Source organism: Nicotiana sylvestris, chromosome 6 (genome assembly GCF_000393655.2).
Source record: "Nicotiana sylvestris chromosome 6, ASM39365v2, whole genome shotgun sequence".
Classification (NCBI taxonomy): Eukaryota; Viridiplantae; Streptophyta; class Magnoliopsida; order Solanales; family Solanaceae; genus Nicotiana; species Nicotiana sylvestris.
In genome coordinates this window covers 137,509,551-137,570,498 of record NC_091062.1, presented here as the reverse complement: position 1 = coordinate 137,570,498, position 60,948 = coordinate 137,509,551, and the positions used below count along the sequence as shown (strand labels likewise).

Here is a 60,948-nt window from a genome sequence, read left to right as displayed (position 1 = left end):
AGTAAAATTTTAAATATTTTATATTTATATTATAATTGATAATATGTGTTTTGCGTAATATAATATATATTTCGGTACGGTATCGATATTTTGATATTTTATTTTGAAATACCAAATACCATACCTAATATCAATTTTTTAAAAAGTTAAACTAAATAACATATCAAATACCAAAATACGGTATACCAAATACCAAAATTTTTGGTTTGGGTACCAAATTATGCCCAGCCCTCAATTAAGTCTCATTGTCTGAAAACACCTCTCAACCCTAGTGTCCCTCTCTCTTTACAACTCAGTCACTCACTCTCAACGCCACAGCCACCACACGCCGCCGTATAGCTCCGCCTCCTCTTCGGCATCCCCAAAAAATCACATCTTTTTTTTCGCATTCTATCAATTTATTATCAGTTTTAAGCTTTAATTTATCTGCGATACAGGGTAACTGTAGTTTATGAGCATGGCGGAAAATGAGACTAGTGTAGATGATCAGAAGGAGGTGAGCGAGCCTCCCAAGTCGCCGTGGAAGACTCCGGCGGCGACCGATACTCCTTCGTCGCCGGCGGCGGATACTGATTCTGCTTCATGGCCGGCACTATCTGATGCTCAGCAGATGCTTAAGACTACTGATTCTAACTCCGCCGCCAAGTCTCCGTTACTTCCTCCGCTGGCGGAGACTGATAGCCGCAATGCTGCTTCTGAGAAGGTTTACTTTTTATTACTCGATTGAAAATTTATGTACTGTCAGTTACTGTTACCATTCTAAAAAAAAGAACTTCCTTTTATATACTGACAGTGTAGAATATTCATGTGTCACATGTGAATGCATATACTCATGGTAAAGGAAGGAGAAAAAAGTTGAGCATTGGAATGGAGATACTTTTACTCTGAGATTGTTTGGGATAGAACTAGTAAATATTTTACACACTTAAAATTATTTGGTTGAATAACAAAATATTTCAATTTCCTGCTGAAGGAAAAAAAACTCAGTGAGGAAGTAGGTTTGCATCATTTTGATGTCAATAAAGCCGACCTATACAAGAGAATATCCGGAAGTGAATGACTTCCGGAAGGTACAATTAGTAAGCAAGAGAACTGAGAAAACTCTTATTGCCATTGTTAGTTGACAATATACCGGTATTATATAGGAGTTTTGAGATAGATCAAAGAAGGAATATTTTACTCATTACAAGATTACTAATTGTTTTGTTGAAAAAGTAGGTTTTTAGTAATTATGACATAACCATTACAAATGATTTATGCAATATTTTTGATAATTCCTTTAACTTTTAACAATCATATGGTTATAGGATATTCTGAATGATCCACTTTTAACACACCCTCTCAATTCAAGGAAGTGATCATTTTAGATAGATATTTGAAGAAGTTGAAAAAGTCAGTGGTCGAATGACCTGAAGAGGCAGTGTGGTTCGTCTACTGTAAGAGGCATTGTCGGTACAGTCACGGAAAAACATTGCTGCCTGAAATGGCCGAATGCTGGTTGGAATAGGTCTAGTGCAATCAGATTATCGAAAAGAGGCCCGTTACTGTTGGAATAAGGCCAAATTGGTTACCAAAAAGGGGTGGTGTTGTTGAACAATTGCTAGAAAAGAGGTGTGCTGCTGCTGAAAGTCACCCGGGTAGATATTGAGGACTTATATAGCTGATGCCATGTAGTTTGAGATTAAGGCATATTTTTATAGTTGCCGTTTTATCTGCCATATGTGCTTTTCTCCCATCTGTACCGTGTGTCAAAATATCTTTTGTCCTAAAACTTTGCAAGGTAGTGCACCATAACTGGTATGATTCAATCATTCAAATAGATTTATTATGTTGCAATTTTGTCTGGTCATTATCTTTAGATTTATTTATTCTCTATTACCATGAATTAGAATGTATTACCATGAAATATATTTGATGGTATATTGTCTTGTAGGTCCGAGGTGAGCAGCCAAAGTTCCATGGATATTCTAGTGCCAAATCGTCAAATAAGTCATCATCCGCATCTCAACAAAAAGCAGGTCCTAGGCACAACCAAAATGGTGGGCAATCATTTCCTGTACCCTTGGCTTACCACCAGCCAGGATTTCCTCCTTTTTATCAAAATATGGTACCTATGCCACATATTCCTCTTCCGGGGTATGCTTACCAGCACCCTCGAGTGCCTTTCCCTGGAGCTGAAGGTCACGTGGCCAGGTCTGATGGTGATGCTGCAGCCCAAGCTTTTGTACCCCCTATAAATGGTGGGTTTCGTCCCCCATCACGAGGGGATCCAAATGACTTCGATGCCAAATTCTACAGAGGAAGACCTAATACACAAGAACATGGTGGGCAGTTTAGTCCAGCCTTGTCTAGTCAGCGTCCTGTATGTTCTAAAGATGACATTCAGTTACAACAGAGTATGGGACTAAGGCCTTTCCTAAGGCCTCAATTTTTTGCTCCAGCTCCGGGCTACGTAGATGGTGCAAATTTTTCAGGTAATTTACGCATAACTAGTCTTCTGAATAAGTGACCACATCACTCTTGAAATACAAAAAAAGGGAATATGGTTTTACCATTAAATGTAGCTCGACTGCCACTTGTCTTTTAGCACGTAACTAGCAATTTGGTACTGCTCCTATTTCTCCCTCCCTTATACTTGCTGGACTTTTGTGATGACAGTAATATCGTCCTTATCAACTGTGCTTCCTTCCCCTAACCAGCTGGTATTTCCATCTCTTATGTGCTGTCATCCCTATCACCGTTAATAGTTGTTTATTTATTCATGAAGTTATTCTTAGTTTTCGATTTGTTTTTAAATGGCAATGACCATTGGCTATTTTACAGGTCCTCCAGGAGCTATATACTTTCTTCCTCCCCCATCTCCAGGTTCTGTAAGAGTGCCTTACCCTCCTTTCTTTGTCCCACATCCTGTCAGCTCCGGAGCCTCTACTCCACCATCACCTACATTAGCTTTGAGAGAGAGCATAATTAAGCAAATTGAGTACTATTTCAGGTACTATATCAGGAAAAGGTTCTATTATGTTAGTTGTCACTATGTTTTCTTAATAGATGTAATTATTCCCTGATTGTGGTATTGGCTAACTGCACTGATATCACATAGTTACAGTTGTAAGCTTGAAGGGCAGGAATAATAGTTTTTTCATGGAAACTCCTTTAAAATAAAGTTTTAAAGTTCATAAAATTCATAACATGCTGGACATTCTAGACTGTGTAGTATTTTAAAGTTTTTAATCTAGGTCTATCTCTGTATTTTCACAGCATCAGCTTGATACTGTTTTAAATAAAATCTTCACCTTATCTCAAATTAAGAAAACAGGAGTAATGATCCCTCCTTTTAATGGATTTACGTTTCAAGAAGTAGTTTTTTTATTAGAACATTTCATTTCAAGAAGTATTGGTGCAGAGATACAACTCTTGTGGGTCAATTACTTTACCTGCAATATGTCCTACAAAATTTTGACTACTATAGATTGATATCGAGGACATGTGCCTTTTTCTTGGCAGTGATCAGAATTTGCAGAATGATCATTACTTGCTTTCCTTGATGGATGATCAAGGATGGGTTCCAATCTCTATTATTGCCGATTTCAAAAGGGTACAATCTCAAAGCTTCTCAGATATGCTTACATTTATGCTAAAGTGACTGATAGGTTGCACCGTTGCAGTGCTTTGTTTCTATATTGAAGTCCATCAAATTTTGTATAAAATTTTTTCATGTGTGAAACCTGTAGTTGGATTAGTCCATTATATTGTTTTCTTTTACTTTGTGTGACACATTTAAGCATCTATCATTTTCTTTTTCATTTGCGTTTCAGGTTAAAAAAATGAGTACAGATATAGCATTTATCATTGATGCATTACAGGCTTCAAGCACTGTTGAAGTTAAGGTAAAGTGTTCTTCCTTTTGCTGGGGTCTCCAACTGTCTCTTTCCTTTTCCCGTGGCAGGAAAAAGAGTAAATTTCCCAATTTATTTTACATATAAGTTCCTATTTTCCTCAAACTAAGTTTGTTCATATTGCATCTCAACATTTAATATTGGTTCCAAAATGGTCGCGTGGTGTATTGTTGGGCGGACTAAGACCTAAATGCCTTTTTGGATTAAACATGAAGTAAAGAAACTCAGAACATCAGAAGAAAATAAAAGAAAAAGTAAGGCAAAGGTGAAACAAAAAACAAAAGAAACAGAAAGGTAAAATTCTAACCTATAGGTTTCCCTCCTTGGTTTTCCTTCTTATTTGCTCTCCGCTCCCCCCCTCCCTGGTCTTTCCTCTGCTACTCCCTTCACACCATTATTTGCAATAAGAACTAAAATTCATTCCAAGACAAATTTGCAACTTGGGTAAAGTATCGAGACTAATTTGGCAATTTGCTAGTGCAAAGAGCTTTGAGTTAGCCTATCAATACAATTATGTCTTTCCTCTTTGCCTTCTATATTTACTTCTGTACCTTTGTCTTTATTTGTTCATGTGTAGTTTGCTTAATTTCTGTAGGATGACAAGTTGAGAAGACGTGATGAATGGTCAAAGTGGGTTTCAGCTAGTGCTGATCAGAAATCATCCCCTTTGTCTCCAGTGGAACACCTAGTGGGGAAGGTTGTTCTTGATATAAAGAATGATGAGGTCAATGAAAATAAAGAGGATGGAACTCAAGTGACATCTTCCCAAGAAAATCGTTCTGTAGGTGAGCTTCCATTATTAGAGAAACAGGCTAAAAAAGTATCAGTTTTTGGTAAAGCAGAAAACAGTAGGAAGAAATCTGGGTTCCATGGCTCAACTCACAGACTTGACAAAGGAAGTGGTGATTCAAGAATGGTGATGGCATCAGATGCTGTAGATGACTTATCTAATGATTTCTCAAGCACTTTTATGCTTGATGAAGAGATGGAGCTTGAGCATAAAAAGGACCAGCTCTCTTTGAGTGGAAGGTATAGTTGATTGCTGTAACTGGATTTGTACATTTTCTTACCTGAATTGGGCTGGGCTTGGTCTTGGTTTGCTTCATAGCTGGTTCTGCAGTCTTGTATCGATACAAGGATATGTGGATGACTGGCTCTGCTGATTACTTGTTCAGCTTATCTAACGCTATTGGGTCATATTATGCTTCATTTGCTTGTACTCATTGCAACTTTTATCATCTTTTTCCTCCCAGAATCTAACCACTTTGGTTCAATTATAGGTGTCTTCTTGTTCATCAGTAAGGGCAAGGTGAAAGCCTGTTGTATATGCATTTTTAACATTTGGGCCCCCTCCGAAAACTCATATTGCGATACTTATATCCTTGTTCCTTCATAGGGTGGGGATTGGTGTGTATCTGAAGAAGATTGGTTCTGCTTGCGGGCATAAATAAAGAATATATAGCTTTTGTGTGTTAATCTTCTTGCTATAGCTGGTAGGAGGTCATCTGCTTGCCCAAAATAGGTTAAAAATATTAAGTAATGATATATATTACGAGCTTCTGAGATGAGACTAAGGAAGAAAAAGAACTTATCATAATTGCTTTCACTGTTATCTGATTTTCTTTGTTAACTCCACATGGAACAACAAAATTGTACTGTGAGGACGAACTTATATGAGCAAATTTCTCTTACTGTTTCTATATTGCTAACTGTATTGTTAACATCTTGGTGGTCTTGCTCTATGAAGAGTTGACGAGGAAGATGATGAGATGGATGTTAATGATGAGGCTATTGAGAAACTTGTCATTGTAACTCGGGTAAGAAAATTGCTTTCCATGTCATTTATGTGGGTGCTTTCAGTTCCAAAGGCAACTTTTTGGAAGTTGGCATGTGTTTTGACTTTACATGGTTTTATGTCAAACTTACTCCTAAGAGTTCTACTACATGCATTAACAAGTGGAGGATAGACTCCTATTTTATGTTACAGGTACTATCAGATCTTGTGTATTCTTGGTGATACTCCCCTGTCCCAATTTATGTGTCATACTTTCCTTTTTTGTCTGTCCCAACAAGAATGTCATACTTATGTAGAAACAATTTAACTTTAAACTTTCTATTTTACCCTTAATGAGAGATTTATAGCCACACAAATATCTATAACTTGTTTTAGATCACAAGTTTCAAAAGTTTTCCTTTATTTCTTTAACTCCGTGGTGAGTCAAGCACCACCACATAAATTGGGATGGAGGGAGTATTAGTTTCTAGATGCATAAAATGGGTGATTTTAAAATTTGATTCATTTGTTCATTCGCTGATTGACATAGGAGTTACATTGTATTACCTTCATTACATATCACAAATCCCATTTTTTTTTTGTTTATAGTGCCGTAATAGGTATCTTAATATGGGTCTGCCAAATTTACTGGTGTGTGGGTGTGCTTACTAGTAGTCTTTCCCTTTGGGTCTAACTGATCTTCTGAGTATGCAATTATGAGATGGTAGTCCAAGGTCCTATTCACTATTTGTTCCAATGTAGTAGTGAAAGAATTCATGGGATTTGAAGTACAGAATTCAATGTTTTGTTCATTTCCTAATTGATGCCTATGCATCATTTTGTACTTCGGCAACGTGGGGCCTCAGGTAGTTGACCACATCTAAGTAGTAGACATGAATGAACTGCTGTTGACTATTTAATTTATATAAGAGGTCTTGGGAGATGAAAAGATTATAGCTTATTATTACTTACATGAAGTATTGGTTATTAAGTTGCCTGACATACCCACTTATTCGTATTACAAGAAAATCAAAATTTGGTGTGAGAAACAGAAATAAGAGGACTAGGTGTCCCTGGACCTAAACAGGAATTTCAGTTGAAAATTTATTAAATAAATAGTCCTGGTCTTGTAGATATCTAGGAAGAGGCTTGTTGCATTACACCATGATGGAACAGGAAAATCGCTAAAGTAGATTTGATGTACCAAAGAAATTGATTTTAGGCTGTTTTAGCTTGCAGTGAAAAGAAAAATATGTTGTTGCCCTTCCTATACACAGTCAGATTATTAGGCTTAAGGATGTGTAAGGTATTGTCAAGTTTAGCTAGTGATGTTATGCCAATTGTGGACCAACAACCACCTAAATGCTTGTTATTCCAAATAAAAGAGAGTTGACGAGTTTCTAAAAGAATGTGAATGAACAACCTTAGGTTGCCGCTTTACAAATGTATTGCTTGCCATATTCCATAGATTTATCTCTAAATATGATCTGCTATGGTCTATAAGCAAAATATGAGAAACTGAAAATTTCTTTTATTGTTTGTTAGTTATTACATAGTGTAAGCCCCAAAGGAATGGATTAGGGATCGAAGAGTTGGGTAACAACCTTGGCAACCGAAGTACTATTGCAATTGAGGCTACACTATGTGAGTTCTTAGGGATTAGTGAGTAGAGTTATCCAATACTTGTGCTGGTGGGAGGTAGAAAGTGCCCGATAGATTAGTCAAGTTACATTCAAGCTAACTTGAACACCATCGTTTAAAAAAAGGAAGTTATTACATAGTGCAGTTAGTTACAGGATGAGCTTCATCTTAGTTTATTCAACAAGTTATTGGTATAAGATTACCTTGTGAAATTTGATTGTTAGAGCGCCAACATTGATACCGTTATGAGTTGACATAAGGGAATCTATTTCTATTGCTGCGGCTGCTCATGAGTTCCTATTCTTCCTTTCAAGTTATCAATGATTTATAAAGAAAACGAGAAGGAGGTTGCCTCAAGAATCCTATTCTTGAAAACAGGTAATCTGAAGTTGAATGCACACCAAGAGGTCCCAAATCTCTCAGGAGTTTCTCTATCCCGTATCAATAATTCTGATTTTACGTATGGACAATTCCTCAATATCTTGTTCATTCGCAACAAAATATTTTCTTTGTGCTTCGGTAAAAAAAACATGCTTTTTGGGGGAGAGATACTATTTCACCAATCGAGTCACAGGTATTTAACATATTCATACCTAACGATTTTCCACAAAGTGGTGACGAAACGTATAACTTGTACAAATCTTTCCATTTTCCTAGTCGATCCGATCCATTCGTTCGTAGAGCTATTTATTCGATCGCAGACATTTCTGGAACACCTCTAACAGAGGGGCAAATAGTCAATTTTGAAAGAACTTATTGTCAACCTCTTTCAGATACGAATCTATCTGATTTAGAAGGGAAAAACTTGCATAGTATCTCAATTTCAATTCAAACATGGGTTTGATTCACACTCCATTTTCTGAGACAGATTTATCATCCAAAAAGAGGAAAAAACGGAGTCTTTGTCTAAAGAAATGCGTTGAGAAAGGGCAGATGTATAGAACCTTTCAACGAGATAGTGCTTTTTCAACTCTCTCAAAATGGAATCTATTCCAAACATATATGCCATGGTTCCTTACTTCGACAGGGTACAAATATCTAAATTTGATATTTTTAGATACTTTTTCAGACCTATTGCCAATACTAAGTAGCAGTCAAAAATTTGTACCCATTTTTCATGATATTATGCATGGATCAGGTATATCATGGCGAATTCTTCAGAAAAAATTGTGTCTTCCACAATGGAATCTGATAAGTGAGATCTCGAGTAAGTGTTTACATAATCTTCTTCTGTCCGAAGAAATGATTCATCGAAATAATGAGTCACCATTGATATCGACACATCTGAGATCGCCAAATGCTCGGGAGTTCCTCTATTCAATCCTTTTCCTTCTTCTTGTTGCTGGATATCTCGTTCGTACACATCTTCTCTTTGTTTCCCGGGCCTCTAGTGAGTTACAGACAGAGTTCGAAAAGGTCAAATCTTTGATGATTCCATCATCTATGATTGAGTTGCGAAAACTTCTGGATAGGTATCCTACATCTGAACCGAATTCTTTCTGGTTAAAGAATCTCTTTCTAGTTGCTCTGGAACAATTAGGAGATTCTCTAGAAGAAATACGGGGTTCTGCTTCTGGCGGCAACATGCTTGGTCCCGCTTATGGGGTCAAATCAATACGTTCTAAGAAGAAAGATTGGAATATCAATCTCATCGAGATCATCGATCTCATACCAAATCCCATCAATCGAATCACTTTTTCGAGAAATACGAGACATCTAAGTCATACAAGTAAAGAGATCTATTCATTGATAAGAAAAAGAAAAAACGTGAACGGGGATTGGATTGATGATAAAATAGAATCCTGGGTCGCGAACAGTGATTCGATTGATGATGAAGAAAGAGAATTCTTGGTTCAGTTCTCCACCTTAACGACAGAAAATAGGATTGATCAAATTCTATTGAGTCTGACTCATAGTGATCGTTTATCAAAGAATGACTCTGGTTATCAAATGATTGAACAACCGGGAGCAATTTACTTACGATACTTAGTTGACATTCATAAAAAGCATCTAATGAATTATGAGTTCAATCCATCCTGTTTAGCAGAAAGACGGATATTCCTTGCTCATTATCAGACAATCACTTATTCACAAACTTCGTGTGGGGAAAATAGTTTTCATTTCCCATCTCATGGAAAACCCTTTTCGCTCCGCTTAGCCTTATCCCCCTCTAGGGGTATTTTAGTGATAGGTTCTATAGGAACTGGACGATCCTATTTGGTCAAATACCTAGCGACAAACTCCTATGTTCCTTTCATTACGGTATTTCTGAACAAGTTCCTGGATAACAAGCCTAAAGGTTTTCTTCTTGATGAGATCGATATTGATGATAGTGACGATATTGATGATAGTGACAATCTTGATGCTAGTGACGATATCGATCGTGACCTTGATACGGAGCTGAAACTGCTAACTAGGATGAATGGGCTAACTATGGATATGATGCCGGAAATAGACCGATTTTATATCACCCTTCAATTCGAATTAGCAAAAGCAATGTCTCCTTGCATAATATGGATTCCAAACATTCATGATCTGGATGTGAATGAGTCGAATGACTTAGCCCTCGGTCTATTAGTGAACCATCTCTCCAGGGATTGTGAAAGATGTTCTACTAGAAATATTCTTGTTATTGCTTCGACTCATATTCCCCAAAAAGTGGATCCCGCTCTAATAGCTCCGAATAAATTAAATACGTGCATTAAGATACGAAGGCTTCTTCTTCCACAACAACGAAAGCACTTTTTCACTCTTTCATATACTAGGGGATTTCACTTGGAAAAGAAAATGTTCCATACTAACGGATTCGGGTCCATAACCATGGGTTCCAATGCACGAGATCTTGTAGCACTTACCAATGAGGTCCTATCGATTAGTATTACACAGAAGAAATCAATTATAGACACTAATACAATTAGATCCGCTCTTCATAGACAAACTTGGGATTTGCGATCCCAGGTAAGATCGGTTCAGGATCATGGGATCCTTTTCTATCAGATAGGAAGGGCTGTAGCACAAAATGTACTTCTAAGTAATTGCCCCATAGATCCTATATCTATCTATATGAAGAAGAAATCATGTAACGAAGGGGATTCTTATTTGTACAAATGGTACTTCGAGCTTGGAACGAGCATGAAGAGATTAACGATACTTCTTTATCTTTTGAGTTGTTCTGCCGGATCGGTCGCTCAAGATCTTTGGTCTTTATCCGGACCCGATGAAAAAAATGGGATCACTTCTTATGGACTCGTTGAGAATGATTCTGATCTAGTTCATGGCCTATTAGAAGTAGAAGGCGCTCTGGTGGGATCTTCACGGACAGAAAAAGATTGCAGTCAGTTTGATAATGATCGAGTGACATTGCTTCTTCGGCCCGAACCGAGGAATCCCTTAGATATGATGCAAAACGGCTCTTGTTCTATCCTTGATCAGAGATTTCTCTATGAAAAATATGAATCGGAGTTTGAAGAAGGGGAGGGAGAAGGAGCCCTTGACCCGCAGGAGGATTTATTCAATCACATAGTTTGGGCTCCTAGAATATGGCGCCCTTGGGGCTTTCTATTTGATTGTATCGAAAGGCCCAATGAATTGGGATTTCCCTATTGGTCCAGGTCATTTCGGGGCAAGCGGATCATTTATGATGAAGAGGATGAGCTTCAAGAGAATGATTCGGAGTTCTTGCAGAGTGGAACCATGCAGTACCAGACACGAGATAGATCTTCCAAAGAACAAGGCCTTTTTCGAATAAGCCAATTCATTTGGGACCCTGCAGATCCACTCTTTTTCCTATTCAAAGATCAGCCCCCTGGCTCTGTGTTTTCACATCGAGAATTATTTGCAGATGAAGAGATGTCAAAGGGGCTTCTTACTTCCCAAACAGACCCTCCTACATCTATATATAAACGCTGGTTTATCAAGAATACGCAAGAAAAGCACTTCGAATTGTTGATTAATCGTCAGAGATGGCTTAGAACCAACAGTTCATTATCTAATGGATCTTTCCGTTCTAATACTCTATCCGAGAGTTATCAGTATTTATCAAATCTGTTCCTATCTAACGGAACGCTATTGGATCAAATGACAAAGACATTGTTGAGAAAAAGATGGCTTTTCCCGGATGAAATGAAAATTGGATTCATGTAACAGGAGAAAGATTTCCCATTCCTTAGCCGGAAAGATATGTGGCCATGAAAGAGGGATTAAGTGGAACAGAATTGACTGGGTGGTAGAGTCGTGGAAACGCTTGTTTCTTCCATATTTTGGACCTTAGCTCCATGGAAGAATATGTTACTGCTGAAACACGGAAGAATTGAAATCTTAGATCAAAACACTATGTATGGATGGTATGAACTGCCTAAACAAGAATTCTTGAACAGCAAACAACCAGTTCAGATATTCACGACCAAGAAGTACTGGATTCTCTTTCAAATTGAACTATGTCAGAGGAGATAAAGAATAGTTTGTTATAGCGTTTTGAAACATACAACTTCAAGTAAATTTCTGTTTTGTGATTTTTAGGTTTTTCTAGCAAAAGTCGATATGATCACGAGTTTTTACAAAGCTCAAGCTTCTGCAGCTTCTTCTAGCTCTCCTTTGACAAGTTCTCCATGTCCAGTTATTAATAACAATATTAATCCTTCCCAAGCATCGGATAAAGTGTGCTATTATGAGCCCGATCCTGCTAAAAGAAAACCAATTTCAGAATATCCTCCTAATTTACGTGACCGTATAAGGAGAAATTATATACAAAATGGAGCTTGTCAACCTCGTGGTTTTGTCTTTCCAAAAAGAGATTTTGGGGGAATAATGCGCCACTTTAATCTTGAATGGTTTAAAACTTCATGTTCTCAATGGTTAGAATATAGCATTAAACAAGATGCAACATTTTGTTTATGTTGTTACTTGTTTAAAAATGAGGTTGGAGGATATAGAAAAAAGTAGGTGATGCTTTCACAACAGATGGTTTTAGAGGTTGGAATAAAGGTTTAGAAGGACTTAAATCACATGTGGGTAACGTGGGTAGTGTTCATAATCGATGTTTCAATATGATGCTAGATTTAATGAACCAAGAACAATCCATTCTAACTTCTTTGGACAAGCAATCAGAGAAAATTAAAAGTGAACATCGAGTTCGTTTGAATGCTTCAATTGATGTGATAAGGTATCTTTTGAAAGAAGGAATTCCTTTTCGGGGCCATGATGAGAGTGTAACTTCTACTAGAAGAGGCCATTTTTTAGATCTCTTAAAATGGTATGCAGATAGGAAGGAAGATGTGAAAAATGTGGTATTAGAAAAAGCTCCAAAAAATAACACCATGACTTCTCCTGATATTCAGAAAGATATTGTGAATTCTTGTGCAAAAGAAACGGTGAAAGCAATTATTGAAGACTTGAATGGGGATTTTTTTGGGATATTAGTTGATGAGTCTAAGAATGTCTCTCATAAGGAACAAATGGCTCTTGTTCTGCGCTATCAATAAAGAGGGTGAACTTATTGAGCGATTCCTTGGCCTTGTTCATGTTAAAGATACAACTGCACATGCATTACAAAAAGAAATATATTCTTTGCTTTTACAACATTCATTGAGTTCATCTCTAATACGGGGACAAGGGTATGATGGAGCTAGTAACATGCAAGGAAACATCAATGGTCTTAAAACTTTGATTCTGAAAGATAATCCTTCGGCACATTGCATACATTGCTTTGCTCATTAGTTGCAATTGACTCTTGTAGCTGTTGCAAAGAAACACCATGATGTAAATAATTTTTTTTGACATTCATGCTAATGTTTTGAATGTTGTTGGAGGTTCTTATAAGCGTAGGGAGATGCTTAGAGATGATCAAGCTGAAAAATTAGATGAGTTATTAGTGCTTGGTGAAGTTAATACAAGGAGTGGATTTAATCAAGAACTTGGGCTTCAAAGACCAGGTGATACTCGTTGGGGATCTCACTTTAAGACATTGCGTAACTTTATTTCTTTATTCTCATTGATTGTTCATATACTTGGAGTTCTTGCAAATGAGGGTTCAAATTATCAGGAGAAAGCATTAGCCAAAAGTCTAGTGGAAGATATAAGATCTTATGAATTCGTTTGTATATTACATTTGATGTTAAAACTATTGGCAATTACATATGATTTGAATATGGCCCTACAAAAAAAAGATCAAGATATTGTTAGTGCAATGAAACTTGTTGATTTCACAAAGAGGCAATTGCAAACAATGAGAGAATCTAAATGGAATTCTTTGATAGAAGATGTCTCTTCGTTTTGTGATAAGAATGGTATTGTAATCCCAAAAATGGGTGAGAAGTATACACTTGAAAAGTCGAAGCGTAAAAGCTCAACTGTTACATATTCCCATCATTTGTACGTAGAGGTTTTTTGTGCTATTGATTTGCAACTTTCGGAGCTTAATAGTCGTTTTAGTGAAGTGAATACTTCTCTGCTTCTTGGTATGGCTAGTTTGAGTCCCGATGATTCTTTTGCAAATTATGATAAAAACAAGATTATGAAACTTGCTACATATTATCCAAATGAGTTCACTGCTTCTAAGCTTGAAGATCTTAGTTATGAGCTTGACAACTATATTGACTATGTGCGAGAAATGGACAATGCATTCTCTAACTTGATAAGGCTTGGTGATCTGTCGAAGACATTGGTTAAAACAAATATTCACAAGACATGAGGACTTGTTTATTTGCTTGTGAAGCTGAGTTTGATATTACCTGTGGCTACTGCAACGGTTGAAAGGGCTTTTTCTTCAATGAAGTTTATTAAAAATGATTTGCGAAGTAGGATTGGTGATGACTTTTTGAATAATTGTGTAGTTTGTTTTATAGAGGATGAAGTATTTGAAAGTGTATCTAATGATGCGATCATTGATCGTTTTCAAAACATGACAACTCGTCGAGTGCAATTGAAATGATAATGTTTATGTTCTATCCTTGATCAGAGATTTCTCTATGAAAAATATGAATCGGAGTTTGAAGAAGGGGAGGGAGAAGGAGCCCTTGACCCGCAGGAGGATTTATTCAATCACATAGTTTGGGCTCCTAGAATATGGCGCCCTTGGGGCTTTCTATTTGATTGTATCGAAAGGCCCAATGAATTGGGATTTCCCTATTGGTCCAGGTCATTTCGGGGCAAGCGGATCATTTATGATGAAGAGGATGAGCTTCAAGAGAATGATTCGGAGTTCTTGCAGAGTGGAACCATGCAGTACCAGACACGAGATAGATCTTCCAAAGAACAAGGCCTTTTTCGAATAAGCCAATTCATTTGGGACCCTGCAGATCCACTCTTTTTCCTATTCAAAGATCAGCCCCCTGGCTCTGTGTTTTCACATCGAGAATTATTTGCAGATGAAGAGATGTCAAAGGGGCTTCTTACTTCCCAAACAGACCCTCCTACATCTATATATAAACGCTGGTTTATCAAGAATACGCAAGAAAAGCACTTCGAATTGTTGATTAATCGTCAGAGATGGCTTAGAACCAACAGTTCATTATCTAATGGATCTTTCCGTTCTAATACTCTATCCGAGAGTTATCAGTATTTATCAAATCTGTTCCTATCTAACGGAACGCTATTGGATCAAATGACAAAGACATTGTTGAGAAAAAGATGGCTTTTCCCGGATGAAATGAAAATTGGATTCATGTAACAGGAGAAAGATTTCCCATTCCTTAGCCGGAAAGATATGTGGCCATGAAAGAGGGATTAAGTGGAACAGAATTGACTGGGTGGTAGAGTCGTGGAAACGCTTGTTTCTTCCATATTTTGGACCTTAGCTCCATGGAAGAATATGTTACTGCTGAAACACGGAAGAATTGAAATCTTAGATCAAAACACTATGTATGGATGGTATGAACTGCCTAAACAAGAATTCTTGAACAGCAAACAACCAGTTCAGATATTCACGACCAAGAAGTACTGGAGCATTTGGTAGAATGTGATTACTACTTAGAAATGGGACTATATTCCTAGTGTATGGATGGATTGCTACCACCATCTCAACTTCTCTTCAGGGAGTCATGGACCTTATTGATATAGCTGAATTCAAAAGCTTTTTGTTTTTATTGAGCTGGAATTTCTTTGATGACCCCTTCTTTTTTGAGTGTATACTTGGGACTGATTTTTAGGATTCTTATGCTTCCAAATTTGGACTCGTCTAGTCAATATGACTGGTGATGTATGTCTGATTTTGCTCGATATCTCAACTTTCCATCCTTGTTAATGACACCATATCTGGGGTTGCTATGTATTAATTGATGCTTTCCTTAGAATCTTTGTGTACTCCTTAGTCCTTACAAGATTTTGATTTGCCCAGCCTTAATTTGCATATGTGAGTAGGATAATTTGTATTGGTGAGAGACAATACAAATTGAAAACCGGTTGTTCTATTGACTCAAAAATTTGGCCAAATTCATGAAAAAGCTAAGACACTGCAACTGATGCAGCTCAGGAGAAGCCTGTGGAAAATGACTTTAGGAGCTATTGTGTTTACACAGGACTTCTGTTGCCCTTCTTCTACACTACTGAGCTGAATTATTGTATAATTAGGCTAATTATCTCATCTACGTGGTTCGCATACAGAACACTCGGACATCTCAGGTATCCGGAACTGTTGGAAAAGAATCAAAACCAATATCTACTGAGCTTGCTTCTGCAATAAATGATGGCCTCTACTTCTATGAGCAGGTTGGTGTTTGCTTTTTTGAGATCATGCTTGGCTTATTCAACTTATATAGTATTAGAATGTCTTGAAAACTTTCTCATCTTTCAGGAGCTTAAAGCTACGCGATCCAGTTGTAGATCTAACAACTCCATTTATGGCTCTAGAGATGAGATTACGAGGTCTTCTGGTACAGCTGCTGCTTTATCAAAATCAAAGAATGCTGATCATTCTTCTGGAGGAAAAAACAGTGAAGGCACTGGAAATTCTAATTCTCGAAGGAAGCAAAACAAAGGATTTACTAAACCGCATCCAATACATAAGCAGCGGCTGTTTTCAGGAAATTACCGAAATCATGGGATTTCTCGGAACAGTGTAGGAACAATATCTGAAAGTCCACCTAGCGATTCAGTTGGGTTTTTCTTTGGTTCTACACCTCCTGACAGTCATGTGTATGTTCTGAATCCCTTGACGTGGTCTAACGGAGTGTATATTGTTATATGTTTGATTGTTTAATTATTCCTTAAAGAGCAAGAATGCAAGTCTATGATGATCAAAATAAAAGAAAAGAGAGCACGATGCAAGTCTATGAAATTTATTAATATCAGAGAATTGTAAAAAAAGGTTCTGGTGTGCCAAACAGTAAACTTAGTATACCTGCACTCTTATGTTTCCAGGTCAAGGCCTTCAAAGTTGAGTGCCTCCCCGCATAGCAATTTTGCTAGTAGTAGTCCGCCTGTGGGTTCCATGCCGAAACCATTTCCACCTTTCCAGCATCCAAGTCATAAGCTTCTACAAGAAAATGGTTTTACACAACAACTGTGAGTAGATTTACTTTTATAAGGAACTGGTGTTCTGTGAATTTTGTATTCATGTGCATGCATTTGTTCATGCACAGATCTGTATGTACACCGATTTATACATTATATTCCTTGTGCATTTTCTTTTACCTCCTGAGTATTGGTTTTGGGTTTTCCACCTTCAGGTACAAGAAGTATCATAAGCGCTGTCTGAGTAATCGCAAGAAACTTGGAATTGGTTGCAGTGAGGTGCCTACTTCCCCTTAATTTTGGTTCTGCATTTCCTTGTGTTTGGATTCACCAGTTCCTTAGATAGCATCACCCTTTACTTGAGGATGATAGAAAGGAAACAAAGAGGAGTTATATTAAATCTAATGAGGATGAATTGCCTCTTATAGAAAGGGTTTAAAATGCGAGGAATATCACTTCTTCTGCAAGTTCATTTGGGGGTGAGATATGGAAATATAACTCATCTCTATTTGAAAAATGTGAAATTTGTTTGATTATCTTATTGATTTTGTTCCTTTATGGTTTTTGTTTTGATAAGTCAAAAGTCATTTCGTTTCTTCTAAAAAAAGTCAAAAGTCACTCCATTATAGTTGCACCAAGATAGCGCCAAAAATTTACAAGAATGTTCTAACATTAAGTTTCCAAAAAATCTATCCAACTATTTACACAAATTGAAAATTTCCCATGCCCTCATAAAAAGAAAAGAATTTTTTTTAGTACCTAGAAGCGACTGTTTGTTTATAATCCACCTATAAAATAAATATCTACAGATAGTACTGTTCTCTTTACCTAAAAGGTTCTGTTTGTTAACAAAACCACATGTAAAATACATCTCTATAAAAATGACAGTTCTCTTGAATTTGCATATCTGATATCGGTTGAAAGGAAATCACATGAATGCTTCCAAACTTTTGAAATAGCAATATTCTTCCTCTTCAATCGCGTTAACTCATAGTGGGAGGTCTTTGACTCATCTCTATGTGTATACACATGTATGATGTGTCTATTTGTCCGCCTACTGCCCATTTGGCCATCCGTTTGCGTGCCTAAAGTGCATAATTTTAACTCTCTAAAGGGTTCTTATCTTTTTGGCATGCAGGAAATGAATACACTGTACAGGTTTTGGTCGTATTTTCTGCGAAACATGTTTATTCATTCTATGTACAATGAGTTCCAAAAGTTGGCTCAAGAAGATGCTGCTGCTAATTACAACTATGGGATGGAGTGTCTGTTTAGATTTTATAGGTATGGTTTACTTGTCCTCCTAAAAAAAAAGGTATGGTTTACATCCCATTGTTAATGACAGTTTAGTTTGCTGCCCTTTTACATCTGAACTCTTACAGCTGGTACTTTTCTTGTACATCTCCATGTTATGCAGCTTCAGCAGTTACCCTTTTCAGCAGTTACCCTTTTCAGCAGTTAGCTGCCCTTTCCTTCTCTGACATACTTTCTTTAGATACTCATTATACTGTTTGTCTTGTTTCAGTTATGGTTTGGAAAAGGAATTTAGAGAGGATCTTTATGAGGATTTCGAGAGATTGACGCTTGACTTTTACAATAAAGGAAATCTTTATGGCCTTGAAAAGTACTGGTAATTACCTTCACCTTGTTTGAAAATCCTCATTTCAGTCCCCTTTTCTCCCGCATGCTTTCTTAGTGACCCCCATGAGACTGAAAAGAACTGGGAACCGATAATGAACTTGAAATCAACGTCTGTACCAATTGAGCCCTTGAACACTTTCGACTAAGTAAAACAAACTTTATACCTAAGGTAGACTTGAATTCTATGTGTTTATTGAACAAAAAGTTGGGGGGAGGGGGGGGGTGCTAGGGCTCAGTTCAAGTGGCAAATGTTGGGGGACTTGTGACTTAGGTCACAGGTTCGGGTCCTATGCCATGCAAACGAAGCCTGATATTAAGTGGAGAAGGGTAGAGGAGCGGGCCACCATCCTCGAGTTTCGAAGGCTGCAGTTGGTGCACATGCATCTGACCACTCTTTCCCTGTGTCAAGGGAGAAACTCGGGGTTGGGGAGGTGTTGTGAAAGGGCTGATGTAGAGTTAGTTTTAGGAGGTAATATGTAGATAAACATTGCTATTGTTGATTTCTAGATTTTGTAGGACTTCCAATGCTAGTATATTTTGCTCTTACTAACATGATTGTTATTGCTGGGTACTATCTCGTACCTCCTCACATGGATATACTAACATGATCCTACTGCAATCCTTCTGGAAGGGCTTTTCACCATTTTCGTCAGCAGCGAGGTCAGAAAGCGCCTTTGAAGAAGCATCCGGAACTGGATAGGCTACTTAGAGACGAGTTTCGTAGTTTGGATGACTTCAAACATGCCAGAGGGGCAACTGCAAGTGTGAAGGAAGACGGTCATTAGTCAACGCGTGACTCTCAGCTTCATTGAACTGTGTCGCAAATTTTGAAGCCTTACAGTCTGCAATGAGCTCAAGTTGCCGAATTACCTTTCAGAGAGGATCAAGATTTAAGGCCAATTTGTGTATAGTGCCTCTGTGAAGTTATTCTTACCTCCGAGGCTGACCAAAATTTTTCCCATGGGGATTTTACCTTTTGGTTTTCTCTTGTACTTCATTTTAGGATTGTTTAAGGTGTATATACGGGAATTTTTTTAATCAAAATAAAATAAAAAATAAAAAACAAAAAACAAAAAAGTTTTGACTTGAAGGTAATTGAGTTTCATAATTTCTATTTTATTATCTGTTATTTTTCATGGTCTTGAATTTGTCCAAAATTGTGTTGCCAGAATGAGCGTGGAGCATGGTTCAGACTTCAACTCTAAATATTATTTGCAAAGTAATGTTTGTTTTGCAATTTTTGGTAAATTAATTTAAGTCCGACTTGAAATAAAGAACTTGACGTTGAAAACTGATTTGAGGAGTACTTTAAGTGGAAGAATATTCTCAATCACAAGACTTAACTATTTCTCCAAAGCTAAATAGATATGCAGATACAACTTTAAACTTTCGAATTTTTCTTTTTCCAATTTCAAAGACTCTTTTTTTCTCAACTTCAAACATATCGAACAAGATCCATGAACTAGGGGCACATAATGGAGAGGAGACTTGGCTAACATAAGATTACCTATTGTTAATCACCATATGAGATTTTATGCCTAAGCTAAATTGTAAAGTTGCATCTTAAATGAGTTGTTTACTGGTCGAAATATCACCTCGGATTGGCTGTGATTGATTAGCCAATTGTAATAAAGCAAAATATGCAAATGAGGATTATCCAAATAGAAAACTATTTCAAGATTTCTCTGGGTATAAATTTTACATTTACTTTTTCAGCTCAATTGTGAAAACCATCGAGACAAGACATATCCGTCACCTTTTGTATGGAAATTATTATATATGCAGCAGTATATTACATACGGATATGAATCCGAAACTTGTTATTAGAGATTAAACATGTCCATTAATACTAATTTTGGAGCTATTGATGTTTAAAGAGCTCACGACCTATAATAATTCTTCTGATTTCACTAGTCCCTGCTGCAATCTCATACATTTTGGCATCTCTCAGTAGACGTCCAGTTGGGTACTCATTTATATATCCATTCCCACCTAGACATTGAATAGCCTGCAATTGGTCAATTAGGCATATTATTAGACTTCGATTTAAATTATATATACTGATAGTTGTAGGGAAAAAATTAAGTTAAGAAAGTTCTATCACCTGAAGAGCAACTTGAGTGGCTCTTTCAGCTGCTAGAAGTATGGACCCTGAACAATCCTGATAATATAATTTAGAGGGTAAGTTTTTTTTTAAAATTTCCAGGGAAACCCGCAGCCGCTACCCTTTGGGTGTGCACTGGATAACTTGCAGCAGACCACACAGGAGATGTAAACCACACAAGGCAAGTCCGGTGCGATGAGCTCTGACTGAGGAGGCTGTTGGTGAGGAATATCGATCACAGGTCTTTCACGTGAGAAATCACTCACCCAACCAACTCAGCCAACTCTTGCGGGCATTTAATGGGTAAGTTTTAAAAACTTCTCTACAGATTTTTGCTCTCTGTATATAAAGTAATTGAAATGTATAAATGACAAAAGTGGAAAAATATAGCTGTGGGAAATAGTCAAAGGACCTTTGGATCTATCTTTCCATTGTCACAGTCCTTTGCAACAGCATAGACATATGATCTGAAATATCCAAGGAAAACAACTACATATAACATTTGAATAAGAATATATATACTAGAAATGAAGGAACACATTGATTTAATTCGTTTCATATCCAATAATGCTTGCAAATTTGCATGAGGCTGTTAGTTTCTTTACCTAAACTTTACTTTTTTTTTCTTTCTAAAATCCACTGATTAGAAAGGAAATTCTGACCTTGAAGATTGTAAAGCAGTGTACATATCAGCAAGTTTTCCCTGCAAGGAAAATGTCAGCATCATTTTTAGGGGATTTTAAGAAGACAGAGGGAAAACTTCTTTTAGTGTAACAGCCACAGCTATCAGATCATATCATCCCACTTGTCCGATGAGCCGCTTGAGTAGGGTGACCATATCGTATATTTGTTGTACTACACGAGTACAATATTTAATCGAAGAAAAAATTGTTTGACTCTCCAAATAATAATAACAATAGTATAAAGTGAAATCGAGTTAATAAAGAAGTACCTGTATAAGTTGATATTCGCCAATTGGTTTTCCAAATTGCTCCCTTTGTCGAACGTAAGGCAAAACAACATCCATACATGCTTGCATTATTCCAACAGGTCCTGCTGCTAAAACTACTCTTTCTAAATCTAGCCCAGACATCAGAACATAGACTCCTGTTCAGTTTTTAAAAAAACAAAATTGTCTTTGTCAGAAGTTACACCGCATTGCCAAATTTTTTTAAAACAATTTATGTTGAGATTATTGAAAAAGTTCTTACCTTTTCCTTCCTGGCCTAGAACATTTTCTTTAGGGACAAAGCAATTCTCAAATACAAGTTCACACCTGTAATTTTTAGTTCAGCCAATTGTTAGGCTCCAATGAAATATAAGAGACCAAAATAATTTCATTGGCACTTAGCTCCCGTTTGACAATAAAATTTAGGAGTTTTTTTTTTCAAATTTTCTTTTCAAATATCTGTTTATTTATAGATTTTAACTATTCTTTTGGCAGATTTTGAAAACATAATCTTCAAATCCCAAAAACAACTCTAGAGTAGTTTTTGAAGTTTTCTACTCACAAAACTTCAAATTCTTTTCAAGTTAAATGCATGTCCAAATACAATTTCAACTTTCAAAACCATTTTTCATCTCATCTTCAAAAACTCATTTTTCAAGTTTTAACCAAATCTATGTCCAAACGCTAGCTAAATTAACCCCATTTCTTTTATTGTCCTCAGCATAAAATTTTCATCTCATGGTAATAAACAAGAAAAACAAAATGATAAGTGAAAGCAGTGAAATAATTAATAGAAAAATAGCAAGAATGTTTAGTACCAATAAATATTCTTTAGTAGGAAGATGCATTTCGCCTAATTATGATTTGAACAACTCAACTTACTTATATTATTTTGGATAAACTTACGTATCACTTCCTCGCATACCAAGTTTGTCCAACTTTTGGGCAGTTGAGAATCTGCATTATAAGCAAATAAAGAAATTGTAATTTACCTTACAATTTGATCGTCTAAATTGTATACGTGAGAAGTGCATACCCAGGCATTCCTTTCTCAATGATAAATGCTGTAATTCCTTTTGAACCAGCTGTTGTATCCGTTTTTGCATATACAATCTGATCCAATGTTGAACACAAATATTGTACTATGAAATTAAATTAAGAAGACAATTTGTGGCTAAACGTCAACTCCTCAAGATTGAAAAACATAAAGGTTTACACATCTGGTGTGAAATTTATGAAAACCCGATATGTCGGTAATGTTAGAAGACGACCTATCATCAGATGCCTACGGCCGATATCTTTGAAAGCTCAGAAAGAGAGAATAACCAGAGTCCTCAAGGGCTACTTAAGCCACTAACCCGGGAACCGACCGAAGAGAACCGCAACATGGGGAATGTCTGCGTCTAGTCGCAAGGCTATCATCAGTTCTCGAGACGGATTCCTTGTGAAACAATAATTGATGTACATATACATTTGTTTTTTATCTTAGTTTTTTATCTTAGTTTTTGAGGAATTGATAGACATTATATTTGTTGTTAGCTACCAGTGATTTAACGATATATTAACAACGAAGTTCATAGCTAAATCTGGTCTTTTAGGAGCGAGTATTTACCGAAGCATTGAAACAAAAACATAAGAAGAAATATATACCAAAGTGTTAGCAACAGGACCATTGGTGCACCACATTTTATTCCCATTTAAGACATAGCCACCTTCCACATGATCCGCTCGGCACTTCATACTAGCAACATCTGAGCCAGCTGAGCAACATGAAAATAAAAAACAGTGATAAATACAATTCTTCTCTTGAAAAGGTACGTAACTGGCTAAGTTTCTAAAAATATAGAGTAATTAAGTGCTTATTTTCTAACCATATGGGTTAATGTGGAAAGCTGGAAAAGCTTAGGGACTGTAATGTACATTTTTATCTTTTCTTTCTGAAAGTCTCTGTTTTTTCTCGTTTTGTAAAAGAGAAAAAATTAACTATAAATTACCAGCTTAAAAAAAAAAAATTACCATTAGGTTCACTCATGGCTAGTGCTCCAATGTGATCCCCACTGATAAGCTTCACAAAATAAAGTCGTAGAGATAGTTAAATCGGTACTCAAGCGTTATATACAAACACAATTTTATGCATTCAAACGGGGTAACAATAACGTATTCAGTGTATTCCCACGTAGTTTGAACATTCAAATAGAAGACGGAAAAAAAGAAATTAAGAGAAATGGAAATTGGAAGAATATTGGAAGTAGAACCTTTGGCAAATACTTTTCCTTCTGCTCAGGAGTTCCTTTTCTCACCTACAAATTGTCATCAGATCGTCTTGTCAGTGTATATGGTACAACTATTTGAACATGTTGTACTATGCTCTATAAAGCATATTAAGTTGATAGAGTGAAAATTCTTGTAATATAAACTTAATATGTGGAAAAAGATAATTATATAAAACTCCTGAGTCATATATAGTAGAGTATTACCAATTGGTTAATGCAAACGTTGGATTGGACACCGTAGGAAACGGCAACAGCACCAGAGGCACGACTTATTTCTTCCAAGGCAATGCAGTGATACAAATAACCAAGATTCAGACCTCCATATTCCTCTACCAATTAAGAAGAAAATAATTGGTAAATTTTATTAAAACTATCAAAATAATTCTCGGGATTGCTAGCCTACCAGATTCGATGTTGCTTTCTCTAGCCGGTATACATAAATTATATATGAATTGTACTTATATTATACATCCGCCGGCTATTTATAGTTTAAGAGATTAGATGAACGGCTATTTGGGTTAATTTTTCAAAATTAATTATTTAATTAGGATTAAAATAATTTAGGTGTGGTTCCCAAGTACTATACAAAAATAAAATTCAGAATCTTAGGGATACTAACTTTCAATTTAACTACCTCGGATTCGATGGCTTCCCGCCCTCTTCAATGTGTAGGAAGCCTATTTTAAATTTATTTTTGCCTTTAATTACAAACTATAGCTAATAAAAAAGTCAGGTTTATAGAACAAGTTAGACGGACACTATTTTGTACTTTTGGGTTGATAAAATATCACAAGATGATATAACATCAACAGTAACAACTACTAAAAACCTATAATAACCACAATCTAGGTGTTTTTAGTAGGCCTCATATACTTTTTTCACGTTATATCTATATATTATATTAAAAACACGAAAACCCTTAGCGAAATGTCGTTTGTCTTTTTTACCCTTCAAAAATAAAGTTTATACTGGACAAAATAGTCATTTGATTATTTTTTAATATTTAAGAATAGTCATTTAATTAATTCTCCTCTATTAAGGAATAGTCATCTAATTATTTCCATAAGTTATTTCTGTAATTAATTATTTTCCTAATATTAACAATCTAAAAAAAATCGTACACCACATAATAGGAAAACTTTTCGTTCAAATCAATTACACACTAGAAAAGATTTTTGTTCAACTCCAACTATATTTAGTCTCCTTTTAGGTTTCGTCCTTAAAACAATTCTTGTTCGAGCACCACAAAACTAATGGTTTTGCTTTCTCTTTCTTAGAGCAAGAAGCTTTATATTACGTATTTATATTAATAGTTGAATTTTACATTCAACTTGTAAACTTTGTATTAGTAGTTGAATTTTGCATGCACTTATTTGTATTAGTAGTTGAATTTTGCATTTACGCATTTGTAAACATTATATTAGTAGTTGAATTTTGTATTCACGTATTTTATTAGAACTTTGAATATAATACAAAAGCAATTTGTATTATACATTGTCTTTAATTTGTATATGGTGTTTGTAGGCATATGTTACAAGATTAGTGTGTTTTAAGCCATCATCTGGAAGCTTTCTTTTCGATAATGGTTTTGGTCTGGAACATAAGGTAATTAAATTTATGTGTTCTTTATCTTACAAACCTTTTTTAATTTTTATATAATTCTTTGTTTCATATTTTTGATTTAGCTTGGCTTATTTTATATTTGATACTCACAAACTTATGTTAATTTTCATATAATTTTTGTTTTATATTTTGGATTTAGCTGATTTCATATCTGATTTATTTATAAATAATATATAGGTTATTTGGACAAATACGGTTCATAACAGAAAATTAGTTAGACATCCGATCTAAGCCTTATTAAATAATATTTTTTTCCTATGTTGTATAATTGATAAATGCCAGCCAAATTGCTTGTCTTAAAAAAATTATAAATTAGATTGTCTCTTGTAATATCGATTCCATACCGAAAAAAATAGTCTTTTAATTATTTTTCTAATATTTAGGAATAGACATCTAATTATATTTTAATATTTTAGACTTAAAATCAACTAAACTTTGTGGATTAAATTCTTTCTTATTTGAACTATATAATATAAACATATTTGTAAAAATAAAAAAATAACACATGAAAATTACATTAAAATTTTCTCTCACTTTTAATTTATTTTAGGTTTAGGAGTCCTTTATTTTCATAAAAGAATTAATAAATGTTAGGTGTTGGTCAATTGGAATCCATGAAAAAATAGTACATTATCTTGCGTAGATCGAGAGAGCATGTCCATGAGTGATAATTTTTACCTTTTTTTTTTTCTCAAAAATATAGATATAGAAAGGAAGATAAATAAGTAAACAGTGAATGGACTTTATAAATTTATAGATGTACAATAAATTAATTCTTTAGAAATTCAATTATGTATTTTAAAAATAAATTAATCAACAAACAACTTTCTATATTTATTAATTTCTTATATCTATCGAAACTATATTATTTTAAAAGCACAAATCCCTACAAAAAATATTGATCAACTTTTTAGCTTTGACAATATACTTCATTTTAGACAAAATTGTAATTATAATTAATTTAAATATTTTAATTTTTTCTTGAAAAGGTATTTTAATGGTAGCTAATATCTAAGACTTTTAAGTCAACTAAAAATTGTTACTCTAAGTTTTGGTATATTAGCAAAATCTTGGCATTCCTTGAATTTTGGTTAATTAACAACTTTCCTAGAAGTTTGTATCATATGAGAACCTTAAGTTGGTGAGAATTACTTATCAATTAATATTTATTCCCCAATAAAATGAATTATAGCATATATAATTAAGTTCCTACTCACTGATTGCTTATTAATTTTTTATTAAGGTGGTATTTCTTTAAATACAAAATGAAGAATTGTTTCTAGAAACCAAAATCAATTGAATAGGCCGCATATATAAATGAGTATTTTCACAAGAATTGAAAACTATAGATGGGAAATATAGAGACGAAAATTTTTATAATAAAAATTTTAATATTTAAAAAATCAAAAATATAGGAATTATCAACCCCCCACCCCCCTAAAATAAAATATTTTTAAACTATTTGGTTTACTTGGCATGATGATTAAGTTATTTTTTTAAAAATAATCCACTTAGATAGGATACACGCGTAACGCGTGTACCATAAGACTAGTATATTAGAAAATGGTGTATGTATCGAAAAGGTACAAACAACATGTTGCACGACACATGGTTATCCTTTGTTTTCGTTTAACATATTTTGACAAAAATAACTCCCTTCATTTCAATATATGTGATACATTTCATTTTTCAAGATTCAAACTTTTTGAAATTTAACCAATATTTTTTCTAATAATATTAACATAAGAACAATTACAACTTATAGTACTTTTCATATAATTTTAAAACATTTAAATTTAAATTTTAAAATATTGAGTTGAACTAGTCTAATTTAGCTTCAAATATTAATCAAATTGACTTTCGATAAGCAAAATCTGTCATGTAAATTAAAACATAAGGAGTAATATTCTTAGTATAACATTATCAATTATTTTAGCTAAATTGAGAAATACAAAAAGGACCATTATGCTAGAATATTTAATACTAAAATAAAGGGAAAAAGTAAAGTAGGAATTTATGACCCCTTCCTTATACTTTGAGAAACTTTATCATTTATATGAGCCGCCATAAATAAAATTTAAGTCTTTCATTTTCTTCAACGACTCCACTACTGACGAGCGAAGACGATATACTAATACTCCCATAAAGCTAATTATCCTTTCAATTGGATAGGTATGGGTCTATTATTCTCTTTGTCTACATTTTCCATCACCCAACTACTGTCACTGGGCAGTTGTAATGGTGTTAATGATACATTTATTACGTTGCTTATATTTGTACAACCTTAAGAAATATTATAACTAAAGTACACAATTTATCATGATACCCATATTAATTAATGGGTATTTTTAATAAATTTGAAAAAATGATTTGAAAATGAGTAATTAATATTGTGGGTATAACAGTAAAAAAGAAATTGTTCTCTTGATATGCTAAAAGTGACAAGTAGAAATAAAAATCTATTTTTAGAATACTGGACAAGAATTAAAACGGAGGGAGTAATAAATATTTGTGTAATTATATGACGACTGGTTTACCTGGTGCTGTTATTCCATGCAAATTGAAGTCCCCCATCAATTTCCACAAGTTAACATCCTGAAGGGAAAACAAGGAAAAAAGTCAAATAAATATCCATTAACTCTGTTTTGATTAAAATATTTAAATTTAGATAGTAATAAAGATGAATTCTTAACCTTTGGGAAACTATTGGTTCTGTCTATTTTTTCTGCAAAAGGGGCTATATTCTCTTGAGCAAACTTTGCTACACTTTCTTTAAACTGTAAAAAGTTAATCAAACAAAACTATTAGAGGTCTTTATTAACATAGAAAAAGAATGAAAAGTCAAGATAAAACAATCTTGAAAAGTACAATTTACCCCCTCAAATGAACTTATTGGTATTCGCAGCACAATACTTTATCAATATTGGTACTTCAAGTCCAATTGGAAATTGAAATTGGAGACGAAAAGTCAAAATAGAAATGGAACAGAAGATAGAATAGTTTGACCTGTATCTGAGTATCATCCAATAGTAAGGAAGTAGAAAAGGCAGCTGCTTGATGTTGTTGTGATTTGGAGTTTCTAACAAAGGAAGAAATTAAGGACCTCACTGCAAATAGTTTCTGCATCTTCTTCTTCTTCTTCTTAAAGGCTGTTTGATATTTAAGAGGAAGAAGACACTTTGGCTTAGATGATTTTACCTGTACAGATGTGGGTTGATGAGATATGAAAGCTGTACGGTATTTATACTGTGGAGTATTAAAATGAAGTTGGTGCGTTCGGGCCAAGTCCTTAAATACTCGAACCAAACAATATAGAAATGTGTGATTTTAATTTGCATTTGGTGAGAATACGTGGTCATGACTTGCTCTACGAATCTATTAGGCCGAGGAATAATAAGTATACCCGCATCCAGTGTTTATATTAATATATATTAATCAATTATTATTTAATAATAATCATATTGTAAAGATGCGTTTCATGTGTTTGTTGAATTGATATAAATACGGTATGATAAGTATTTACCTTGTCTGCACAAATATTTATTTATATCTATACATTAAAGATAGAGTAATTTTCATGGGTGGTCATTCAACTTTGTTCATTACACAAAAGTCATTTTTTTTCTTTTTGTTACGTAAAAATCATTCAACTTTGTGTTCATTACTTAAAAGTCATTTTTCTTTCTTTTGTTACACAAAAATTATTTTACTTTGCTCTATTTATCACAAAAGTCACATTGGCCAGATTTTATAATACTTTTACTTGAAAGGTCTATTATGCCCTTGAGATTATAAATCCTCTCATTTATGTAACACCTTCTATATTACATACGATTTAATATATTTTCATCTAGGTATTTTACTTATAATTAAAATAACTTTATATTATTTTATTTATTATTTTTTATAATATATCCATATATTTAATTTTTCCATGGCACTCAATTTGTTCAATCATATTCATACATGAACATATTTTAATAAGAATTTTAGAAAAAGTTTCAAAGATATTTATGTTTAACATTAACTTTTTTAAAGCTTTATCTGTTAATATTATTTATTTGAAAGTATTAATCCGATGTGCCATTGTGCTAAATGTAAGTATTTTATTTATTGGATTAATGGGTGTGGTTTGGCTGATAAATCAGTGAGCTTTGATTTTATAAATTTTTTCATTAAGCATGGTTAAGAACACGGACTTGAGATTTGTTCACGGTGATGTTACTAACAAATTTAATAATGCTACTTATATATTTTAAAATTAATATTAAGAAGAAAATTAAATGTACGAATATAAATAAAAAAATATTAAGTTATTTAATTATAAGTAAAATACCTGGGTAAAAGTATATTATATACTATAATATAGAAGGTGTTCTATAAATGAGAGGATTTTTAATGTCAAGGGCATTATAGACTTTTCAGGTGAAAGGTTTGTAAAATTTGGTCAAATTAAAGTGACTATTGTGATAACTAGAGCATACTAAAATAATTTTTGTGTAATAAAAGAAAGTACGGAAAAGGGTCAAAACTACCCCTAGACTATTGGAGTTGGTAGAATAATGCCCTCCGTCCACCTATTTTGAAAAATCGCCCTCACCGTTATCTTTTCGACTCAAAAATGCCCTTACGACTAACGACCATGTTAGATAAATTTTTTTTAATTAATTTCCATGTGTCATAACGGAAAAAGGTCAAAACTGCCCCTAGACTATTGGAGTTCGTACAATAATACCCCCCATCTCAAAAAATCTCTCCCCCCACCCCCCCTTCCCCCCTCTTGCGTGTGTGCGTTCATATTCTTCTTGTTCTTCTCATCCTTTTTTTGACATTGCACTCTATTTGAATAATCACTTCAAACATCATTAAAGTTTTATTTTCAGACAACCAAAATTTTTAGTCATCAATACTTTACGTCATACAACTTTCACCTGAATATATGAATACTAACAGAGTGTCAATGGTAATGATCATTGAGCATTTGCAATATTTTTTTTATATATTTCCTGACAACTCCGCATCCAATTTTAATTATACCAATGTTTTATTTGGTCTTTGTTCGGACCTCGACCTTTTTCTTCTTCATTGGCTCATCATAGTCTGAACATCCGATCATGTCCATAAATTAAGCTATTGTACGAGGATGCTCTTCAGGTTATATCAACACCGCCAATTTTAAAGAGACGGTTAAATCAAGAGAAATATTTAAGATCATATGCCTAAGAATATGAGAGAATACGACTTATTGGTGAATGTGACTATATTAATAAACACTTGATTGAGCTTATTGTATGAAGCAGTAAAGTGTAGTAAGAAAAATTGATGGGCTCTTACTACACTTTATTGCTTCATACAATAAGCTCAATCAAGTATTTATTACAGTCACATTCACCAATAAGTCGTATTCTCTCATATTCTCAGGCATATGATCTCAAATATTTCTCTTGATTTAACCGTCTCTTTAAAATTGACGGTGTTGATATAACCTAAAGAGTATCTTCGTACAATAGCTTAATTTATGGACATGATCGGATGTTCAGACTATGATGAGCCAATGAAGAAGAAAAGGGTCGAGGTCCGAGCAGAGACCAAATAAAACATTGGTATAATCAAAATTGGATGCGTAGTTGTCACACCTCCTTTTTCCGTCCCCGCGAGGGGCGAAGGAGTTTTTTCCAATTAAAGGACAATCGAAACGGGATTTATTTATTTATTTCAGAGTCGCCACTTGGGAGATTTAGGGTGTCCCAAGTCACCAATTTTAATCCCGAATCGAGGAAAAGAATGACTCCATATTACAGTCTGCGTACCAGAAATCCGGATAAGGAATTCTGTTAACCCGGGAGAAGGTGTTAGGCATTCCCGAGTTCCGTGGTTCTAGCACGGTCGCTCAACTGTTATATTCGGCTTGATTATCTGATTTTATACAAGTGTGAACTTATGTGCAAAATTTAACTTTTAACCGCTTTTATCATTTACTGTTTTTATCAAGAATTGCAACGTTGTGAAAATGTATCTCGAACCGCGTTACAATCAATGTACCCGTGGTCGTCGACACACTTTGACTCCGTTGAGATTTGGATTTGGGTCACATCAATGTGCACCCGAGTTTAAGGAAATTAAATTATTAAAGGCGCGCCTAAAGCGACTAGCGTATTTATTTTGGGTAGGACCGTGGAATTTTACTAAACGGTCCATCCCGAAGCCTAAACAATTTTTAAAGCAATATTTATTGAGGGCCCCGCAATTTGTATTTTTATTTGGCGAGGCTCACCTCGTTCTTTATTTCTAATGAATTTGCAACGTCATGGACATGCATCTCGAACCACGTCACAGTCAATGTACCCGTGATTAGAGAGGCATTTCGAATCCGTCGAGATTTGGATTTGGGTCACATAAATGTGCACCCGAGTTTAAGAAGGTAAAGTTTATTAAAGCGTATCCTAAAGAGACTAACGTGTTGTCATTTTAGGAAGGTTGTGAGATTTGCTAAACAACCCGTCCGGGAAACTAAATGCTTCAATGATTTACATTTAACAAGGGCCCCGCATCTGCGTGTTTTGTTTATTTTCATCGAGGCTCATCTCGTTCTTATTTTAAAAGGATATCCTATAGCAACTACGTTTCTTGTCGTGTTCGTCTCTATCAATTGAAAACGGTAGACAGTCCTAATTAATTACATGATTGCGAGTTTACGTTATTTTCTTCTATTTTTATTATTTGACAGTTTAATTAGTAATGAACATGCTTAAATATATACTACCTAATAATCAGGTTAAAGCAAAGCACTATTTAATACATCGCTACAATATGCCTAATTATGCAAAACGACGGCGATTTACAGAATAATAATACATGAAATAACCTAAATGCAATTAATAAAAAAAAACTAAATTAAAAATTTAAACTTCCATTCTTCATTTCAACTTACAAAAGGCCAAAATTACAGTTGTGTACCTGGTATTGTCAATATAAGAAGAAAAAAGTCAGCCACGTAGTACGTAACACATCAACAACAATAATAACCAGCAATCCCGTCAACAGAAATTCCAGTGACAGATTTGAAAATCAAAATAAAATCCAGAAACACTGACAACAAACAACGGACAGAAACCAGGGGAATTTTCAGATTTGAAAGGCTAATTAATGTTTAACCCTTTATTTCTAAACCCGTATATCAGAATATTTATCAGGTGTGTGCTACTCTCTCTTCTAATTTCCAGCTCCTTTTTTATTTGTATTTTTTTCTTTTCTTTTTTTTTCTTGAAAGTTTTAATATTTTTCGGAATTTTTCTCTCTCTTAAATATTCAGCTCTTTTTTTCTCTCTCCCTATCTGTCCTTTTTTTTCTGTCTGTCCCAAAATCTGATTCCAGCCTTTCATTTATATCCCATCCCAAACCCTTTAATTAATTAATAAAACAACCATTTTCTCCTACCGAACTCATTATATTGCCACTCATCCCCATTTTAATCCCACTAAATTAAACAAATATATCAACCCCACCCCATTACATCTTATCCCCCATGCTTATCATAAACAATTACCATATTCCCCTCCACTACATTATGTCTTGTCCCCCATTATATTAAACAATTATATCACCTACACCCCATTACCTTTTGTCCCCCATGCTTAATATAAAGAATTATTCAAAATGTTCAATTCCCAAACTACCCCTCCGACCTTATTGCAATTACCATTTTACCCCTGAACGTACTGCAAATTACCAAACTACCCCATCAGCTATAACCAATTCACCTAATCAATCTTAACCAAAATATAGCCAATATGATCAATTTCTAACAATGTTCAACAACAAATTCAAACTAAATGATGAACAACAAAGAAACAACTAAAATTATCTTGATTGAACAACATCTTTAACAACAAACAAACCTACTTTCAGATTCAACAACAACAACAACAAACAAATATATTCAGATTTCTAAATTCAATAATCATTTGAACTTAAAATCTAACAACTTTACAACCAACAATTCCTATATTAAAACTAAACAAAATCATGAAGCAAACTGAAGAAATAATCAAAAAATGATAATCAACAAACAAGAAGATCAAACTATACTAATTTCGGATTCAAGATCAATCAAACAAAGTATGAGCATAAATGAAAAGATTCAACAACAATAACAAACAAACTTTATTCAACTTCGAATAAACTTAAACAAAAACAAATAAACATATTCAAATCACTAATCTTCAAATAATCAATTAATCTTTTTAAATTAAATCCAACAAAATTATAACAAAAATACATGATCCAAAAATTAAAAACCAAAACATAACTTCACATTAAATCACTGAATTAAAAACGAACTTAAAAAAAATGAATACGAATTAAATCTATATTAACAACAAACAACGGATTCAAGCGATTTAAACTAAATCTAACAATATTAAACTTAAACTAACAATTCCTTTTTTACAAAAATAAATAAAATTAACATGAAATAAACTGAAAAACAATTAATTAAATTTTCATTTAAGTCTGAAAATTAAATCAACAAAACACATGAACAAACTAAAAATTTAACAAAACGATGACCAACGAACAAAACAAGAATCAAACATTTACCGATTTTGGCTTCGAGAAATATCAAAACGAAATATGGATAAAAATAAAACTCAAAACCCACTAACCGGATCGAAACGACGAACAATGATTGACGAACGACGAACTCATATGGACTGTTTTGACGACCCCAACCAAAACTCGCACAAATGACGACGAAGACGATCCTAAGAAGCAACTGAAGGAGGTGAAGCGAAGCAGCAGTGGAAGCGATGCCGGACGGGGCAGCAGCAACGCAAAAACGTGAGCAGCAGCAGTACGAGGAAGCTTCGAACCAGCTGCTCGACGGGCAGCAGCAGTAGATGCTGGACGAAGCAGTCACGCAACAGCCATAACAGACGCAACAGTAGTAGAAGAAGCAGACGATGCAGCGGCAACTACGGTTTCTTGGGGTCGTTCATGGTTGTCGCTGGGCGATGGTGGAGCTGGAGTCTCAAGGGTTCGTTTGGACGGATAAGAAGACGAAGTAGCGGCAGCAGCTATGGGAGCTGGAAACGCAGCAACATGAAGTGAGGAAGAAGAAGAAGCAACGATCAATGTGAACTTGAAGAAGAAGAAACCCTCGCGATCTTGAAGAAGAAGAAGAAACACGGGCAGCGGGTGTGTGTGTGTTGCGTTGCCGTGGTTGTGTGTGTGTGTGTATGTGAAGGAGAAGAGGCGGGGGAAGGGCAGCCATTGATGGGTTTGTTTGGAGCTTTTTTGGAGAAGAAGATAGAGAGGGGGAGGGGATGAGATGAGTTTAGGTTTTTGTTTTGTTTTGTTTTGTTTTTTGAAATGCAAGATAGGGGGTGTTGGGTTATGGATTGGGTCGACCCGACTTGAAGTGGACCGGGTCATGAGAAGGTTGGACAATATTTTGGGCCTGTGGCTCACAATTGAAGAAGTGGCCCAATCCGATTTTTCTTTGTATTTTTGTCCTCTTCTCTTCTTTTATTTTTCTAAAACTAAATTATAAAAATACTTAAATTATTATTAAGAACTAAATTAAGTTATAAAAGTGCAAATTAACTCCCAATAACAATTAACGCACAATTAAGTAATAATTAAGCATAAAATTGTATATTTGGACATTAAATGCTAAAAATGCAAAAGATGTCTATTTTTTGTAATTTTCAATTTTTGTAAAACAAACTTAATTACTAACAATTGTATAATTAAATCCTACATGCAAAGTGCGACATATTTTTGTATTTTTTATTAATTTTACAAATAAACATGCACAGACAAATACAAATAATTATCCAAAAATGTCACAAAATTCTCAAAATTGCACACCAAGGAAAATCATTTTATTTTAAATTTTTTGGGAGTAATTCTCATATAGGGCAAAAATCACGTGCTTACAACTGCCCCTCTTTGCCCGAAGACAAGAAGGATTTTCGTGCAAAGATAAAGTGAGCGATTTTTGCCCATCCGAGTACTCTGTATGAAGCATTTTTTTTTTGTAAAAAAAATTTGACCGAACCTTTGCTTCAGAGGTTTCCTACATATCCTGGGCTAAACAGGAATCATGTCAATGTAGTTCGGGAAGTTTTGGTAGCTAGGACTACCATGGAACTATAACTTGGTTATTACTGCTGCTGCATGCTGTTGCTACTGCTTGCTGATCTCCTTATTACACCGTGCTAAAAGAAAATAAGAAGCTATACTAAACTAAGAATTACAAAATCTTATCTGTCTTTCCCTTTCTCTGGTTTCCTTGCTTTCTTGTCGGTTTGTGTTCCCTCTGGTGCCTTTCTTTTGAAAACTGCTGGGGATGACACTGGCCTTTTGCCTTTTTGAGCATAAGTTTTATTATTCCGTTCTGTCTGCTGGGGACACTGCTTCCTACATTAAAGATTGTTATGTTGGGGATCTTTGTTGTACTCCCCCTCATTACTGACTTCTGTTTGATCTTGAAATGTACTCTTCTGTTCTGCAGGCGGGCTCCTGACTTCAACAACTTCCTCAAAATTTTAACACCTTCATGCTCCAGGCGGGCTCTTGACTTCTCCAACTTTGAAAATAATTCAGCCTCCATTCTCCAGGCGGGCTCCTGACTTCTCCAACTTTCTCAAAATAATTCAGCCTCCATTCTCCAGGCGGGCTCCTGATTTCTTCAACTTAAATATAACGACCTCCGTTCTACAGGCGGGCTCCTGACTTCAACAACTTCCTCAAAATTTTAACACCTTCATGCTCCAGGCGGGCTCCTGACTTCACCAACTTTGAAAATAATTCAGCCTCCATTCTCCAGGCGGGCTCCTGACTTCTCCAACTTTCTCAAAATAATTCAGCCTCCATTCTCCAGGTGGGCTCCTGACTTCTTCAACTTAAATATAACGACCTCCGTTCTACAGGCGGGCTCCTGATGACTTTTTCAATCCTTAAAAATAACACCTCCATTCCCCAAGCGGGCTCCTGACTTCAACAACTTTTTTTTTAAAATATAACAACCTCCGTTCTCCAGGCGGGCTCCTGACTTCTTCAACCTCTTCAAAATTTTATCACCTCCATTCTCCAGACGGGCTCCTGACTTCAACAACTCCTTAAAAATAACACCTCCATTCTCCAGGCGGGCTCCTGACTTTTCAACTAAAAAAATAAATATAACAACCTCTGTTCTCCAGGCGGGCTCCTGACTTCTTCAACTTTCTCAATAATTTCATCACCTCCATTCTCCAGGCGGGCTCCTGACTTCTTCAACTTAAAATTTAACAACCTCCGTTCTACAGGCGGGCTCCTGACTTCTTCAATATATCAACCTCCGTTCTCCAGGCGGGCTCCTGACTTCAACAACTTCTTAAATTCTATCACCTCTATTCTCCAGGCGGGCTCCTGACTTCTTCAAATGCTTCCTTCAAAATTGGTGTTTCATTCCTCTGAAAATTGCTGGGGATAAAATCGATATTTTATTTTATCAATGTGTCATTTTCCTTCCTTAAAGACTATTTCCTTTAAAGCTGGTGCTTTCACTTCCCTGAAACCTGTCGGGAATAACACTGCTGGAGATTATCTTTCTCCTTTTAACAATGGTGGGGATGATACTGATTATCTTGCTTCTTCCAAGATTGTTTTTCTCTTAAAACTTGTATCTCCCTTCTCGTATACTGCTGGGGATTTTCCTTCCTTCAACACTTGTGTTATCTTTTCTCTTTCCCAAATGACTGTCTGATTTTAAGAAAATTTTCGTAATGAGAAAAAATTTTCTGCCCCAGTTTGATAATCTTCTTTGCGACCCTGTCTTCCTACGGTCAATAATATTTCCTTTCCCTGTTTCAAATCAAAGAAAAATTTATTTGTTTAAAATGGGGCGAGTGGTCGTGCCATTTCTGCTGAGGATGGCTTTTCCCTTTTCTTTTCCTTGCATTGCTATAAAACTTGCTGGGGAGAATATTGATTGTTGGGGCTGATATTCCCGTCGGGGATGGTTGTTGTTTCTCTTCCTTTCACACTCTGTGTCGTCCGACCATCTTGGAATTTGATCCATAAATTCCCTTGGAAATTTGGGCCTCTTGGGATCTAGACCCATTCATCATTTGGTCTTGCGACAAACTTCCTTTCGCTTTGTCGCCTTATCTTTGGCTTGTCCTTTTCGCATTTCGCCATTCACCATTTTGTCAATTGGTAGTAAACTCTGAAAATCCTTTTTAAAAATAAACTACTGGGGAAATAAAATCTTTTAAACCAAGAAATGAAAGAGTGATAATTTTAAAGATAGAAAAAGAAGTCTTTCTGAATAAACGTTGGGGAAAAAGAAAAGAACAGAACTTATCTGAATGATATAATCAATCCCAACTATCATGTCGTGCATTCCGGATTGATCAACCCAGTCTATTTGTATCAATCAATTTTTCGGATGGCCTCATCTCGCTGGGGATAAATAAATACTCAACTTTTGACAAAGGTGGACCTTCTCCGCCAATTTCGCCTTGTCGCCTCATAGTGCCCTTCGAGGGGTTTTCACTAATAAGACTCTCTCATTTCTCTTAACTCCCATCGCCTCATGGTGCCTGTGAAGGTTTTCACCAATAAGACTCTCTCATTTTATTTTATTTTTCAGTTGGGGACTGGAGCATTTGTCGATATGACGCTCTTTGTTGGGAATTCTTTTGGCTATCAGTTCATTTCCAGTTTATGATCCTCTTCTCTGCTAGGGATCAGAGTGTTGTTCCCGACTTCCACATGCATGAACTTGGCACTTCTCGAATACTGATCCGGAGGTCTTTTTTGGACATCAATAGGGATTTTTGTGTGGGGTTAAAAGAAAAGGCTATCAGAAAGCTCAGAATAATTTTGACGGGTAAAACATTACAACTCTTGGAATCAAACTTTCTTTCCCAAAATTATAAACACAACTTTTGCCCCAGTTTTTCTTGCTTGGGGATTCTTATTTTTTGTTATACTATGACCGAGCCGTGAGGCGCCTACGTATCCTTCTTTGAGGAATCAGGTCAAACGTAGTTCCCATTTCCTTTGTTTTTCTTGTGATTTTCTTTTGTCTTTATTATTGTTTTTCCTTCTTTTTATCTTTTATTTTAATTAGTGACTCCAAAAGAGGGATATGAAAGAATAAATAAGGCTCAAAAGGGTAAGCAAAGGTTAAGGTGTTTGGATAAAAGAAAGAATTGCCTCCGTCATTTCATTCTCCGATAAATGCCAACCACAAACAAATGACAATTACAATCAAAAGAGATCATACATAATATCTCTTAACTGCGTCGGAATTGATAGCCATGTCGACGCATTTTCCTTCAACATCTGTTAAACATAAGGCGCCATTGGACAATACTCTGGTTACAATGAATGGCCCTTGCCAATTCGGGGCGAACTTGCCCATTGCTTCTGCTTGGTGTGGCAGGATTCGTTTCAACACTTGTTGCCCCACTTCAAATTTTATGGGGCGCACCCTCTTGTTGTAGGCTCTTGCCATTCTCCTTTGATATAACTGGCCATGACATACAGCTGCCAATCTCTTTTCATCAATCAAGCTCAACTGTTCCAAACGGGTTTTGACCCACTCATCATCATCAATCTCATCCTCGGCGACAATCCGAAGGGATGGAATTTCAATTTCCATCGGTATTACTGCTTCAGTTCCATATACTAACAAATAAGGGGTTGCACCTACTGAAGTCCGGACGATAGTGCGATAACCCAACAATGCAAATGGTAATTTTTCATGCCATTGCCTGGATCCTTCTACCATCTTCCTCAGTATCTTCTTGATGTTCTTGTTGGCCGCTTCAACAACTCCATTTGCCTTGGGACGATAAGGTGTGGAATTACGGTGTGTAATCTTAAACTGTTCACATACTTCTTTCACCAAATTGTTGTTAAGATTAGCACCATTATCCGTGATTATCACTTTCGGGATCCCAAATCTACAGATGATATGGGAATGGACAAAATTCACTACTGCCTTCTTGGTTACTGACTTGAAAGTTTTGGCTTCAACCCACTTAGTAAAATAGTCGATGGCCACCAGAATGAACCTGTGACCGTTCGAAGCTGTCGGCTCAATAGGCCCAATGACATCCATGCCCCATGCCACAAATGGCCATGGTGCTGACATTGTGTGCAATTCCGTTGGTGGAGAATGAATCAGATCGCCGTGTATCTGACACTGATGGCATTTTCCTACGAAACTGATACAATCATGCTCCATAGTGAGCCAATAATATCCTGCTCGAAGAATCTTCTTCGCCAATACATATCCGCTCATATGTGGCCCACAAACTCTAGCATGTACCTCTATCATAACTGTCATGGCTTGACTGATATCTATACATCTCAGCAATCCCAAATCTGGGGTTCTTTTGTACAACACTCCCCCACTGAGGAAGAAACCATTTGATAATCACCGAATGACTCTTTTTTTATCTCCGGTGGCCCGCTCTGGGTATACCCCCATCCTGAGGTACTTTTTGATGTCATAAAACCATGGCTCGCCATCCACTTCTTCCTCTATCATGTTGCAATAGGCATGCTGATCATAAACCTGGATGTGCAACGGGTAAACATGAATTTTGTCTGGGTAATGCAACATTGATGCTAAAGTGGCCAATGCATCGGCGACCTCATTGTGAACTTTTGGGATGTGTCTGAACTCCACTGATCGAAATCGCTTGCTCAGATCGTGCAAACATTGTCGATATGGTATGAGCTTCAAATCCCGTGTTTCCCATTCACCCTGAATTTGATGCACCAGGAGGTCTGAGTCCCCTAAGACCAAAATGTCCTAGACATCCATGTCTGCCGCTAATCGCAAACCCAAAATGCATGCCTCATACTCAGCCATGTTGTTGGTACAATAGAAACACAGTTGAGCTGTAACAGGATAATGATATCCTGTTTCAGAAATAAGCACTGCTCCTATTCCAACTCCCTTCGCATTTGCGGCTCCATCAAAGAAAAGCTTCCAACCTGGTTCCTCAGGTAAATCCAAGTCATCTATATTCATTACTTCCTCGTCAGGAAAATACGTCCTCAACGGCTCGTTTTCTTCATCAACAGGATTCTCAGCCAAGTGATCTGCCAACGCTTGGGCCTTCATGGCTATCCTCGTCACGTAGACGATGTCAAACTCCGTGAGTAATATTTGCCATTTTGCTAACCTCCCTGTGGGCATGGGCTTCTGGAAAATATACTTTAACGGATCCAAACGGGAAATGAGATAAGTAGTATATGAGGATAAATAATGTTTCAACTTCTGGGCCACCTAGGTTAGGGCGCATCATGTCTTCTCGAGTTGAGTGTACTTAACCTCATATACTGTAAACTTCTTGCTGAGATAATAGATGGCTTGCTCTTTTCTTCCTGTAATGTCGTGTTGCCCCAACACGCAACCAAAAGAATTCTCCAAGACCGTTAGATAAAGAATTAACGGTCTTCCCGACTCAGGGGGAACCAATACAGGTAGATTTGATAAATATTCTTTGATCTGGTTGAATGCCTCCTGACATTCCGCCGTCCATCCTATTGCAGCATCCTTCTTTAACAGCCGAAAAATGGGTTCACAGGTTGCTGTGAGTTGAGCAATAAATCTGCTGATGTAATTCAATCTTCCCAACAGACTCATTACTTCTGTCTTGTTCTTTGGCGGTGGCAACTCTTGGATAGATTTGATCTTTGATGGATCCAGTTCAATACCTCGCCGACTGACGATGAATCCCAAAAGCTTCCCAGGTGGAACACCAAATGCACATTTGGCCGGGTTGAGCTTAATATCATACCTTCTAAGTCTTTGAAAGAACTTCCTTAGGTCTGCTACGTGGTCTTCCTGATGCTTGGACTTTATGATCACATCATCTACGTACACTTCGATTTCTTTGTGGATAATGTTATGAAACACAGTGGTCATTGCTCTCATGTACGTTGCCCCAGCATTCTTCAAACCAAATGGCATTACCCGATAGCAATAAGTTCCCCACGGCGTAATGAAGGCTGTCTTTTCCGCATCTTCCTCATCCATCAGTATCTGATGATACCCAGCATAGCAATCCACAAAAGATCCGATCTCATGTCCGGCACAATTGTCGATCAAGATATGGATGTTGGGTAAAGGAAAGTTGTCTTTAGGGCTTGCCCTATTCAGATTGCGGTAATCGACACACACCCTGATCTTTCTATCTTTCTTTGGTACCGACACCACATTAGCCAACCAATCAGGATATCGAGTGACACGAATAACCTTTGCTTGCAGCTGCTTGGTTACTTCTTCTTTAATCTTCACACTCATATCCGTTTTGAACTTCCTCAATTTTTGCTTGACGGGAGGGCATGCCGGGTCAGTGGGCAATTTATGAACCACTAAATCTGTGCTTAACCCCGGCATGTCATCATATGACCATGCAAAAACATCTTTGAATTCAATAAGTGTTTTGATCAATTCCTCCCTGATATTTGGTGCAATGTGGATGCTTATTTTAGTTTCTCTGATATCGCCGGCATCCCCTAAATTGATGGCTTCTGTGTCATTTAAGTTGGGTTTGTATTTTTCTTCAAACTGGCTTAACTCCCTGTTTACCTCCTCGAATGCTTCATCCTCATCGTATTCCGATTCATTATCATAATCGACCTCTTGTATGGTTAGCTCGGAATCAGATTGATCTTTTAGACTAGGTTGAAGATCCATTATGCATGCCATGTCATTAGAACCAGTATGAAAAGAACTGTTCAGAAAAAGAAACGAAATAAACAAAATTAAAATAATAAGAAAATAAGATAAGAAATAAAGAAGAAACTTTTTGTTTTATTTATGGGATAACAAGGCTTCACACTGTATTCGATATAATAAAAAGAAATCTGGATTACAGCCCTGGAATAATCCAGAAAACAGAAAAGGAAAATCAGAATCAACTACCAAGACTCCCTCCAAGTAGGAAGAGGAGTAGCCATCCAATTGTTGACCTTGACTTTGGGACCCACAAACTGTATGTCTGCCTTACTGGAGCCCTCTCCAGCTTCTATCATGTTGACGTCGGCAAACACTCTTCCAAAGCATTCATTCAAATCTCCGTTTGGCACCATCAGAGGTCCAAGAACTTCCGGGACTGGCAACTTTTTGCATCCTGCTTTGACAAATGATCTGGACAGGCGTGGGACTGGTTTAGGAAGGACCCAAACTCTTTTCTTCAATTTGCGGGCTCGCTTCACATCCGCTGCGGTAGGCTTGAATCCTAACCCAAAAGTTTCCAGGTTCTTGGGCAAAGAAACTGGCTGGATCATTCCCTGCAAATCAACCCCCAGACCTTTCCCTGGTACAAACCCATTATTCAACATTTCTGCTGCTATCATGAAGGCTGCAGCTGTGATTCTGGGAAGTGGAAGGCCCTCACCCTCAGGAATTTTGTCTACCGAGACTGCATCAAAAACCTGATAGACCCACGGGCCCTTATCATTGTCGGTTTCTATGAAGGGCACAATAGCATCACTGATGGCGTGTGTGCCATCATCCCCATGTATCACAATCTCTTGTCTATCCCATTCAAATTTGACCACTTGATGTAGTGTAGAAGGTACTGCCTTAGCTGCATGGATCCATGGTCAACCCAACAAAAGATTGTACGACACTGCCACATCTATTACTTGAAATTCCATGGTGAACTCGACTGAACCAATGGTTAGTTCCAGTACGATATCACCTACTATGTTAATGCCGCCTCCATCAAAACCTCGGACGCAGACACTGTTCTGGTGGATCCTGTCATCAGCAACCTTTAGCTTGTTGAGAGTGGCCAAAGGACAGATATTGGCACTTGACCCGTTATCAATTAATGCTCGAGTGACCACCGATTCTTCGCATTTTACCGTCAGATAGAGTGCTTTGTTGTGCTCAGTACCCTCTACCGGTAACTCATCATCAGAGAATGTCACTCGGTTTACTTCAAAGATCTTGTGCGCTACTTTCTCCAAATGGTTCACTGAGAGCTTGTCCGGAACATAGGCCTCGTTCAGAATCTTCATTAAGGCCTGACAGTGATCGTTTGAATGGATTAACAAGGATAACATCGAAATCTGGGCTGGGGTCTTTCTCAATTGCTCTATAATTGAGTAATCCTGCGCCTTCATCTTCTTCAAAAATTCCTCTGCCTCTTCCTCTGTTACAGGTTTCTTTATTGTTTCAAGATTGACTCTTCTCAACTCTGTGGGAGCAAAACACCTTCCCGATCGAGTTAACCCTTGTGCCTCGCATACGTCTTCTACAACCTCCTTCCCCTTATGCGTCACCGTCACTTGACTGTAGCTCCACAGCACAACCTTCTCACTTGTTATCGGCAACTGTATGACTGGCTTGATAACAACTGGTCCCACATGGACCCCTTTTACTACCAACCTTGGTTTGTTTGTTACTCCCTACAACACTGCTCTGACTGACTCTGGCCTCTTCGCAGTAATGGATGGCCCTTTCCCTGCTATCACAAAGGGCTTGTCATATACCTTTCCCGACTGTACCACTACCTTTCCAGTGGTTGACTCTTCATTAGTACTGGCGCGAATCATCATTACCGTTTGTGAGGGTGTTTTTGGTTTCCCTCCCTCGTGCACTAATTCGATCATGTGGGTTTCATGGTGCACCAGTAACGAATTTCCATTGATGTTGGGGGCCCCTGGTGCCTGAACCTCGATCCTATTTGTGTCAATAAGATCTTGTATAATAGTCTTTAGCTTCCAACATTTCTCAGTATCGTGCCCGGGAGCACCCGAACAATATTCGCAGCTCACTGAATGGTCCAGATTTCTAGGAAGGGGATTTGGCAATTTGGTTTCAATAGGATTTAGTAGGCCTATCTGCTTCAACTTGTGAAACAGAATAGTATAGGTCTCTCCCAACGAAGTGAATGTTCTTGGCTTCTGCATCCTTTCGTTTCTGAAAGCCTGATTTCCACGGAAGTTTGACCCTGAAGGATTCGTGTAGGCCCTCGGTGGTGGATATGTGCTTTGTGGAGGTAGATATGTATGTTGGGGAGCCGGTACACACCATTGTGGATGAGCCGGAGGTTGGGTGTAAGTTTGGGCGTGATGTATGGAAAAATGTTGTTCTTGTGGTGGGTAGTAGGGTTGTGGAGGGTTGTATGGATTGTGTGGGTAGTTTAGATGATGGGGTTTGGGTTGGTAATGAGGGGAAAGGCCTTTAGATCTGGACCAATTGCCCGCCTCTACTGTAGTGACCTCCTCTCTTCTTTTCTTTTCGAGCGCACCTCCCGTGCCGCTCTGAATGGCCTGAGTTGTTACCTTAATTGCCAAGTAACTCAGGATCTTATTGGACTTAAGTCCCTCTTCTATCATACTTCCCATTTTCACCACTTCATTGAAGGATTTGCCGACTGATGTCACCAAGTGACCGAAGTAAGTCGGCTCGAGAGTTTGTAGAAAGTAATCTACCATTTCTCCTTCTCTCATTGGAGGATCAACTCTGGTTGCCTGCTCTTTCCATCGGAACCCATATTCCTGGAAGCTCTCTCCGGGTTTCTTCTCAAGCTTTAGCAATGTGAGATGGTCTGGGACTATCTCCAGGTTGTATTGGAAGTGTCCTGTGAAAGCCTGTGCCAGATCATCCCAAGTGTACCACCTGCTTGGATCTTGTCTTGTATACCACTCCAGTGCCGACCCACTCAAACTCTGGCCAAAGTAAGATATCAATAGCTCATCTTTGCCCCCTGCTCCTCTCATTTTGCTACAAAAACCCCGCAGATGTGCCATAAGATAGCCATGCCCTTCGTACAAATCGAACTTGGGCATTTTGAACCCTGCAGGTAATTGAACATCAGGGAAAGGGCATAGATCCTTGTAGGCCACACTGACCTGGTTGCCTAACCCGTGTATGTTCCTGAAGGACTGCTCCAGGCTTTTAAATTTCCGCATCACCTCGTCCTGCTCTGGGCTCTTAGCCGGCTTTTCAATCTCCGCCGGGACCTCAAAGTGGGGATTATAGGTATGTGGCTCGGGTGCTTTGAATGTGAGTTCAGGGGGGTAATATTGTGTATCGTGAGCCTGAAACAGTGGCTCACTAGATGATCTGTGCAATGGGGCTGGGGGAGGTGCCACAAAGACGGGAACATTTGGTGGAGGAGGGTTTTGAGTGGGTGGTGGAGCTTGGGAATCATAAGCCTCTCTTCCCTGATAATAGTGATGGCTTGGGAAACTTGTTGAAGGACCGGGAGAGGGGTATTCCGGCGTGTGTACTGGTTGGAGGGTAGGAGTAACGGGTAGTTCTTGCCCCTTCTGGGCTCTAGCTAAGGCTATCTGCATTTCATTCATTTCTAGCCTCATTTTTTCCATTTTCTCCAGGGCTTCCTTCAGCATCTGATTGGCCGTTTTTTCTGACTCAACGCTGTTGTCTGACCCAGTCATGCTTTCTGGTATAGGACCTTTTGATCTTGTCTGATAATGGTACGGTGCCAGTACGCTCTAACAACTAACTGATATTGATTGGAAAAACAACAAACTTGTCAGTGTTAGAGTCTTAACAGATATTGTAATTGCACGTTAGGGGGATGCAATGCTCCTAGGCAGTTAATCATTTCTAACATGCTTTTGCTCTGACCGCATGCATCATCCCGACTTATTTTTTTTCATAATTACGGTCGAATCCTATAGAGATTGCCTATGTATCGTGACCCCGCACGAATCAGACCAAGCGTAGTTCGTGCCATAAAAATAAAGACTCAATTTTAACTTTTATTATTCAAATATGCTATTACAAGCCATCATAAAAAAAACGAACAAAAATACAGACTCCATACTTTTCTTTTTAAGAACGTTTGAAGAGAACATAAGGGTAGACAACAGACTCAAACAAGTGCAAGATTGAGCTAGGGATACATTAAAGCTTTGAATTTTGGTGCCCGCGAGGCATCGTTCGGCCTTTCCGCGGGCTTTGGTGTCAGTCCTCTTTGCAAGCTTTTTAGTTCCTCCATGATCCCGTGGACATAACCCATGACTGAGGCAAAAAGGATAGCACGTGGCATTTCTTCACATGTTAGGCACTTCGTGGTGATATAGCGCCCTATCTCATTGATCCTACCCCTGATTCTATCCCTCTCTATGCACAACTATTCTATCCGTTGATTCTTTAGTCCCAATATTCGAGTATTGTCAATGAGCTGATCTTGGAACCTCTCCATTTGTTCTTCCATCCGGGCTATTGACTCATAGCAGCGTTCTCTATCTATTCTAGAATCCCGGGTTTGTTTAAGGACCCGATCATTGAGAATGGAGTTTATCTCTCTCAATGTCGCAACACTCATTTCGTAGTCCCTTTTTACTTGCCATAGGTGCTCTCTCCGTGCTGCTGTAACTTTGGCCCACCTGACCCGCATTCTTGTTATACAAGCCTTGGATCTCTCCAAGTCTTCGCGGCTTTTGTTGACCTGACTCCTCAACTCTGCTATCAACCTTTCACTGGACCGAATTTTCTGTTGGTCGCCGGCATTCTTTCTGTTTTGGCGGATTCGGGCTCTCAAGGCCTTGTTCTCTTGAATCAACTTGCTTTTCTCTCTTGTATCAGCATCAATTTGCAAGCTGCTTTGGTATTTTAGCTCCTCAATTTGTTGTTTTAACTTGCCAATCTCGTCCCGATATTCCTTCTCTTTTGCTAGCCAACCCCATTGTAGTCGCGATGATTCTGCGAAGTCTTGGACGTGAGCTCTCTTAGTTGGTCTCTGGTGCTCAAGCTCTCTTCTGTACCATGTGAGGTATTTTGGCGATACTTCACCTTTGGCCCGGTCTTGTACACGAGTATCTACTTTCAGGGTTTGGCATTCATTCCAGATTCTCCGAACGACTGCTTCATGGAACTGCTCACCAGGCCCGATTTCGATTACCTGGCCACTGAGATCCTCTTCCTTTGGGACTATTTGGTATCGCCCCAACTGTCTCAACACTCTGTATGGTGCGTAAGGCTGGATACTTTGGAGGCCCATCAACAACAAATGAGATTCGGTGGCTGACATGTGTATGATTTCATCTATGGGTAGCCACCCAAATGCCCATTCTATCTGGTTTGCTGAGACTGAACGCAACAAAGTGACCCACTCGGTGACCCCTTCTGGCAGGCTAAACCCATTGACCCTTGTGGAAAACTCTTCTATACAAGTCTTTTGTGACGACTCATATTTCAGGAACTGTGGGCGATGACATAGGTGTTCTATCATCCACATTTGCAGTAGTACATTGCAACCCTCAAAGAAACCTCCTCCGGTTTTGCAAACAGTGAGAGCGCGGAAGATGTTTGCTATAATCATTGGCGCCAGAGTGCTGTTGTTCTGCTTGAGCAAAGTGCTGACGACCCCAGCGACTTGTATGTTAATTTTCATGTCTTTTCTAGGGAATATCAGAAGGCCCAGAAAGGCTACCATGAAAGCAATACACCTATGTCCTTCCCATTTCAGCTGGTTTTCCCCGCTGCAAATCTTTCCCTCGGGATTGTTGAACCCTCCAAAATGACCGTATCTGTCGTACAAGAATGCAAAACTACAAAAACCTTCAGATAATTCTGGGTTGTGTATAACTCTGCGGATCTTCACGGTGTCTAAAAATTTGTGTATGGTCACGGTCCTTGGTGCAATAAGATACTGCTCTCTCATAGGGACTTTGGGACTCCCGATGTACCCTGCCAGCTCTTCCAGTGTCGGTGTGAGCTCAAAGTCTGAGAAATGAAATACATTGTGTGCTGGGTCCCAGAATGAGATTAGCGCCCTTATAATGTCCCCTCTTGGAACAATGTCCAGTAACCCAACTAAGTTTCCTAAGTACATCTTGACTGTATCTCGCCCTGATTCTTCTAAGTCGTTCCACCACATGCGTAAGCCTGAAGGGATCCCATTTACAATGGCCTCAGATGAATTCCTAATCGTGCTAATTCTGCACATTTATTAAGGGATTTAGACAAAAAGCAAAATCTTTATTTGACTCAAAAACTAATTTTCCTATTTCCTAATTTTGAGGAAAAGAAAAATTGATTCTTTAAATACGGCCTTTTGACTCTTCAGGGATGAAGATTTTAAGGCTGTAGGGATTTTACCAGCCGAAAGGTAAAAAAAAAACAAAGGTGGTTGCTTATGCAAAGTCAGCCTTCCAGCACCCCTTTAGGGAATGTTCGGCTATTTTTGCAACATGGCATAGCCTGACTCCTTATTATTTATTTTTTGGAATTTTTGTAGATAAATAAACAAATAAAAAAAATCATTTTAAAAAAACAAAACTTTTTTTTTTCATGGTAATACAAACTATTTTAAAAAAAAAAAAATATAGGCAATTAATTCTCTACACTGTTACTTCGTCCTTTTTTTTCACAATTTCAAAATTTTTGATTTTCCAAAGCCGGTCAGCATGCAAGTCTAAAACAAATAAATGCATAAAGCAAACAGGATGCAGCAGGATGATCTTTACATTTCAGGTTGCTAGTCCTAGACGGACCCAACCCCTGTGTTGAGTCCCCTAAGTCAGATGCAACGTGATGCAAATAAGCGTTTTCCTACTAGGGATCCGGCATGAAGTCATGTTTTACTAAGTTTCAAACTGGGCTTTGTTCTAGACCTGGCTTACCCGAGCGGACAACTCGAGTCGAGGAGGGGGCTACGTACCGGGGACCCGCGGGGTCATCCGGCTTTGTAACTTATCCGAGCCTCTTTCTTATTTCAGGTATTCACACTAACAGAATAGGGAGTCTCGACCAGCGAGCTTCTCCCTGGAGGTAAGAAGAGAAGGGTTCCGGCACAGTTTATATACGGTTCACATAATATCAAAGCGGTAAAGGCAATTAATTAGCACATTTAAGCCAAAATATGTAAATAAAATTAAATAAATAAATAAAGCCAAATAATAACAATTATTCTAAGCTCGAATTCTTGAACCCTGAACCAGAGATTCTGGGTTCGTATCCCCAGTAGAGTCGCCAGAGCTGTCACACCTCCTTTTTCCGTCCCCGCGAGGGGCGAAGGAGTTTTTTCCAATTAAAGGACAATCGAAACGGGATTTATTTATTTATTTCAGAGTCGCCACTTGGGAGATTTAGGGTGTCCCAAGTCACCAATTTTAATCCCGAATCGAGGAAAAGAATGACTCCATATTACAGTCTGCGTACCAGAAATCCGGATAAGGAATTCTGTTAACCCGGGAGAAGGTGTTAGGCATTCCCGAGTTCCGTGGTTCTAGCACGGTCGCTCAACTGTTATATTTGGCTTATTTATCTGATTTTTAATACAATATGAACTTATGTGCAAATTTATCTTTTAACCGCTTTTATCATTATTCTTATTATTATTTTATACAAGAATTGCAACATCGTGAAAACACATCTCGAACCACGTCACAACCAGTGTACACGTGATTTGTTGACGCATTTTGACTTCGTCAAGATCGGGATTTGGGTTACATAAATGCACACCCGTATTTAAGAAAATAACTTTATTAAATATGCGCCAAAATACTACGCGTTATTAAACTATTAGGTAGGACTGTGAAATTTACTAAATGGCCTAAAATTTTTTTTTTTTTAAAAAAAAGTAAATAAGATTGGAGGACCCTGCAAATTTTTGTATTATTTATATTTATTTATTTTTAGCGAAATCCTCCCTTATTTTATGAATATCTTTTAATGACTACTTTTTATTATTACTAATATAAAATCAATCTCTACCTACTTAAAAATAACATATTAAATACTAGTTTAAAACAAACATTAACAGAAAGTAATATTACTAAAATTATAATTATAAATACAGCATGAAATTGTCAAATATATTTTTTTTTTAAAAAGAAAACTAGTTATCCCATAGTCAATTAAAATCATATTGTTAGATGACTTGAGCTATTGAAATTAATTATTTACAAATACTGAAAATTAGAAATAATCTTGATTACTAAATCGTATTTCTAAAAACTAAATAATTTAACCTTAACTAACCTTGTTTTAATTCAAATCATGTCCTAATACATGATTCGCAAAATTAATTCATGTTTTAACTGAATTTAGCTACATGATTCCGATTAACTTAACGTTGGCGATACTAAAACCCTTATGAATAAGGAACTTAATCAATTTTGCCAAACTGATTTAATAAAGCCAATTTTACGTTATTTTCTTCTATTTTTATTATTTGACAGTTTAATTAGTAATGAACATGCTTAAATATATACTACCTAATAATCAGGTTAAAGCAAAGCACTATTTAATACATCGCTACAATATGCCTAATTATGCAAAACGACGGCGATTTACAGAATAATAATACATGAAATAACCTAAATGCAATTAATAAAAAAAACTAAATTAAAAATTTAAACTTCCATTCTTCATTTCAGCTTACAAAAGGCCAAAATTACAGTTGTGTACCTGGTATTGTCAATATAAGAAGAAGAAAGTCAGCCACGTAGTACGTAACACAACAACAACAATAATAACCAGCAATCCCGTCAACAGAAATCCCAGTGACAGATTTGAAAATCAAAATAAAATCCAGAAACACCGACAATAAACAACGGACAGAAACCAAGGGAATTTTCAGATTTGAAAGGCTAATTAATGTTTAAACCTTTATTTCTAAACCCGTATATCAGAATATTTATCAGGTGTGTGCTACTCTCTCTTCTAATTTCCAGCTCCTTTTTTATTTGTATTTTTTTCTTTTCTTTTTTTTCTTGAAAGTTTTAATATTTTTCGGAATTTTTCTCTCTCTTAAATATTCAGCTCTTTTTTTTTCTCTCCCTATCTGTCCTTTTTTTTTTTCTGTCTGTCCCAAAATCTGATTCCAGCCTTTCATTTATATCCCATCCCAAACCCTTTAATTAATTAATAAAACAATCATTTTCTCCTACCAAACCCATTATCTTCCCACTCATCCCCATTTTAATCCCACTAAATTAAACAAATATATCAACCCCACCCCATTACATCTTATCCCCCATGCTTATCATAAACAATTACCATATTCCCCTCCACTACATTATGTCTTGTCCCCCATTATATTAAACAATTATATCACCTACACCCCATTACCTTTTGTCCCCCATGCTTAATATAAAGAATTATTCAAAATGTTCAATTCCCAAACTACCCCTCCGACCTTATTGCAATTACCATTTTACCCCTGAACGTACTGCAAATTACCAAACTACCCCATCAGCTATAACCAATTCACCTAATCAATCTTAACCAAAATATAGCCAATATGATCAATTTCTAACAATGTTCAACAACAAATTCAAACTAAATGATGAACAACAAAGAAACAACTAAAATTATCTTGATTGAACAACATCTTTAACAACAAACAAACCTACTTTCAGATTCAACAACAACAACAACAAACAAATATATTCAGATTTCTAAATTCAATAATCATTTGAACTTAAAATCTAACAACTTTACAACCAACAATTCCTATATTAAAACTAAACAAAATCATGAAGCAAACTGAAGAAATAATCAAAAAATGATAATCAACAAACAAGAAGATCAAACTATACTAATTTCGGATTCAAGATCAATCAAACAAAGTATGAGCATAAATGAAAAGATTCAACAACAATAACAAACAAGCTTTATTCAACTTCAAATTAAACTTAAACAAAAACAAATAAACATATTCAAATCACTAATCTTCAAATAATCAATTAATCTTTTTAAATTAAATCCAACAAAATTATAACAAAGATACATGATCCAAAAATTAAAAACCAAAACATAACTTCACATTAAATCACTGAATTAAAAATGAACTTAAAAAAAAATGAATACGAATTAAATCTATATTAACAACAAACAACGGATTCAAGCGATTTAAACTAAATCTAACAATATTAAACTTAAACTAACAATTCCTTTTTTACAAAAATAAATAAAATTAACATGAAATAAACTGAAAAACAATTAATTAAATTTTCATTTAAGTCTGAAAATTAAATCAACAAAACACATGAACAAACTAAAAATTTAACAAAACGATGACCAACGAACAAAACAAGAATCAAACATTTACCGATTTTGGCTTCGAGAAATATCAAAACGAAATATGGATAAAAATAAAACTCAAAACCCACTAACCGGATCGAAACGACGAACAATGATTGACGAACGACGAACTCATATGGACTGTTTTGACGACCCCAACCAAAACTCGCACAAATGACGACGAAGACGATCCTAAGAAGCAACTGAAGGAGGTGAAGCGAAGCAGCAGTGGAAGCGATGCCGGACGGGGCAGCAGCAACGCAAAAACGTGAGCAGCAGCAGTACGGGGAAGCTTCGAACCAGCTGCTCGACGGGCAACAACAGTAGATGCTGGACGAAGCAGTCATGCAACAGCCATAACAGACGCAACATTAGTAGAAGAAGCAGACGATGCAGCGGCAACTACGGTTTCTTGGGGTCGTTCATGGTTGTCGTTGGGCGATGGTGGAGCTGGAGTCTCGAGGGTTCATTTGGACGGAGAAGAAGACGAAGTAGCGGCAACAGCTATGGGAGCTGGAAACGCAGCAGCATGAAGTGAGGAAGAAGAAGAAGCAACGATCAACGTGAACTTGAAGAAGAAGAAACCCTCGCGATCTTGAAGAAGAAGAAGAAACACGGGCAGCGGGTGTGTGTGTGTTGCGTTGCCGTGGTTGTGTGTGTGTGTATGTGAAGGAGAAGAGGTGGGGGAAGGGCAGCCATTGATGGGTTTGTTTGGAGCTTTTTTGGAGAAGAAGATAGAGAGGGGGGGGGGATGGGATGAGTTTAGTTTTTTTTAGGTTTTTTTTGTTTTGTTTTGTTTTGTTTTGTTTTTTGAAATGCAAGATAGGGGGTGTTGGGTTATGGATTGGGTCGACCCGGTTTGAAGTGGACCGGGTCATGAGAAGGTTGGACAATTTTTTGGGCCTGTGGCTCACAATTGAAGAAGTGGCCCAATCCGATTTTTCTTTGTATTTTTGCCCTCTTTTCATCTTTTATTTTTCTAAAACTAAATTATAAAAATACTTAAATTATTATTAAGAACTAAATTAAGTTATAAAAGCGCAAATTAACTCCAAATAACAATTAACGCATAATTAAGTAATAATTAAGCATAAAATTGTATATTTGGACATTAAATGCTAAAGATGCAAAAGATGCCTATTTTTTGTAATTTTCAATTTTTGTAAACCAAACTTAATTACTAACAATTGTATAATTAAATCCTACATGCAAAATGCGATATATTTTTGTATTTTTTTATTAATTTAACAAATAAACATGCACAGACAAATACAAATAATTATCCAAAAATGTCACAAAATTCTCAAAATTGCACACCAAGGAAAATCATTTTATTTTGAATTTTTTGGGAGTAATTCTCATATAGGGCAAAAATCACGTGCTTACAGTAGTTGTCAGGAAATATACAACAAAAAATATTGCAAATGCTCAATGATCATTACCATTGACACTCTGTTAATGTTCATATATTTAGGTGAAAATTGTATGACGTAAAGTATTGGTGATTAAAAATTTCGGTTGTCTGAAAATAAAACTTTAATGATGTTTGTAGTGATTATTCAAATAGAGTGCAAGGTAAAAAAAGGATGAGAAGAACAAGAAGAATATGAACGCACACACGCAAGAGGGGGGAGGGTGGAGGGGGTGGGGGTAGATTTTTGAGATGTGCGGTATTATTCTACGAACTCCAATAGTCTAGGGGCAGTTTTGACCTTTTTTCCGTTATGACACGTGGAAATTAATTAATTTTTTTATCTAACATGGCCGTTAGTCGTAAGGGCATTCTTGAGCCGAAAAAAAAAACAGTGAGGGCAAGTTTTTCAAAATAGGTGGACGGAGGGCATTATTGTACCAATTCCAATAGTCTAGGGGCAGTTTTGACCCTTTTCCGAAGAAAGAAAAGTGATTTTTGAGTAATGAACACAAAATTGAATAATTTTTACGTAACAAAAGAAAGAAAAGTCACTTTTGAGTAATGAATACAAAGTTGAATGACCACCCATAAGATTTACTCTTAAAATATGAAGTCCCTTAGCGAAATATCATTTGTCTTTTTTATCATTAAAAAGATAAAATTATAATTAAATTATTTTTCTGATATTTAAGATTTCAAACTTAACTAAAATTTAATTATTAAATCTTTCCTTATTTAATCTATGTATGAAAGCCTTATATTTAGAATTTTAAACATCAAAGTTGGATTTCACCTATATAAAATCCTTACCTCATTTAAAAGATTTCAGGGCTACAAATTCTTACCTCATTTAAATTGTGCAAAGTATTATAGGCCGACGTGAAAGTTATGCCTACCATATAGGCCTTTGAAAGTTAAAATTTTAATTATATGAAATATTTTCTTTTCTGGAAGTTCCAACACTATAATCTCACATAGATGGGAAAACTTTGTCCATCTCTTACCATATGAATGGTTTCGTCGGCTGAACTTTCTGCACGAAACACTAAGATAGTCTTTGTACGAGCAATTTTCTTCATAACATGAATTTTTGCCTAGAGAACAATTACATGTATTTCAATAACGGACTGAGCTTGTAACTACTATATTCGTATATTTCCATATCATGAATTCTCCCACAAATTAATTCCATGTATTTCAAGAATGGATCAAGTTTATAATTTTATACTTTAAATAATATTTGTAATTATTTGAAAGAGTTTTTTTTTGGGTAAAATATTAGAGTCGCTATTTTTTGTTTTCTCAAGAAACGCTGACTCCAACTGGTCTGAAATTTTTCTGGTAAGTCTGAGGCTGTATTTGTTTTCACAAGTACTATCTATGTTGTTTTCATTCTTTTAATCCTGATTTTTTTCGTGTCATACTATGATATATTGTGTATGAAATTATTAATCTACTATGTTTTATTATATAAATATCATTTTATAATGGTGGTGTCTGGTCAGTTTGCACGTATATCAAATATTTTATCGGGTACTTATTACCTCCTACCAGCACAAATATTGATAATTTTATTCACCAAATTTAGACGAATAGGAAGAATTACTTTGTTATATATACACATAAAACATGCATATAAAAGTTTGAGAGCGTGTCACGACCCGGAATTCCCACCCCCGGGACCGTGATGACGCCTAATATTTCACTTGCTAGGCAAGCCAATGTTAGAGGATCTTTAAGCCAATTTTAATCAATTTAATAAGTAAAACCAATTAAACCGAAACGAAAATAAAACGGAGTACGAAATGACATAAAAACCAATAATAAATAAGTACAACCCGGATCTGGAGTCACAAGTACACGAGCTTCTAGAGTCTCTACAAATAGGATTTGAAATAAATACAACTGTCTCGAATGAAAAGAACAGTAAATGGGGGAAATGGAAGGGGACTTCAAAGTCTGCGGACGCCAACAGATCTACCTCGAATCTCCAAATGCTAATCCGAGATGATACATCTCACGTATAGATAGGACCCGTACCAAAATCTGTGCAAGAAATGCAGAATGTAGTATGAGTACAACCGACCCACTATACTCTGTAAGTACCAGGCCTAACCTCGATGAGGTAGTGACGAGGCTATGACTGAACACCCACGTAATTAAACATGTACAGACGAAAATATAAGAGAAATATAACAACAAATAAAGAATTAACAAGTACTATTGGGAGGTGACATGCAAAAAGGGGATACAGGATACAGTAACTACAATAGGGAATAATAACATAGAACAGTCAATAAACCTTCAGCAAATGAAACAAATATACATAATGATTAAAAACTGCACGGCATCACCTTTCGTGCTTTCACTCTCAGCCTCACCATGATACAATAATAATGGCACGGCATCACCCTTCGTACTTCTACTCTCAATCTCACCATAAAAGGATAAATACGACATGACATGACCCTTCATTCTTTTACTCTCAATTTCATCCTGAAACAATAGATATGACACGACATCCCTTCGTGCTTTAACTCTCAAATACGACATGGCATCACCCTTCGTACTTAAATACTCAAACACGACATGACATCACCCTTCGTACTTTAACACTCTCCCTTACCACGTAACAACGAACATATAACAATAGGGAGATAGAATAAGCAAGATCAAGTCTTACGTCAACAATGGTTCCACAATACCAATCTCAACTTCAGAAACAATACTCAATTAACACTGATAGCCCATAATATGGAAAGAACGATCAATTTAGTAATTAACTAGTCTAAACATGTATATCATGATCAAAAAAAGAAACAAATTAAAGAACAAGTCCCACCCGCATGCTTTAACTCAACAACAATGCATAAGTACTCGTCACCTCACATATATGTTGTACCCAACATTTAGACATGTAGCAAATAGGCAAACAAGTCCTAATTCCTCAAGTCAAGGTTAACCACGACACTTACCTCGCTCCAAAGACCAACTCAAAGCTCAACCACTTTGCCTTTCAAACAAGCCTCCGAGCTAACCAAATTTAGCAAATTATCAACCAAACGATTCAAAATAAGCCTTAAGATATACCCACGAATAAAAAGGGTTCAATTTGGGTCATTATTAAAAACGTCAACAAATGTCAACTCCAGGGCCGGCTTGGTCCAAACCTAAAATTTGGACCAAAATCCGATTACCCATTCACCCCCGAGCCCGGTTATGTAATGTCACGACCCAAAATCCACTAAGGGTCGTGATGGCGCCCAACACCGTTGTCAGGCAAGCCAACGCGGAAGTATTAGTAAATTCTTATTTTACTTACCCAAATCAGTTACAACATTTCTTAATTTGCAATTAAAACAGGTAATGATAAGCAATATTTAATAATAATTATACAACCCAAAAGAACTGTCTACTAATGTGTGTGCCAAGACCTAGTGTCACAAGTAGTGGGCAACTAATAGAATGTACAAAAGAATAATACTATCCTACTGTCCGGGATAGAATAGACAGCAAAAGTAAAGAAAGACCCCATCAAGCTGCTGAACGGCACCGGAAGGGAGCAGCTCACCGTGGAAGTCTCGGTCTATGAATCAGGGGCGCGCACCAGTCTGATAGCCAGATATACCTACCTCAGATCCTGTACAATTAAGTACAGAAGTGTAATATGAGTACATAAATAATATGTACCCCGTAAGTATCCCGTCTAATCTCGAAGAAGTAGAGACGAGAGGCCGACTTGATACTTACTAAGGTCAAATAATACAATGAAGTGTTACACTAAGCATGACAATCATAAATAATCAACAGTTTGTAGCAAGAGGTAATATGTCATGTTCTTAACAATTTTACGATTAGTATTTACATTTCAAATATTTAGCCGGTCAAGTCATGGATAAGATTTCACATAGATATCATGCGCACACTATGCCAAGGTCGACGACCCGATCCAACAGAAAATAAACTATGCACTGCTAGAGGATCGAATGACGCGAACCATAGATGCATCTGTCACTCCTCCTTTTTCCGCCCCCGCGAGGGTACAAAGAGTTTTTTTTCCAATTAAAGGACAATCGAAACGGGATTTGTTTATTTATTTCAGAATCGCCACTTGGGAGATTTAGGGTGTCCCAAGTCACCAATTTTAATCCCGCATCGAGGAAAAGAATGACTCGATATTACAGTCTGCGTACCAGAAATCCGGATAAGGAATTCTGTTAACCCGGGAGAAGGTGTTAGGCATTCCCGAATTCCGTGGTTCTAGCACGGTTGCTCAACTGTCATATTCGGCTTGATTATCTGATTTTTATACAATATGAACTTATGTGCAAGTTTTAACTCTTTCCCGCTTTTATTATTATATATATATTTTTTAAAATGTTAACATCGTTTAAAACATGTCTTTTGATTACGTCACATGAAATGCACCCGCAATCCGGAACACATTTTTATTCAATGTTTTAGGATTTAGATTTGGGTCGCATGAAATGCGCATCCGAGTTTAAGAAGGTAAAATTAATTAAATCGCGCCTAAAGAGTCTAGCGCGTTATTATCTTTGGGGAAGGAAGTGAAATTCACTAAACAGTCCATCCCAAATTCTAAGTATTTTTTTAAATAATTAAATAAATAAATGAGATTGGAGAATCCTGCAAATTTTTGTATTGTTTACATCTATTTATTTTTAGCGAAATCCTTCCTTATTTTAAGAAAATCCTTTAATGACTACATTTTTATTATTACTAAGTTTGTCTATAAATATAAAATCAATCTCTACATTCTTAAAAATAACATATTAAATAGAAGAGAAAAACAAATATTAACAGAAAGTAATAAAAATTATATTGTTAGATGACTTAAGCTATTGAAATTAATTATTTACAAATACTGAAAATTAGAGATAATCTTGATTACTAAACCGTATTTCTAAAAAATTAAATAATTTAACCTTAACTAACCTTATTTTAATTCAAATCCTGTCCTAATATTTGATTCACAAAATTAATTCATGTTTTAACTGAATTTAGCTACATGATTCCGATTAACTTAACGTTGGCGATACTAAAACCCTTATGAATAAGGAACTTAATCAATTTTGCCAAACTGATTTAATAAAGCCATTTTTACGTTATTTTCTTCTATTTTAATTATTTGACAGTTTAATCAGTAATGAACATGCTTAAATATATACTACCTAATAATCAGGTTAAAGCAAAACATTATTTAATACATCGCTACAATATGCCTAATTATGCAAAACAACGGCGATTTACAGAATAATAATACATGAAATAACATAAATGCAATTAATAAAAAAAACTAAATTAAAAATTTAAACTTCCATTCTTCATTTTCAGCTTACAAAAGGCCAAAATTACAGTTGTGTACCTGGTATTGTCAATATAAGAAGAAGAAAGTCAGCCACGTAGTACGTAACACAGCAACAACAATAATAACCAGCAATCCAGTCAACATAAATCCCAGTGACAGATTTGAAAAACAAAATAAAATCCAGAAACACCAACAACAAACAACGGACAGAAACCAAGGAAATATCCAGATTTTGAAAGGCTAATTAATGTTTAACCCTTCTTTTCTAAACCCGTATATCAGAATATTTATCAGGTGTGTACTACTCTCTCTTCTAATTTCTAGCTCTTTTTATTTGTATATTTTTTTCTTTTCTTTTTCTTTCTTGAAAGTTTTAATATTTTTCGGATTTTTCTTTCTCTCTTAAATATTCAGCTTTTTTTCTCTCTCTATATCTGTCTTTCTTCTTCCTAAAATTTGATCAAGCCTCCTATATATATCACATCCCAAACCCTTTAATTAATTAATAAAACAACCATTTTCTCCTACCAAACCCATTATCTTTCCACTCATCCCCATTTTAAACCCACTACATTAAACAAATGTATCAAATCCACCCCATTACATCTTGTCCCCCATGCCTAACATAAACAATTACCATAACATAAACAACTACATTATGTCTTGTCCCCCATTTATATTAAACAATCATATCACCCACATCCCATTATATTTTGTCCCCCATGCTTATCATAAAGAATTATTCAAAAATGTTTAATTACCAAACTACCCCTCCGACCTTACTAAAATTACCATTTTAACCCTAAACGTACTGCAAATTATCAAACTACCCCCATCAGCTATAACAATCAATTAATCAAACTTAACCAAAATATAGACAATATGATCAATTTCTAACAATGTTCAACAACAAATCATATGAACACGGATGAACAACACAACTCCAAATTAATGGAAATAAATTAACCATATCGGGAACCAATCCTGGTTAACTTAGACCAAAAATGGATGAGCAAGGAAACAACAATATTAACAACACAATACATGATTCATCAACGAATCAAAAACCAAAACATAAACTCCATTAAATCACTGGATTAAAATGAACTTCAAACCAAGATGAACATGAATTAAATCAACTTCAACAACAAAACATGACGAATTCAAATGATTAAACCAACATATTTCCCTATTACAACTAATTTTTTTTTAGACAAATAACTAAAACAAAACCGAAGAAGAAACAATTATGAATTTAAACTTGAATCTAACAACATTAACAATTTCTGAAAAATACATAAAACACATGAAACAACTAAAAATAATTAATTAAACTTCAATTTGAATCCAACCACCATTAAACTAACAACTTTTTTCCTAAAAAATAAACAAGAACAATAAAACAAACATGAAACAAACTGAAAAATTCACAAAATAATGAACAAAACAAACATTTACCGATTTTAGATTCGAGAAATATCAAAACGAAATACGGACAAAAATGGAACTCAAAACCCAACTAACTGGAAATGACCCATGACGAATGGAAATGGAAAACTCGGACAGAAAACTCGACGTACAGGATCTCGACTCGACGAAAAACCCTCTTCCTCTTTCAACCTTGACGAACTTTGCTGGACTTTAACCGGACTGCCTTGCATTTCCTCCGTGTGTGTGCGATGGTGAGCAACAACAGCAGGCTCATGGAGTCGTCAGCAACAGCACGCATCAGTGAAGCATCTGAAGCAGACGCAACTTGACGCAGAAGAAGTTTTCGTTGGTGCCGAAGAAAGACGATGAAGCAGCGACGAGGGGTGGCTTCGAAC

At 36.3% G+C, this 60,948-nt stretch overlaps 2 protein-coding genes across 3 annotated transcripts; one reads left to right on the top strand and one right to left on the bottom strand.

Annotated features, from left to right (window-relative positions):
* The first annotated feature begins 244 nt into the window (after positions 1-244).
* LOC104224019 (la-related protein 1A) lies at positions 245-19,516 on the top strand. 2 transcript variants are annotated; one of them, XM_009775568.2, is made up of 15 exons: positions 245-333; positions 438-703; positions 1,934-2,474; positions 2,824-2,992; positions 3,505-3,595; positions 3,816-3,887; positions 4,492-4,925; positions 5,644-5,713; positions 15,910-16,014; positions 16,100-16,440; positions 16,666-16,809; positions 16,974-17,037; positions 17,897-18,042; positions 18,284-18,388; positions 19,031-19,516. In XM_009775568.2, the coding sequence occupies exons 2-15, from the start codon at positions 452-454 to the stop codon at positions 19,182-19,184; spliced, it is 2,688 nt and encodes an 895-aa protein (XP_009773870.1). In that variant the 5' UTR covers positions 245-333; positions 438-451; the 3' UTR covers positions 19,185-19,516. The 2 variants fall into 2 exon arrangements, with proteins under 2 accessions (XP_009773870.1, XP_009773869.1); XM_009775567.2 differs by having other exon boundaries at positions 248-703.
* Positions 19,517-20,145: 629 nt separating this feature from the next.
* LOC104224018 (2-methylacyl-CoA dehydrogenase, mitochondrial) lies at positions 20,146-28,605 on the bottom strand. Its single transcript, XM_009775566.2, has 15 exons — positions 28,355-28,605; positions 28,042-28,125; positions 27,886-27,943; positions 23,930-24,054; positions 23,708-23,752; positions 23,469-23,517; positions 23,103-23,212; positions 22,489-22,565; positions 22,359-22,409; positions 21,715-21,779; positions 21,456-21,610; positions 21,166-21,206; positions 20,916-20,970; positions 20,504-20,560; positions 20,146-20,407 (listed from the first exon to the last, which is right to left on the bottom strand). Exons 1-15 carry the CDS (start codon positions 28,472-28,474, stop codon positions 20,261-20,263), a joined length of 1,239 nt encoding a protein of 412 aa, XP_009773868.1. The 5' UTR covers positions 28,475-28,605; the 3' UTR covers positions 20,146-20,260.
* Between the last annotated feature and the right edge of the window lie 32,343 nt (positions 28,606-60,948).

What these genes read in the sequence shown, in the direction of transcription:
- LOC104224019 (XM_009775568.2), top strand. Translation starts at nt 452, where the DNA reads ATGAGCATGGCGGAAAATGAGACTAGTGTAGATGATCAGAAGGAGGTG. An exon ending in AATGGTTTTACACAACAACT is followed by an intron (nt 16,810 to 16,973) that starts GTGAGTAGATTT and finishes TTCCACCTTCAG; the next exon opens with GTACAAGAAGTATCATAAGC. An exon ending in TATGGCCTTGAAAAGTACTG is followed by an intron (nt 18,389 to 19,030) that starts GTAATTACCTTC and finishes TCCTTCTGGAAG; the next exon opens with GGCTTTTCACCATTTTCGTC.
- LOC104224018 (XM_009775566.2), bottom strand. Translation starts at nt 28,474, where the DNA reads ATGCAGAAACTATTTGCAGTGAGGTCCTTAATTTCTTCCTTTGTTAGA. An exon ending in TGGATGATACTCAGATACAG is followed by an intron (nt 28,126 to 28,354) that starts GTCAAACTATTC and finishes AACTTTTTACAG; the next exon opens with TTTAAAGAAAGTGTAGCAAA. An exon ending in GCGAATATCAACTTATACAG is followed by an intron (nt 21,207 to 21,455) that starts GTACTTCTTTAT and finishes TTTTCCTTGCAG; the next exon opens with GGAAAACTTGCTGATATGTA.